This window comes from Panicum virgatum, chromosome 6N (genome assembly GCF_016808335.1).
Source record: "Panicum virgatum strain AP13 chromosome 6N, P.virgatum_v5, whole genome shotgun sequence".
Taxonomy (NCBI): Eukaryota; Viridiplantae; Streptophyta; class Magnoliopsida; order Poales; family Poaceae; genus Panicum; species Panicum virgatum.
Window position 1 is genome coordinate 50,024,242 of NC_053150.1, and position 71,837 is coordinate 50,096,078.

General features: G+C 47.9%; 2 protein-coding genes and 1 pseudogene across 2 annotated transcripts; 1 reads left to right on the forward strand and 2 right to left on the reverse strand.

Annotated features, from left to right (window-relative positions):
• Window positions 1-10,879: 10,879 nt before the first annotated feature.
• Window positions 10,880-14,369, reverse strand: LOC120678538 (probable protein S-acyltransferase 7). The gene is made up of 5 exons (XM_039959782.1): window positions 14,274-14,369; window positions 12,712-12,894; window positions 12,198-12,494; window positions 11,786-12,019; window positions 10,880-11,696 (listed from the first exon to the last, which is right to left on the reverse strand). Exons 1-5 carry the CDS (start codon window positions 14,367-14,369, stop codon window positions 11,217-11,219), a joined length of 1,290 nt encoding a protein of 429 aa, XP_039815716.1. The 3' UTR covers window positions 10,880-11,216.
• A 1,487-nt stretch (window positions 14,370-15,856) lies between these two features.
• LOC120677238 (multiple organellar RNA editing factor 8, chloroplastic/mitochondrial-like) lies at window positions 15,857-18,706 on the reverse strand. The gene is made up of 4 exons (XM_039958384.1): window positions 18,281-18,706; window positions 17,680-17,777; window positions 17,518-17,583; window positions 15,857-16,734 (listed from the first exon to the last, which is right to left on the reverse strand). The coding sequence occupies exons 1-4, from the start codon at window positions 18,655-18,657 to the stop codon at window positions 16,091-16,093; spliced, it is 1,185 nt and encodes a 394-aa protein (XP_039814318.1). The 5' UTR covers window positions 18,658-18,706; the 3' UTR covers window positions 15,857-16,090.
• Window positions 18,707-21,634: 2,928 nt separating this feature from the next.
• On the forward strand, window positions 21,635-42,246 carry LOC120678396 (annotated as a pseudogene).
• The last annotated feature ends 29,591 nt before the right edge of the window (window positions 42,247-71,837 follow it).

Genomic DNA, 71,837 nt, shown 5'->3' on the forward strand with positions numbered 1-71,837 from the left:
TGTTTCTGAACTTTCCAGCTAGGCTCCCCAGCTTGCCATCGCAGTTGCAGGTATCGAGTCGACCCAGACAGGACGGCGAGAGCCCGGCCACCGCGCGGCCATCACACCCAGATATGAGAGAATCGAAGGTCTCGAGCAGCTCCATTACTCTCAGGCTTCCTTCGTGCCATGCATATCCTGCCTGCATCGTGATCTTATCCTGCAACGACGGCGTGATGTGGCCACTCGATCATCTGCTCTGGCTTTGTTCGTGTTGCTTGGAGCTGCGTGAGCATCATTGAAGGCCGAGCAATAATGCTAGCTGCTGTCGCGTACTCGCGTGTACGAGGTTTCAGAGGTGGTGGTGCATGTGGTGTGTGTGGACAGTGCAGTTGCGTCGTCTAGTCAACAGTGGTTAGGCGAGCCTGCTGCCAATCGGGGAGTGCCCAATCATACCTCAACAGGATTATTCCACTCCAGTACTCCATCCACCAAAAAAGTGGAAAAAAATGGAATTCATACAGAGGGATAACAGTACTGTACACTGTACACAGACATATATATATACACACGACACGAGCACTAGCTTTTTAATTCTGATTTGCTTGATTCAATTTTTTTTTATGCAGAGATATTCAAAATTCCATTTCATGTAGCAGCACTGGCTGTGTCGGGACGCGCCTTAACCATTTGTGCGGTCCTACCTTGGTCCACATGCCATTGACCTAGATATGGTCCTATGTGTCATTAGCAATTGGTCATTAGAAGGGGTAACATGAATCTGAGGTGTCATTATTAGAGTGGCAAACCATCAATTTTTCGTATGGCACTATGGTGGCCCACTTTGTCTTAGAGCACCGACAAAGTGCCGTCGTTGTGGTTAGACGGTTTTTAACGGAACAATTGTTGAAAAGATGTTGAAGTGGCTAAACAATATTGGGAACAATTTATTGTTAGTTCCTCACCCTGATATCAACAGTTTTGTTTTTTCAATAAGGATATCTAGGGTTCGTTACCTTCTAGTTAAAGTAGAATGTTGTCATTATCGGTGCGAGGAATCGGTTGGTCGGTCGGTTAGTGTCTTCACTTGTATAGATCATACAGCTAACGCCTAATAACCGGTATGCACATACATAGCAAAACCTTGTGTCGGAAGTGTCTTTTGAAATGTGGTTGACATATGTGTCCTGCATGTGTGTATACCAGCCCTAGGCCCCTCTACCACTAACCTCAACCCTCAAAGTAAAAAAGAAAAGTCTTCAAGGGAACATTCTGTAACTGAATCCCATGCACAGAGCTTCATAATCTCGCTATCAAGCTTTTGGAGATCAACATAATATTCCATCGACTCCAGCTAGCTATTCACTTCCGTGACTTTGACGCGCACGCACGCACGCACGCATACACGCACGCCTCTGGAACCAAACCCCAAATGTAGAGAGACATGGTCGAGTGCCAAGGCAAAGGATGTTTGTCCATACTACCACCCTCTGTTGCCTGCCCGTCAACATCTTTGCTCCCCTCCCAGGCAAGGCAAAGGCAAGGAGCTAGAGGAAGCTTCTTCTCACTCACACCTTGTCGACACGTATACAAAGTTACATGTACCATTTTTGGGGGCGGGTTGCATTATCATGGGCGTTAATTGACACGTTGTGTGCGTACAATGAACTGCGTGGTCTGTGTTTCATTCAGGCCAAGAGCACCGTTACGGGTACACCTAGTGATAGTTAATTGGTGACCCTTTGGTGCACCTCTAAATTGATCGTCGTTGGTGAAGCAGTTAGTGAACAAAGAGATCATCATAGACAGTATTAGCTCTGCTAATGGGTTGGAACCCGCACCATACCCAACCCCACCCAAAATTAACATATTTAGATACCCAACCCCACCCAACCCAATTAGTTAATTTCTCAACTCTAACCAACCCGCCCCATTATAAGCGGGTAACCCATAAAAACCCATGGGTTCTACTATGCAGAGGGATTTAATGGTTCTACACTTAATGTGGGGACCACATATATGTCTAGCCACACTACTTTGCACAGAGTATCTGTCAGTCATATTGACTCATCTCTAAAAATTTCAGTCAATTTCGATAAAATTTTATAGTGTGAACGCAAGGTTTTAATTCCAGGGTCCGGCTCTTGATGTGGAGCCCATGTATAGTTCTAGCCACGCTATTTTGCACAGAGTAGCTGCCAGTCGTACTGAGTCATCTCCAACAAATTTCAGTCAATTTCGATAAAATTTTATAGTGTGAACGCGAGATTTTAATTCTAGGGTCCGGCTCTTGATGCTGAGCCCACGTGTAGTTTTAGCCACGCTGCTTTGTACAGAATAGCTGCCAGTCGTACTGAGTCATCTCCAACAAATTTCAGTCAATTTCGATAAAATTTTATAGTGTGAACGCGAGGTTTTAATTCTAGGGTCCGGCTCTTGATGTGGAGCCCACGTGTAGTTCTAGCCACGCTGTTTTGCACAGAGTAGCTGCCAGTCGTACTGAGTCATCTCCAACAAATTTCAGTCAATTTCGATAAAATTTTATAGTGTGAACGCGAGGTTTTAATTCCAGGGTCCGGCTCTTCATGTGGGGCCCATAGGTAGTTCTAGCCACACTGCTTTGCACAAAATAGCTGCCAGTCGTACTGAGTCATCTCCAACAAAATTCAGTCAATTTCGATAAAATTTTCTGATATAAACACGTAAACACGTGGTTTTAATTTCAGAGTCCAGCTCTCACGTGGGACCCACATTTATATATAGTTATACTATTTTGTAAAAAGTATCCATTTTAACCCACCCCAACCCGCCTCAACCCGCATTTATATAGAACCCGCCCCGACCCACCCCATTAATTAATACAACCCATTTTAAATCATCCAAACACACTCAATTTCAAAACCCACCCCATAAAATCCATTTCAACCCAACCCATTAGCAGCCCTAGACAGTATCCTGATGAGTGACATGGCCCACCTGCACATATAATTGGCTGACATGTTGGTCCCACCTCACGGGTTGAGCTGAGTCTAGCATTTCCCCGGCGCCGACCAGGTGGGGCCTCTGGGCACGAGAACTATGGAAAGGACGATTGAAAATGATACTTTGTACTTAGCTGTTTTTTTGTGCAAATAATTTATTTGACTTTGATCCCTCTACATTTAGGTCACTGATGTGTGGGACTCGACCCACGTATTAGTGACTGGGTTAAAGTTAGAGAAGATTCATCCGTTTTTCACCGTGCTGAAACCCAGACCAGTAGACAGTAGCATTTTGTTCTAGCTTCGCCCACTGCGGAGACCTACGTACGTGGGCGGTGGATACAGAATGCGGTTGTGGACACCTGTGGGCGCGCTGGGGTACAGTTAGGCCTGAGAACGGATCGTGTGAATCCAAGGGCCGGAAGGGCCTCCAAATTCGTGGGCCTGCATTTACAAAATTTTTACGGGCCGAAAACACACATGATCGAGTTTGGATTGGATCGGCCCGTGAAAGAGCTGGGCTGTAGACATGCCCGAGTCGATGATCAAGGATCGGCCCGAGGATCCTAAACGGATTGTGCCCTTCGCCGTATACTACGCGGGTGTAAGGATCACCGGGGTGTCCGACCCTAGAGGGGGAGGGGGTGAATAGGGTCGCTAATCGCTTTTCTATCCTAGGGCTCAATCTAATTGCATAAGATAAACCTAACACGTCATACACATGCTAGTTATGACTAAGGTTTATCTATGCTACCCTCTACTTACCCCAAAAGACTTGCAACCTATAGTCAAACCTAATCAAACTAACTAGGAAAGTAAAGGTAAGCAAGAAAGAGTAAATGCGGAAACGTAATGCGGTAAGTAAAGCGGTAAGGGAGAGGATATGCAAACTCCCGTGAAGACACCAAGACACACGATTTAACGTGGTTCGGTTAGGACACCAAAGTCCCTCCCTACGTCCACGGCCACTTGCTCACAAAGAACAAGTGTGATACCGAGACTCTTCGCTTGATCACCGTCTTGCCACGCCTCCAAGGCTCCCGACAAGCAAAGGCTAAGTGACACCAAGTCACAAAGACGAGGTCACCGCCACCGTCTATCTCGAAGCGTCACCACGGCACCGTCTTCACTATCTTGGAGCTTTAACACCAAGTAGGGGCCTCCTTCCCCGCACAAAGTGTCGTTGCCACTCCACACCAAGTCGGAGGGTCACACGACGAGTACACAAGGTGCTTGCCGCAGCAAGGCTTTCTCTCAAGCTAGTTCTCTCAAGAACTAAGCCTAAACAAGCACTAAGCACTCTCACAAGTGTGCTTAAGCCTATATGATGTACAATGAAGCTCTATGGTGGTTGGAGATGATCTTTAGCTCTTGTATACTTCTTTGAACTCCAGCACACTCAAATGGTGCGGCCTTAGGGGTATATATAGGCAGCACAAGCAAATATAGCCGTTGGAGAAAAACTGCCAGAAATGTGCTTAACACCGGTTAATCCGATGCTCCCCAAATCGCCATCGTCGGTTTAACCGGTGATACTAAACTGCCCACTGAAAACTAGCCGTTACGTGTACGGGCAATCAACCGACGCAATCGACCGGTGTATGTAATGTTAGCGTCGGTTTAACCGGTGAGTGCAACTGTCCTCTGATCCTTGAAAAACAAACTCTCTGGACAACTGCACCGACGCCATTAACCGGTGCATCATCGGTTCATCCGATGTATGCATTTTCCTTGGTCTGCTTCTGCCATTGCACCGACGTATTCAAACTTCCTATCGTCGGTTCATCCGGTGCCAAACCCTAGCCCGCAGGCCATCTCTGTCATTGCACCGATGAGTACATTTTGCCTTACGTCGGTTCATCCGGTGATACTAAAACTCCCAGACGTGCTCAAGTCAATGCACCGACGTGTGTAATTTGCTTGGCGTCGGTTCAACCGGTGACTTGATTTCTTTTAGGTTTCAGGGCGCTGCCCCTAGCCAATAAGAACAGTTGTTCACTTATATCCATGTTATGCATTAGATGCTTCCGCAACCAGCTACAGAAAGTGTTCATGTGCTCACGTGTAATCCATGCCTCAGACTTTTCCGGGAAATTGGAGAGCAGAATTTTCTTGTGTTCCTCGATATATGGGTCAACCAAGGATGATTGTTGAAGAACCGTATAATGCGCTTTCTTGAATGAGAAATCATCTGTGCAGACATAAGATTTCTTTCCTAATGTACCCTTTCCAGATAGTCTCCCCTCATATCGCGATTCAGGGACTCCAATCAGTTTAAGGTCATCAATAAAGTCAACACAAAAGTCAATGACCTCCTCAGTTCCGTACGCACTGGCGATGCTCCCTTCTGGACGAGCTCTATTACGAACACATTTCTTGAGTACCCCCATGAACCTTTCGAATGGGAACATGTTGTGTAGAAATACTGGTCCGAGAATATCAATCTCTTTGACAAGGTGCACTAGAAGATGTGTCATGATGTTGAAGAAAGATGGTGGAAATATCAGCTCAAAGCCAACAAGACATTGCACCACATCGTTTTGCAGCTTTATCAAATTCTCCGGGTCAATTATCTTCTGAGAAACTGCGTTGAGGAAGGCACATATCTTCACGATGGTTAACCGGACGTTATCAGGCAGAATCCCCCGCAGCACAACCGGAAGAAGTTCGGTCATAAGCACATGGCAGTCATGGGACTTGAGATTTGTAAATTTCTTCTCTGCCAAATTTAAGATTCCTTTTATATTGGATGAGTATCCAGATGGAACCTTTATACTGCTCAAGCAGTCAAACATGGTTTCTTTCTCTTCCTTGCTAAGAGTATAGCTGGCAGGACTTAAGTATTGTCGTCCATTATCTCGCTGTTGTGGATGTAAGGCATCTCGTTCTTCCATACGTTGCAATTCTTGACGTGCTTCTACTGTATCTTTTGTCTTTCCGTACACTCCCAAGAATGCTATCAGGTTGACGCAAAAATTCTTCGTGAGGTGCATCACATCAATTGCATGACGAACATCTAAGACTTCCCAATATGGTAGCTCCCAAAATATAGATTTCTTCTTCCACATGGGCGCCATTCCATTTTCGTTCGGAACAGGTTGGCTACCAGATCCCTTTCCAAAAACAACTTCTAGATCTTTTACCATGTTGAAGACGTCTTTACCACTACGGTGCATCGGTTTTGTTCGGTGGTCCGCTTGGCCTTTGAAATGCTTGCCCTTCTTTCGTACCGCATGCCTGATGGGAAGAAACCGACGATGACCCATGTATACAACCTTCTTACAGTGAGTCAACCATATATTATCGGTATCATCTAAACAGTGTGTGCATGCTTTGTATCCCTTGTTCGAATGTCCTGACAAGTTACTAAGAGCAGGCCAGTCATTGATCGTTACGAACAGCAATGCTCGTAGGTTGAAGTTTTCCTGTTTGTATTCATCCCACATCCGTACACCTTCATCGCCCCAGAGCAATAAGAGTTCTTCGACCAATGGTCTTAGGTACACATCAATGTCATTTCCGGGCTGCTTTGGACCCGGGATAAGCACTGGCATCATGATGAACTTTCGTTTCATGCAGAGCCATGGTGGAAGATTGTACAGACAAAGAATCACAGGCCAAGTGCTATGACCACTGCTCATCTCACCAAAAGGATTCATGCCATCCGTACTCAAACCGAACCTTATGTTTCTCGCATCCAAATCAAATTTAGGGTACGTTCTATCTATTTTTCTCCACTGCGACCCATCAGCGGGGTGTCTCAACATCGAGTCTTTCTTGCGTTCCTCTTTGTGCCATCGCATCAACTTAGCATTATCTTTATTTCTAAACAGACGCTTCAAACGTGGTATTATAGGCAAATACCACATGACCTTCGCAGGAACTCTCTTCCGGGGAGGCTCTCCCTCGACATCTCCAGGATCATCTTTTCTAATCTTGTAACGCAATGCACTGCATACGGGACATGCATCCAAATTCTCGTACTCGCCTCGGTAGAGGATGCAGTCGTTGGGGCATGCATGTATCTTTTGCACTTCCAGTCCCAAAGGGCAAACAAGTTGTTTGGCTTCATACGTTGTGGCAGGCAATTCATTGTCCTTAGGAAGCATTTTTTTAACAAGTTTGAGTAATTCACCAAATCCCTTGTCGGATACACCATTTGTCGCCTTCCATTGCAGCAACTCCAAGGTGGTGCCAAGTTTCTTAAATCCATTTTGACAATCTGGGTACAACAACTTATGGTGGTCCTCTAACAACTTCTGGAACTTCAACCTCTCTGTTTCACTCTCACAGTCTGCCTGCACATTGTGCAATGCTTGCCCCAGATCGTCGCTGGGATCATTTTCTGCTACATCTACTTCGGGCTCTTCCATGGGAATATCGTCATCGAATGCACCGATTCCAGCATTCCCGGGAAAGTGGTCGTCAAAATCTTCTTCTTCATTGTCTTCCATGGTAACCCCCTGTTCTCCGTGCTTCGTCCAACAAACATACTTTTTCATGAAACCATTTGCGAAAATGTGGCTGTGTAGGATTCTTGAAGATGAGTAATCCTTGTTATTGTTGCAATGAACACACGGGCAGCACATAAAACCATTCTGCTTGTTTGCCTCAGCCACAGACAAAAAATAATGCAGGCCATCAATGAATTCTTTCGAACGTCGGTCAGCATTGTACATCCATTGCCGGTCCATCTGCATTTTAAATAAATCGATTTGAATTCTTTACACGTATCGAATAAATAAAATATATCAAACCTAAATTAAACTAAATGTAACATAACATGAATAATTAAAAGATATGCAATATCTATCATACATCTTGATTAATTAAAAGGGGTACTTAATCCATTACAGAACTTAACAAAGGAGTACTATACATGAAATTTAAAAATTCGGTCAACAACACATAGGTTTTCAACCGTCCTTGCGTTGGAACGCAGAATGTTCTAACGGATTTCTTGCTGGCGCAGAATAAGATGGCGGAGCTGAAACCTCCGAGTTTGGTGGTGACGAACCGTAACGCCGCAATAAATCCTCAAGATCAAACGGAGGTTCCTCGCCCCTTGCCATGCATTCTCTATATTCTTTTTCCAAATAACGGAGCGCTGCCCTATGAAAAGCACTAGGTTTTTTGGACCGACGACCTACTCGAGTTGTGCCCTTCTCTCCAGAAGGACAACGATCACCCCCACCGGCGCCACTCCCTCCAGCTGTTGAAGCCATATTTTACTGAAAAATACCTTTATTTTCCACAAAATTATAAATTCTTACCATTACAAAGCAAAAATTATTTACTATTACAATTACAATGATCAGATTAATAACTCTTGCAAATAACAATGAAATTATATAAAAAAAGACGAAATGTATCATTAATCCTCAAGAAATCTCTAATTAATTGAAAGAAATCTCTATAACTTCTAATTACTTTGACACCCTTCAGTTCCAGGAGTACACTCTTTTCAATATCCAGAAACCCTCTAGAAGAAAAATAAACCTTTATTTCTGAAAATGTATATGTCAGTAACCTCAACCCTGCGGTGATGACACTGCCTTTCGGGGGGACACGGTGCGGTACAAGGATGTCACCAATCGGCTAGTCGCAGCACCAACATTTACGATTAATAGGCACAGCACTTGGCACAGGCAGCATGCTCGTTCATATGCTCTCAGTACAACAACGGCATGCTGACTGCGTCAAATGCTGTCTTCTTATCAATCGGAAGTGCTGGTGATGCGACCAACCGATTTGCGACGTCCTTATAGCGCATCGTGTATCCCTGAAAGGTAGTGCCATCACCGTTGGATGGAGATTAACGACGTATACTTGTTTCGAAATAAAGATTTTTTTAGCTTCTAGATGGTTTCAATGTGAGCCTGATTAAATACATCACTAGAGTGTCAAAATAATCCATTCATAATACAAAAAATTCTATAATATACTCATTTCATTAATTCATTCACGAATAAAAAAATCAACTATCCACAATATGGTCATATATACAAGTACATCACATGAAGTATCTACACTCATTCTAAAAATTTCTACTATCCATATACTCATCTAAATCTAAAAGAAAATTACGCCTACATATATATGCAATCTAGCTAGCAAAATAATGTCCAAGAAATGAGCTAGCTACACATTTTCTCTATTTCTAAAGTATGAAATGAGCTATACAAGCCAAGGAAGAAGAGAAAAACAAGCCCCAAACCTTTAGAGCAGATGGATGGACGGGGAATCAAAGATCTTCACAAATGTGGTGAAGAAATGAGCAAGAACTCCTCTATCCCGAGCCAAGAACAGAGAAAACAAGTGAGCTGAATGGCTCGGGCGGGGGGAGAGGGAAGGGGATAAGGGAAGGCCTTTTGTCCCGGTTGGAGGCACGAACCGGGACAAAAGGGGGGACTTTTGTCCCGGTTGGTGGTTCCAACCGGGACAAAAGGCTACGCGGGCCTTTTGTCCCGGTTGGAACCACCAACCGGGACAAAAGTCTCCCATTTTGTCCCGGTTGGTGTCTCCAACCGGGACAAAAGGCCCCCGTCCCCCCGCTGGCCCGGCTAGCCGTTGGACCCGGGACAAAAGCCACCTATTGTCCCGGGCCCAAAGGCTGCCGGGACAAATAGCCAGGAACAAAGGCCTGTTTTGTAGTAGTGGTGGTGAATCTTCCCATGGTGTGTGCGCGCGCGTCGTCTTGCAGGGGAACATCACGTACGCGCAAAAGCTAACGGAGTAACGGTCAAGAAGAAAACGTGCGGGGTTGGTCCGGTGCAGTGCAGCATGCATCTTGGTCGATCGACAGTCAGGGCGCGGTGGTCGGCCGGCTCGGCGTTGGTCCGGTGCAGTGCAGTCCAATCTATCTATCGATCGATCGGCTCGCCCGCCGTCCGGCCGCCGGCGACCAGCCATGGCTCGTGCTCGTCCGGCGCAGGCACACAGGCCTAGCCGCCTAGGCTTGATCATCAGCTGCGCCCGTCGGGCAGCTAGCTGGCCTCGCCCACCGGCCACCGCGCGCACCTACCCGCGACGGACGAGTGCACCACCACTACTGGGAGATCATCTCTGCAGACCACCCACCCACCAGCTTGGCGCACTACACTGCACCTGCACCTGCACGCAGACGATGACGCAATGCTAGCTCCGCCCGTACGTCCTGTGATCCTGTCCCTAACGGCCACGACCTGGCCACGACCTAGCTTAGCCCCGTGGTAGTTGCATTGCTAGCTAGTGCGATGACGAGCTGCATCCATGTCGAGTCGCCCGATCCGTTCACATGTACCCACCCGACAATAATTGGACGGTCCACATGTCGCGGCGGTGCAGCATCTCGATAGTCGATCGTCCGGCCGGCCTCACTGGAAGGCTGGAGGTTGAAGACGAAGCACGCCGAACCGCCTGGCCGGGCAGGCTAATGGCGGCCGACTGGTGGCAAACTTCTAGTAGTACAATTATTGCCTGGGAGCACAGGGATGGAGTGTCAGTTGCTGCTCCGGTGTCCGGTCCTCAGGGCCGCTCGGGGTCTGATCGGCCCAAATTCTGAAATTTCTCGACACACGATGCACGTGCCTCAAGCCGTCAACAGCGTGCTCATCTGGCATTCCAAATTCGATTGGTTTCATTGGCACCTCGCCTGCCTGCCCAGCATCAAAGGAACTGGGGGCACCGTGACGATCATCCGTCAGTTCGGATTCAGGTCGTTGGGTTAAAAGGAAGCCGTAGGTTTTTTTTCCTTCAGCTCGAGTCCGGCTCGGCCCGACCACCGGGTTGGATTTTCAGACTTGAGCACAACCTAGCATGTGGATTGTTGAACTTCTCGAACTTCAGGTGCAACAGAATTGCGACGAGATTTTCAGATCATTCATATCCAAAGAGCCGACTTGGCTACTCAAGGGCACGTGTATGCCCCTCAAGCAGAGACATGGCAAACCAAACACAGCATCTGTTGCAACCTGATAATTTTAGTTATATACAAATACATCATCCGAACCAGGCGGGAGCTTAAGCTCGTCGGCTACTTTCTTAAAACACCAACCAAACAAACAAACAAAACAACACAGCAGGGCTCTGATGCGCTACCAGGGACACACAACAGCAAGCTCGTTGACAGTTACACCGATCCAGGCCGTTGCCTGGCACACGTGGAAAACACATGGCAGTTCGCTTTGAGACATGATCACGACACCCACTCCATGCGCAATTGAAACACACACAAGTTTTTTTTTATGGCTAATGTGTGCCATTCCGGGCAACACATTAGCTTCCGCGAGCGGTAGCCATTTGCACAGCCATGGCTTCCATTTCACCTGTGGCTCTCTGAGCCCAACTTGACTGCCTGGAATGCATGCCAGCTCGGCCTTCCACAAACTCCGCTGAAAGTTCATCTCTGCTCAGATCTGGAGATGCATGGGCTATTCTGCCCTCTTTCTCGTCAAACATGCCCTCAAGGCCTGCCTCCAAGTCCCTGATATCAGCTGCTGTCCTTGGCTCATCCCAAGCCACTGGCTTCCTGCCCATTTCAAGATCTCCAATAGGCTTGCCCATGTTTGGGCTCATGAAACTTCTACACTGTGAGCGTGTTTGTTGCAACCCTTGCTCTACTGTGACCCTCGCCCGGAAATTGTTCTTTGAAGGAGGGATAGCAGTGCAGAATATCTCTAGGAAGTTGTTCAGAATACCTCTATTATATGGATTATCACGTCGATCATAGCGATACCTGAAATTCTCATATGTTGTCTACAAGGAAAATGGGTAAATTAAGGATTAGCTATTGAATTGCAGTTGCAGAGTTACGGAGACAACAATTGGAATGAACCAACACCTACCTGGTTGGTGCTCATTAGATATAAATGGAAGACAGACAGACCACCGACAAACCATACACAAAGAAAGCAGTAGATAATTAGAACAATTGAAGCTGGTGTCTTTGTCAAGGCCTTCCAAATTGACAATTGTTCAGCATTTCTAATCTTGATCACATACACCCAACAGAAGGCAAATACATACAGGCAGAGTAACATGGTCGAGAATACAAACATATAGAAGAACCGGTAATTGCGCTGCACAAATAAGCTGATGGTCAGTCTATAAAAATAGAAAATTAGTCAGTAAAATCTTTAAAAAATGAAAAGGATACTCGGAAAGAGCAGCTCTGAATATCAATTTTAGTGCAAGTGCACAGCATGCTTGTTATAGTAAGGACGCCTATAAAACTGCTAGTAATCTTGAATAACTTACCAGTCCTATGCACTGGCCGACCCATGGGCAGTGATGATCAAATCTTTCCACACAGTTATTGCAAATAGAACAGTGTGAGCATCGAGGTGGTCGGTACAGCATGCAGGTATCACAGTATTTGACTCTTACACTGATTCCATTTACAATTACTTCCTTTGTGCGAGGCAAACGAAATTGTTGCGGAGTCTGACCTCCCGAATCATTGACCCCATCAATGGATTCAGGTTCAGGAGGATGAGTGTTGCGAGGTATTATACCAGGATCTCTCCCAGAGGTACAAAGAAGCAGCGTCAAATCCTAGTAGAAGAAAAGAAGTTCAGTCATTTGTGCACTTTGTAAGAGATGCAGATTTCCTTGAAAAAAGAACAAGTAGAAACTCATCACCAAGTCAAGTCAGCTCACAGACTAGTAAGCACAAGAATAGTGTTCCTATAGGGGCTAAGTAATGGCTAGGGATCAACTTCTTATGATAAATAGTAAATACGTGTCTTAGCAATGGCAGCAGTATGCTTACATAAACGGTGAAGACAACCACTACTACCATCACTGAGATGCCCCAGCTATCGGGGAAATCATTCATGAGATGCCTTGCAACAAACACACAGAAAGTAACCACTGGTGCAATGATGAGGAACATAGTGAGAAACACAGATCTCACATCAGGCCCAAATATGAATCTTCCCTGCAAGAAGAATTCCTGCATACAGCAAAGACACAAATGTGAAATGCCATCAACGAAGTTCAGAAAACACAGTTGCAAGAAACCACATTGAACCTGAAATATTTGTTTGCACATGGATTTAGATTTTTTTTAGAAAAGATTGTGTTCACTATGACTATGTTAGCTGCAGAATGGACATCTAGATAGCCAGAGAGATGAATATCTCATAAAGGTTGAGAACTCAATAAAGAAAAAGTATAGTATCTTTACAGTTCAGATTGATAATGGATTAAGGGCTGCCGAAAACGAAATTAAGCTATGAAAGATACAGAAGTATGCCCTTGAATGATGACAGCTTACAATGGCTACATTTCAACTTGTGAAAACACATTAAAGTATCTTGATGCACAGGGTCACAGTCACAGGGAACACCCTGATGCTACTGCTCATTAAAATATTAGCATTAGCCAGAACAATTACCGATCCACCGAGTAGATGCACAGGCCAGTTTTGAAAATTGACAAATGATCGATGAGAAAACTACTAAACTGTAACAGAGGATTTGAAGCATATAAAGTAGAACAGGTGTGGTTCCTACCAGCCTAGAGGCACAGCCTATTACTTTTCTGGTTTTCTCCTTGCTGGCAATATGCCGAGCAAGGGATTAGGGTACAGCAACTTGAATTGATATTGTCATATGGTAGGCTTTATCCGTCAAATTTTGCACAGATGCCCATTTCATTTTCACCTAGAAACCTCATAAATCATTTCAAACAAAGTTACAACTTTTATTGAAAGATCCCGAACCTTGCGGTTCGGCACATATTAATAAGAACAAAGTTACAACTAGGCAACATGAAGAAGATCCACTATTAATTACAGGTGATGAAATCGTTAAATTGCAGCCTGTGTATCAATGAAAAAACAAGTCCAATTGAAATGTTTTGAACACCCTGCTCACAGAAGTGTTCTTCTCATATAGTAACTGAAAGAAATGAACACAGCATGATGCTGAGAAATTCTCACAAATGGTCGAGTACAAATATGTGAACGATCGGGTATAACTATGTGTCCTTTTTTTCCTAAAGGGAGCCCACATCTCAGAAAAAAGAAGAAGAGAGCTCCACAGAATAGTTCAGGACTTCAACTACTAACCATTTCCTAATCATCGAATACACCAAAACATAATGCGAAGCACGTAAATCCCCCCTATTCCAGCCAGCATCCCCCAATTTGCATCCCGGGGCACGAACCGAGCTCATTCAAATTCGCCTAATCAAGCAATTGCTCAAGCAATCCATCCACTAACCGCAGGCACGACGCAAAGACACGACAGATTCAATTTCAACAACTCCTCGGGGATCGCTGCAGATGGAGAGGGAGGGAGGGAGAGGGGGCGGGTAGAGCTTTCTTACGTTGCTTCCCCGCCAGACCTGGTAAACCCTAGGCTGCTCGCCGGCGGGCGCATCGTCGCGGCCGCCGGCGCCGCCGGGCAGCGGCGGCACGTACATCCCGCCGCCGCACGGGGGCAGGCAGGAGCCCTAGATCAAGCTCCCCACCGTCCGTCCTCCGCCTCTACGGCCGCGCGGCCGACGGGCGACCAGCCCTCCCCCCGAGCGAGGCCTCCCCGGCACGGCGCGGCGCGACGTCCCCCTGGCGAGGAGGCGGCGGGGCGCTGGCGTGGAGGCGTGCGGCGGGGCGCTGGCGTGGAGGCGTGCGGCGGCGTCGGGCCGGACGCGAGCCGCGGGAGGGAGGAGGGGAAAGGTGGGTGGGGAGGCGAGTCTCCGGGTTAGGTCGGGGTGGGCTCGGCTCTCCTCGAGTTGGCTGGCGTTGGGACGTGCGCGCGTGTCGTCTCGCGTCTGGCCTGCGTCCGCACGGGAGACGACGTCTCGGGGTGCGCGTAGCAGTTTGGCGGGGGGGGGGGGGGGGGGGGGGGGCAGCAGCGTGCAGCTGGGGAGTTGGGCCCAGATGTTTTTTCGGGTCGTGGACCGAGGTCCGCGGCACTTGGGCCTGGGCCGAGAAGAAATTGCAAATGGTGTGCACTGTGCAGCATCACCAACAGCCCTATGATTTCCAAAAAAAATATACAGGCCCTACAAGCCAGGGTTTTATTTCCCAACCGGTTTCCGGTAACCGCCGGGCTCCGGTTCCGGTTTACCGGACCGGTTTGACCGGTTACCGGTGGAAACCGGTTGAATTCAAATCCAAATTCAAATAAATTCAAATTTTCCCGTGCAACCGGTTCCGACCGGTTTACCGGCCGGTTTGACCGGTTTACCGGCCGGTTTTACCGGTTTACCGGTCGGTTTGACCGGTTTGAAATTCAAAAGCTCCCGTGCAACCGGTTTACCGGCCGGTTTTACCGGTTTACCGACCGGTTTGACCGGTTTACCGGCCGGTTTGACCGGTTTGATCGGTGGGCCTTCATGGGCCGGTCCATTTTTTTTTTCTTTTTTGATTTAACTTTAAATTCCCACAAACTATACTAAATGAATGAATTTTTGAGAAAATTTGACACCATTAGATTCATCACACCTTGAAGTATTTTTAGGAATTTTTTGGGAATTTTTCATTTTTTGAATTCAAATTTAAAATTTGAATTTTGGCCGGTTGGGTACCGGCCGGAACCGGAACCGGACCGGACCGGTTTGACCGGTAACCGGTCAAACCGGACCGGTTCCCACCGGTTTGGTTAACCTTGCTACAAGCTTCACTTCCCTGAACAGGAACATACAGGCGTTAATGGGTGGACTGAACCGCCAATTCACCATAAATAACATAGTTTTGCAGAATGACCCGTGACAAGTTGTCATTAAACAATCGACCAGTTCATGAAACTAAACGTCCCAGTAACAGTTGGCACACAAAGCAGGCAGATGAAGCTTACTATAACAATTGAGAATTACTACCTAGTTCAGCAAACAAGGGCAACGAATGCATAAAGAGCGGCTATTACATACTATCATGAAGTATCATCCATAGTTTCGGACTTCCAGGGTAGCAAGTTGCAGCTGTTGCATGGTACTATCATCCATAGTTTGAGATTGCCAGAAACATCATTCGACACCCAACCACAAGTTGGAATACTATGGAATAATTAGGTGAACACAGTACAGCAACGACAAACCATGAAAATCAGAAAGCAACAAGTGTTTGATTTATACTACTGCGCACCATCTCTTCCAAAAGAGTACTCTGGAACAGGGGCACTTGCATACACACGTGGTCATGCTCATTGGTAGTTCGAGTTGCCTCCTTGGCCTGGGTAGCCTGGGCCGCCACCACCTTGGTATGGAGGAGGTGCATTGGGGTTGCCTCCCTGGTAAGGTGGTGGTGGTGGTGGATTGCCACCTTGGTAACCTGGCGCGCCACCTTGGTAGCCAGGGACGCCACCTTGGTAACCTGGGCCTGGGTTACCTTGGTAACCTTGGTTACCACCTTGATACCCAGGAGGTCCACCTTGGTAGCCAGGAGGACCACCTTGCTGGTACCCAGGGGCACCACCAGGGGTATAGCCCGCCCGTGGGTAGCCAGGAGCACCACCTTGATGGTAGTTTGGCGGGCCACCACCTGCATGAGGTGGCGGTGGAGGCGGAGGCATGGTGCCCTGAGTATGGTGCGGAGGGCCATCACGGGGTGGCATTTGGTTCTGGCCAGGTGGAGGTGGCGGGGCATTGAAACCCTGCCCAGGAGGAACATCACTGTTCTGGAAATTCTGCATGTTGTCCCTTCTCCTCTCAAAGTTTCTTGACCTGTCGAAGTTGCGGGGCCTATCATTGCGCCGAGTTCTTTCCTTTGCACGAGCATTGTTCCTGACCCACTCCTCGTGGTATTTGGGATCATAAGGAACAGCTTCCCCATTTATGAATGGTTCTCCTGAAACAGAATGGAAGGTACCAAAACAATTTGGGACCCGTCAGTTCATTCATTCATCATAGAAACGAACATGTGTAAAAATGATAAATATGCTGAAACACGTACAATCAGTTGTCTTGATGTTTATACAAAGGTTATAACATATGCTGCTATTACAAGTGTTGAAACGATTTAGTACATCCAGATACACTATTACATAAGCTCCTGAAACGTGCTGAAATGAATGGAAGACACAAAAAATGAACTCCAACAATTTCATCTCAAGCTAAGGCTATACAATGAACTGCTATTACAAATAAGCCTCTTAAATTGTCTTGGTGTTTTTCAACAAGACAATAAGGAACACATACAAGATACCAACTAAACAATCACTTAACCTGATTGGACACAGCTCCAGGCGTTCATGACCTCATTTTATGCACCCTTGGGGGCAACGATATCCTTAGATCACTTAAGGATATGGTAAGCAAGCAGAGGGAACATAACAGGCAGCTCAATTAAGGGAAAATTTCATAAAATACTGGAGTTTGGATTCTATCAAATAATAACTTTGCATGTCATTTACATCTCATACAAATCATGAGGATTTGAGTATATCACTTTCAAAATTCTACTACTATATATTTATATCCAACAAGCAAGCAAGCAACAACACTATCAAGTATCAACAAACAACAAGAGAATGCAAAAATAGACCATAGTCCATAAATAAATTAGCAGGACCTGAAAAAGAAACCTTTTGATGATTGATGTATATTAAGATAGGAAACATGTAATCATTACCTCCATAGTCCTTATTTCTCACATCCAAGTATGAATCAGGAAGAACCCAGCGGACGTTGGGCAACTCTGCAAACGATGCAAAGTCATAAGATCCAAGGAAGAATATTCGATGGTATTTAATGATGAAATTTCCTACATATTACTTCAAGAGATCACAAATACCTTTTAGTTTGTAAGAAAGTTCCTCGGATACAAGGGCACCGAAAGCAAAGTAATAACGAGTTGACACCGAGTATATCTTTTGCCTAGCTTCTTCCTCACTGAAACATGGAATTAGTTCTAGATGAGGCACTCTGGAGAAGCCCTGCATTTTTAGGAACTGAAACTTGGAGAGACTTCTGTAGTCCTAATCACACAGACGAACAACTGGACCAAATTACATGCCAACATGCCATATCCACACTTACAAAGTTGACTTATAAAAGAAAAACCTATACCAACCAGAAGGTTCATGGCTGTAGGTCAACTACACAAGCTCACACCAGGCAGAGAACAGCTAATAGGTCAATCGTACATTTCGTACTTCGTCCAGACAGTAAAAACCAAACAACTTTTTCCCACAGAAATTTATATTTAGCATGGACTCAATAGCCTGCTGCAAGAATCAATAATACCCAGAGATTCATTCAGATTCGAGCAATAAAGGATCCAACCAGACCTAATACCACACAACCATTAATATGGAATACCGCCTCAATCTTATATGTACAAACAGAAATACAGTACAGCAACCAAACACTAAACAGAGAAATGCGATAGATACCTCCCGACGACCTGGGCGAGGGTCTTGATGTAGCCATCGATGATCTCGTCGCGCGTGATGTCGGGGTTGCCGGCATCGCCCGGGGGCGGCTCCATGACGACGAGCCAGTGCTCAAAATCGCATCCATCGAGGAGGATGGTCTCCTTGGGCGGGCGGTTGTTCCAGTTGGGGGACGAATCCCGCAGCGAGGACGTCGCCGGCTGGGTCGCGAAGCACCGCGCCCCGGCACCGGGCGACGGCGCCGCCGACGCCGGGACGAGGCTCGCGGCCGCGGCGAGCGGGCGGAGGAGTGCGGGGAGGCGGCGGGATGCGGCCGCGGCGGGGAGCGGCGAGAGCGCCGCGCGGGAGAGGAGGAGAGCGCGCGACGCCGTCGCCATGGCGGCAGCAAAACCGTAGGAGGAGACGAGTCGGCGGAGATGCGGGAGAGAATGTGATCAGGGAGGGTTTAAGCCGGAGCCCGGAGGTTGTGGTTTGGGGCCGAAATATCAGGAGACTCGGGCCTTGTGGGCTTTGCTTTTCTGTAGGGCCGGCCCTATATCTCCTTTCTTGGGGCCCATGTAGCTTTCTTCTTTTTTATTTATTGCATGACGATTTTTTCTGTCAATCTTCAGACAGTTCAGCTCGAGCCTGGAGCAGTGTGATCGGTTGATCAAAACAAAATATTTTGTAGTATAAATCCTTATGACGCTACAGCAAGAAGAGTGGATTTATATGTAAGCATATAAACAGTCGCTCAGAACTAGGGACGCAGGAGCACAATGTTGAGTTAAACTCAGGGCAGGGAGTGTTCAGTATCAAACGGAAAAATCACACTAGTACATTTCCCATCGAGGCAACAGATATTGGAAGCACATCAGACTTTCTCTGTTACTAACAATTAAAAAAAACCAGCATCGTTCAAAAGGGGTTCGTACGAAGCTCAGAGAAGAAGCTCAAGGCATCTGACTAAGAAATGGTGTTTGGGCGCCTACACCTCACTGCATCTCAAACCGTTTGGCAATCAGCGCGCTCATGTCGAGAAACCTCTGGGCACAGTTGATCAAGCAGGTTGATTCCCCGGAGCTGAACTTGCTTCCTGGGGTGCCGGTGATGCATTTGTCCCAGCACACGCTTGTCAGCTTGCCAACCATCTCACCCATCAGCGCCTTCTGCTGCTCTTGCTGCAATGTTACAGACATTAAGGTTAGAATTTTCCACTCAATTACAGAAGATAACAAACATGTTTTTCCTAGTTTAAATGAACCATCACGCATTCTTGCACAGGAGACGGACGTTAGGTTAAGAGAATTTATTAAAACGGATAGTATCATCAAAAGAATGGTCTTGATTCTTGAAATGCAAAGTTGGACTATGTACAACCATAAGAAAAACGGTCTAGATTTATCTAGGACTAGGACACATGATATGCATAAGATACATTAAGCGCGTATTTTTTGCAAAATAATGCTCTAACATATTTAGATGAAAAACATCTATATGCACTTGGAGAAGCAGTAATATTTATCAGTACCTAACAGTATGCACTTGCAACCTTGAGCAGCAAACCAAGCAAATCATGTATGCCAGTAATGAATAATGAATACAACAATAGGCATCATGAACAGAAATGTCATTCCCATAAGCAGACCGAGGAAATGATATACTGTACCATGCTGTGGTGTTGTTCTTATAACTATACCATGCAAGATATACCAATATTTTACAGGTTGATTGCTTATGACGAAAACAAAAAGAGGAGAAGAATCAAACGACTGAAAAGGTGATAAGCAACTGGGCTAGCAAGGCCAGAATGAAGCAGGCAGCAAGCAAGTCAAGTAGCTGAAAGCTTAATACAGCGTATGTTTCTTCATCTGCAACAGCATCTTGAAAGACCAGCAAGGAGGGAGCAAAATTAAATGCCAAAATAAGGCCTAAAAGTATCCTCAAACAGAAGTGGCTAAATTACATCATCCATCTTAAAGACACCTGAAAATCATTATTTTAGTTAACACATCTTGAGTGTAATATTAATCTAGCTCCTGAAAACCACTCTCTGCAAACAAACCTGGAGGACGGCTAAAAATCTCGCAGTAGGCCTCTAAACTTACATGAGTAATTTAGGTTGGTCGAAAGATTATTTGGGTGCCACTGTAAAAGGGAACCTAATTTTTCAGATTTTTAGGTACGACAACCATGAAAACTAAGGGGGCCAGTGAAACTCTCCCCTCAGTACTATCATAACGCGTTAGTCATTTTCAAAGTTTGCTCTAACTAAGTGTGTATTAATATAAATGCAAAGCTAATCACATCAAATTGAGAAGTGGTGAGAACCTCATACCTAACACAGTAACCAATCAAGCAATTTACCACTACTTGCAGACTTGTAGTATACAGACACTAATCATCTGATTCTGAAGTTAACAACTAACTCTAACAAAATCATGTATCCGATGATGCACCTATTCCGCCTCCAATCAAAAAGTAAAACCTCATGTCATCACCTAGCGGGCTAGCAAACGAGCTGAGCAAACCCAGAACTCAACATTCATAATCTAGCACAGCTGGAAAAAAAAAAGAACTAGGCATCCCCAACCAAACCAAAGGCAAAGGGAGCCAGGGAAATCGCATCGCTCTATCATCCCGTCTCTTAAGAGACTTCAGATCCCCAACCAATTGCGTCGGCAAAGCGTGAGCATACGACGAAATTTAGCACCCCCCCCCCCCCTACACACGAGACCTTATCGCAGAAAAATTACGCCAGGACCAGAACCTAATAAACCGACGACTACATCAGAATCAAAATAATTGCCCCAAGTCAATCAACAGCGGCATGCCCAGATATAGCAGATGGTCACCAGCAGCGCACGCCTGCCAACAAATGGTCACGAGCAGGAGAAAGCAAGTTCTCACCTGGAGGAATCGCTGCATCTCGGGGTTATCCATAGCGCCCCTCTCTGCCTCCTAAAACCCTAGCTCTGCTTTTGCTTGCAGAAGGGGGGAGTGGCCGGGTGGGGAAGGGGAATGCGGCGGCGGCCGCCGGCCGCCAAGTCTTATCGCACTCGTGATGAGCAGTTGATGGGCTGATCAAGAAGGTCTCCGATCCGCCATTGGGCCGAACTTATCGCCTTGCGCTTGACCCGATCGAGAAAAGCGGCCCATGTTTTTGTGGGCTTTCTGGCCCGTTAATAAACCGGGCCGCCACGGCGCAACCGACCTCCAGGGCAGGCCGATGCGAACGGAATATGCTTGCGAATAAACCCGCGCCGCGGCGGAACCTTCGGCGAGGCGTCACCGTCACGTCGCTCGGCCGGCCCGGCGGCGGCGGGTGCGGGTCTAAAAATATTTCAAAAGTATCCGGACGTGCCAGGTCAGCAAGCGAGAGCGATGCGCACGCGCCCGGGCTCGGAAGCCGAAATGGCGCTCCCGGCGGCGACCCGCGCGGGGGCGGTGGGGCTCTGCTGCCGGATCGCGGCGAGCGCGTCCGCTCCGCCGCCGGCGTCTCCGGCGGCCGGCGGGAGGAGGAGGAGGGGGGAGCGGGAGCTGCCGTTCGCGCTGGCGGAGCGGGGGATGGTGGTGGGGGGCCACCGCGGGATGGGGATGAACGCGGTGGGGGCGCCGCCGGGGGCCCGCGTCGGGGCCGCGAGGGAGCGGGAGAACACGCTGCTCTCCCTCGGCCGCGCCGCCGCGCACGCCGCCGTCGCCTTCGTCGAGTTCGACGTCCAGGTACGTACGTGTAACTGGCCTGGTCTTGTTTTTCGAGCTTGCTTAGCTTTGGGCTGGAGCTGGAGCGCACCACAGCATTGCGAATTTGCGATGCGAGACTGGTGCCTGGTAGGTGGAAGGTAGTGCGGTGCGGTCGATCAAAAATGCGGGCGGCTGGGCCCTCTTCGTCGCAATAACTGGAAATGCGTGCGCTAGTGGATGCAACAGCCAGCTAAATTCGTTGCGACCTTCATGACCAATCTCAGTTTGGAACTTGGATGTAGTGTTGCAGTGCGTTACTCGCATACAATGCTAGGTTTCTGGCCGGCCAAATTTGCAAGCAATCATGCGTGTGGACTGACTTATGAAGTTGATTGGTTTATGTCCCCAAATGCAGCATTATATGTGACTGTGCGAGCATTGCAACTTCTGGCGGAGTCCTGGTACTATAACATGCGGTACCCAATTGTACAAAGACGGTGGTCATAGACTGACTGTAAATGTTCAAAGTTCTGCATGAAGCTAGTGTCAGGATTTCAAGGTGTTCATCGCTAATCGCTAGAGCCATTTACCTTTAGATACTTCTCCTTTTACCACTAATCTGGTGTCGAAGATATGAGCGTTCTCAAGAACAAGATCTGTACAATAATTATAGGTGGTCGATGGAAGCATGTGTATTATGATTGTGTGCTATTCTTTGTTTTAAGATTTTCGGTTTAGTTCAGCTGATTGATTTCTCTTGAGTGCTATCTCTAATTTTTATGATCAGACTGATCTGTTGAAGGAACCATTAATCACGACACTTTGTTTACAGGTCACTAAAGATGGTTGTCCAATAATCTTCCATGATGATTTCATCCTAACACAAGGGGCCGTATGTTCCAATTTACCCATCCTGTTCATTTCGGTTTGTTTCTGTACTACAATATTAATCTGTTGTTAGAAAAACTCTTTATTTAAAACTGATTGTTGTGCATGGTGTGTAGGACGCTGTATATGAAAGGCGTGTTACTGATCTTCTCTTGGAAGAATTCCTCTCGTATGGGCCACAAAAAGAATCTCGCAAGGTGACATACCTTGTTTCTATTGATTTTTCCATGCAAAGTCCATGAATACATGCTAAGGTTGCTAATAGACTCACTGTTCTTTGCGCTGGTCTTTCAGGTCTCCAAGCCTTTACTTAGACGGACAGGAGATGGTAGAGTCCTTAACTGGAGTACAGAAGAAGATGATTCTCTTTGCACATTGCAAGAGGTCTTTGAATGTGTCAGTCCTCGTGTGGGATTCAACATTGAGCTAAAGTTTGATGACAACATTATCTATCATAGTAAAGACCTTTACTGTGCTCTTCAAGCTATATTGCAAGTATGGCATTTTTCTTTTCTTCATTTGGAACTTAGTACGATATCAAGTGATTTGCACTCCATTCTATTGACATTCATTTCAGCACTAAGAGGTGATGAATTGTTTCAATAAGGGTGGTGAATCATTTTGGCAGGTTGTTTTTCATAATGCTAGGGATAGACCAGTCTTCTTCTCATCTTTCCATCCTGACGCGACTCGGATGGCACGGGAACTCCAAAGTTTATATCCTGTATGTATGCTTTGAAACTTCTTTTGTGGTTTATGTCTGAATTGTTTGTCAGGTTTCCTCGATCTGTCAGACTAGGCCTAGCTTACTTGTGTCTTGCCCTGGTTGTGAAATTTCTACATTGCAGAACAGTCTGATTGTGATTCACTTCCATCAGAGCATTCTGAGTACACAAGGTACATTATGTAGGAATAGCTTGTGCTCATCGTTTTACTTGATTAGACAATGGGCCCATGAGATAGTAAGTGCAAACGAGCAGGTGTGGTTTAGCATTTTTTTTTTGGAAAGGGGAAACTTTATTGATTTCAAGAGGATACATCAAGGTGATACATCGACTCGAAATGTTCTCGGCCTCTGCCGCAAATGCACACAGCCTATAAAGAGTTTAAATATAACCAGGTACACTAGTGACCGTCAATCCTACGATTAGACCGCCACCCATGAGCCTGGGCAAAAAAATCCTTGGCCACCTGCGCCAAGAAATGAGATGCCGCTACAAGGATAGGATAGTGTAATGGCCAGGGGTTACCCCAGCCGATAGGTGACAACAGAGGGGAGAACTTGTTGGTTCCCTGCTCTGCGCTTGTTGGTTTGGAGGTGGGAGAGGAAAGTACTTGTATATTGATTGATCAAGAGATTACATGGTTGGGGATATATATATCCCGTACAGCAACTCTTTACCAACTAACCAAATCTCTATCCTATCCTGACTCTGACTCAACGCTAACAACCTTGACAAACCGACTCTATCTCAATTTCTAACAACCTGAACCAAACCAGCTAATCAACCGGACTCGACTCGATCTAAAACCAACGAAGATACTTGACAACTAACCGGCCACATTCTTTGGACGCCTAACATAGTGTTTGCCCCACATAACATCTCTCCCCCCCTCGAGCAACAGCTTGTCCTCAAGCTGAAATGAAGGATACCGCTCCTGGAACGACGACAGATCCTCCCATGAAGCTGAAGACGGAGGAAGACCTTCCCATTGAACCAAAATCTGACGAACGCCCCGATACAGTCGTGTCTTTAGCGCCTGAGAAGGGACAGGAACAATTGCACCATTATGGGTTGGTGGTAACGGGGGAGGAAGCTCTGGTGGCTGACCCACAAACTTCTTCAAGAGGCCAACATGGAATGCGTTGTGCAGGCGGGAACCAGGGGGCAAAGCCAAGCGGAAGGCCACTGCATTGATCTTCTCAGTAATCTGATAAGGGCCAAAATAGCGCTGGCGTAGCTTGCCACGAGCAGATTCAGGCAGGGAACCATGGGGGCGATTGTGAAGGCGAAGCCAAACCCAGTCGCCAACCTCGAACCAAATGGGACGGTGACTGCGATCATAGGTGAACTTGGCAACGGCCTGAGCTTGTTCCAATCGCAAACGGACGTCTTCTAGGAACGCGTCACGTTCCTCCATGGTCTGGGCGACGGCTGCCACTCTGATATCCCCCAAGTCATAGGTGCGCAGTACCGGCGGGTCAAGACCGTAAACCACACGAAAAGGTGTCTCCTTGAGAGCTGTATGGTACGCCGTATTGTAGACATATTCTGCCCAAGGTAGCCAATGGAGCCACTGACGCGGCCGGTCTCCAGTCAGGCAGCGCAGATACATACCAATAGCTTTGTTCACGGCCTCCGTCTGGCCATCCGTTTGAGGGTGGAAGGCTGAGCTCATGAGCAGCTTAGTGCCTGACGCAGCGAATAGAGCCTTCCAAAACGCAGATGTGAATACTGGATCTCGGTCAGAAACAATGGATGCTGGGATGCCATGGAGGCGAACTACTTCTGCAAAGAATACCCGGGCCACCGATTCTGCAGTGTATGGATGTCCGAGTGGAATGAAATGTGCGTATTTGGAGAATCGATCCACCACGGTGAGAATAACAGACTTGCCTCCAACCTTGGGTAGTGCCTCAACGAAATCCATGCTAACATCGTGCCAGACTGCCGAAGGAACTGGCAGGGGCTGAAGGAGGCCGGCCGGGTTCAAATGTTCAACTTTGTTCCTCTGACATACCGAGCAGGCACGAACATAATCCTGGACGATGGTGCTGGCATGTTCCACATGGAAATCCCGGCGAAGGCGATGAAGAGTACGCTGGATACCCTCGTGATTGTCATCATGAGCTGCTGCAAGGATTTCCGAGAGCAAGGGAAAAGACGCTGGCACAAACAACTTGTTCTTGTAAGTAACCAAACCGTCCACGATGCTCCACTGGTCGCCCATCTCGCCGTTCTCTACCCGCGCATGCATCTGGCGCATAGCCTCATCATTTGCTGCAGCTGCGCGAAACTCTGCCAGGAGATCGAAAGAAGGTGCTGACACCGCGTGAATAGTGGCTGTCTCGGCGTCGCGGCGTGAGAGCGCGTCGGCCACGACATTCATCCGGCCGGGCTTGTACTCCACTGTGAAATCAAACCCCAGGAGCTTGCTTACCCAGTGGTGCTGAGGGATTGTGGCGAGGCGCTGATCGAGGATGAACTTCAGAGGTTGGTGATCAGTGCGAACGACGAACGCACGACCCCAAAGGTATGGCCGCCAGTGGCGCACTGCCTGCGCTAAACCAATGAGTTCACGCTCATAAGCTGCAAGTCCTCGGTGTCGGGGTGGAAGAGCACGACTGAAAAACGCAATCGCCCCGCTGTCTTGGTGCAGTACTGCGCCAATGCCAGACCCAGACTGAAGCGTCCCCTCATAAGAGAGAACTTAAATGTGATACAAAACACCAGTCCCAGGAGGCTGATGCCACATTTATTACATCAGATGGTTCAAAACCGTACAAACCTTGGAGGACACTCGATACAGATAATGATAATAATTAACCAAGCTACGACAATACACCAGAGTGCTACCAATATGGGATCTAACTCAGGCTCAGAGTGCTGCGACAGCGGAGGCATCTCAACAGGGCCGGTTCCACAGGCAAGGTTGGGTGTAGAACGATAACCCTACTCGACGTCGTCTGGTACGAAGTCTGGGTCTTCCTCTGTAAAAAGTAAGAGTGGGGTGAGTACAAACGTACTCAGCAAGTCCAACCACACCCACGGAGGGGGTTATAACAGAATAATATGCATAGGTAAATCAAGGAATAGGTTACGGTTTAATTTGCAGAAAAACGATATTTTATGCAGGGGTTCATTTAACAGAAAACCTTTTTTTGAAAACAGTTTTTGTAGTAACACAGAGTTCAGGTTTTAAAACTGCTACCGGACTCCCCGTCCGTCGTAGCACACGGCACAACTGCCGGACATAATTCCAAAACAACTCACACCAGCCCATCCCAAGGAAACACTAGTTATGTGACCACACCGTAACTCGCCCAATACCGTGGGCACGGACTATTCGAATAGATTCTTAACTCTGCAGAGGTGTGCAACTTTACCCACAAGTAGGATACCACAACTCGAACACCGTCGTGTCGGTGTAGATCCCAACATAGCCATTACCCACCATAGCTAAGCCTGACTAGCCATCACGGGATGCACCAAGGGGTCATTGGCCGTTCACTTAGGTATAACCGGGCATAAGTCACTCGGGGCTTATCCCTTTTCCTTAGTTACCCGTTGCTCTCAGCTCTCCTGATGGCTACCACACCAACTAGTGGGATTTATGCTACGCCGTTGCCCATTCAACGGTCGAGTGGTTTGCACGATAACGGAGTTAGGTGAGATGACACACCAACTCGGTCCTTAGACACGATAAGATGGATATCTCCCTTCTTTGCCCTGCCACACAGGCATAAGCACACCAATCGGCAATTCACACAGAAATGCCGTCCATCCCGTCCATACTCATCTTTCGAAAATCCACATTTTATCCCTTCCCACACACACACATTTCCTTTATAAAATAAGTCGTATTACGAGTAAAGTCCTAAGCGTTCTAATATTGATTAATGTCCAAGCAAAATCAGACATTAATCTAGGTAGTCAAGGAATGGTCATCACAAATCAAGGGGTGGCTATCCAATCATGTTTTCATGCAAGCAAAACTTATGCAGCTTTATAAAGCAGGCCATTGGGTTGTATTTATAAAAACTAGGACCGAAACATGCATCAAAGGATGGGATTGAACTTGCCGTCTTCGTAGCCTTCGGGGAGGTCCTGTCCTTCGGGCTCGGGGTCGCGGAACTGGTCCTCGTTCTCCTGCTCACAGTACGGCTCGTTGACGGGCTCTCCTTCGTTCACTCCGTGGTCTACAACGCACACAAACCATCACACAATCAAAACACAGAAAAAATAAAGATCTATCGTTGAGCTCGAATCGGAGACACATAAAATATGGAGCACAGAGTAATATTTTCGAGTGGTTTCTGAATGGCATGGCCGGAACCAAGTTAAGAGAGGCGTGGTAAAGTTTTAGGTTGATCCGAGGTCGTTTGGTGCATGAAATAATAGGTTAAAGAGGCGGTTAGGGGCTAAACCGGGATTCAGGGATGTGTTTGTAATTATTTGTGGGAGGGAAAGGACTTGATTATGATTTATGGAAATATCTGAACTGTATATATAAAAAAAATAGGTACAATGGTTAGTATATGATTTTATAGGAATATAGGAAAAAGAATCAATGGAATTGGAGTTTGGATGGTGGAAATACTGTGCTTGCATTATTGGCTGTGAAATAATTCCGAAAAAAATAATATAAAATAGGAGAGGTGGTTCAAATGCTGCGTGACTTGGTGCTTTTAGTAGCTTTGGGCCAGCAACCTTGCGTGTGGGCCATGGGCTACATCAGCTTAGGAGAGGGAGGCAGGAATAAAGCAGCAAGGCACCACGACAACAGGTCGTGTTTCCTCTGCTCCGCCATGGGAGGCGGCCGAAGCTCACTGGAGCTTCGTCGAGGGTGATTCCGGCCACCATTTTCAAAACTGAGGGCATGGCTAGAGAGAGGTTGGAGAGGGGGTTCGATCTTGGGGCTTTCGAACGGGGGTTGCTGCTGAACAAGGTGGGTGCCACGGGCGGCCATGGATGGCAGCCTGCGAGCTCGTGGGGAGCTCTGCTCCGGCAGGGAGGGGGCAGGCCGTGGGCTGGGGCTGGTAGAGGAGGGTCATGAGGTGCTCACCGCAGGAGGAATTGAACCGAGATGGCCCGGGCGAAGAGATCGACGGGGAGGTCTGTTCTTGGGGAAAAAACAGAGGAGCGGTGAATTGGAGCGAGGAGGAAGACGGGCGGCGGCTGCGCAGCTTGTGAGCTCGGTGGCGGCGTGGAGCTGCACGAGGGCCTATTTATAGGCGCTGAAAGGCGGCGGAGGGAAGGGGCGCGTCGGTGGTCGGCGAGGCAGGCTCTGAGGCGGCGTTAGTGGTGTGGGGCGGCGCTGCCGGAGTGGTCGCGTCGCCGGGCGGTGCAGCGTTGACGCGGTGAGCGTGCCGAGGCGAGCACGGTGACGTGACGCCTCGGGCAGGTGGCGCTGTGCGGCCGTCAACGGCGGTGTGCGCGGGCCAGGGTGGAGCACGGCGCGCGGGAGCAGTGCACCGCGGTGAGCTTGAGCGCGCGGAGCGGCTAGTGTCCGTGCGCAGTGGGGCAGGTGATGCAGGCGTGGCGCGCGCGGTGTGTGCGTGCACGGGGCAGAAGGCGGCTGCGGCGCGCGTCGCGTGCGGCCGAGCGGTGGCGGGGCTGCTCTGCAGCGCGCGGGTGGCGGCGTGGCTCGGCTACGCGGAGGGGGGTGGTGCGCGAGCGGGGAGCGAGGGCGTGCAGGCGTGGCCGAGCTGGGCGGTGGGCGCGGCACGGCCGTACGCGCGCGGGCGGCCGCGGCGCGGCGCGCGCTTGCGTGCGCGCGCGTGCGCACGCGTGGGGAAGCAGGCGCGCGGGGGCGGCGAGCAGGGTGCCGAGCCGAGCGGCGCGCGAGCAGGCCGAGCGGGGCGCGAGCGCGCGTGGCCAGGCGAGCAGGGGTTCGGGGCCGGGCGGCTTAGCGCGTGCGGGGAGGAGGAAGGGGTGGGGCCGGCCGGCGTTCGTGACAGGGGAGGAGAGAGGTAAGGGAGTGCCGAGCGCACGGGAGGAGAGGAGAGATTTGCGGTGATCCCGCCGGTGGCGACAGCGACGCCGGTCGGGCACGCGCGGCTGTCGCGGCCGCGGGCCGCTGCCAGGCGTGAAGCACGGTGGAGGGGAAAAACAGGGTTCTGGATACGGGTGTCGGGTCTTTGGGGAAATCGGAAGATCTGGCGGAACAGGGAAGTTCCCGAAAAGCTGGGGTTAGGGTTTTAAGGATGGATCGAGCTCAACGACGAGAAACAAATTTTAGCGCATGATTTATTTTGATCAATTTTTTTTTTTGGGATGTTACAGACCTACCCCACTTAAAATGAATCTCGTCCTCGAGATTCGACTGGTTCCTAAACAGGTGGGGAAATTCCTTCTTCAGAGCATCTTCGCGCTCCCATGTAGCTTCTTTTACTCCGTGTCTGCTCCACTGAACTCTGCAAATTCGTACTTCGGAGTTTCTGGTTCTCCTGGTGATGGTGTCTAGAATCTTGACCGGTACTTCCTGATATCGCAGGTCTGGCTGTAGATCTATCATTTCTGCTGGCACATGCTCTGCCTCGGGTACTCTCAGACATCTTCTTAGCTGCGAGACGTGAAATACCGGATGTATATCTGACATTTCTTCTGGTAATTCCAATCGGTATGCTACTGCTCCAACTTTCTTCGAAACTCGGTATGGTCCAATGTACCTAGGGGCCAATTTTCCTTGTACCTGGAATCTCCGAGTTCCTCGAATGGGTGATACCTTGAGATACACGAAATCTCCTGGGTTGAAACTTATTTCCCGTCTTTTCTTGTCCGCATAGCTCTTTTGTCGGGACTGGGCTGCTTTTAGCTTTTCTCGAATCTCGACGACTCTTTCTTCGGCTTCTTTTATGAGTGCGGGGCCGACCAGGGCACGTTCTCCAACTTCTGACCACATCAGAGGGGTTCTGCATTTTCTTCCATAGAGAGCTTCAAACGGTGACATGCCCAAGCTTGCTTGGTACCCGTTGTTGTATGAGAACTCGGCGTAGGGTAGACTCTGCTCCCAATCCTTGCCATAAGTGAGGACACACGCTCTCAGCATATCTTCCATAATCTGATTCACCCTTTCCGTCTGACCATCCGTCTGCGGGTGATAAGCGGAACTAAAGTCTAGCTTGGTGCCCATGGCTTTATGCAAACTCTTCCAAAATCTTGAGGTGAACTGGGTCCCTCTATCTGAAACGATTCGGCTGGGCACACCATGCAATTTCACTATGTTCTCTATGTAGAGCTTAGCTAGCTTCTCCCCGTCATAGTTGGTCCGTACGGGTATGAAGTGAGCTGATTTAGTAAGGCGATCCACTATTACCCATATGGAGTCATGTCCTTTCTGGGTTCTGGGCAAGCCCACCACAAAGTCCATTCCTACTTCATCCCATTTCCACACCGGGATGGGTAGGGGTTGCAGTAATCCTGCCGGCTTCTGGTGTTCAGCTTTGATTCTCTGGCAAGTATCACAACGGGCGACAAATCGTGCAATATCTGCCTTCATCCCATTCCACCAATACTTCTGTTTTATGTCCATGTACATTTTGGTGGATCCTGGGTGAATTGAGTAGGCCGAGTTATGGGCTTCATCCATGATCATCTGCCTGAAATCTCCTTTCAGGGGCACACAAATTCTGTCTTTATACCACAACGTTCCCTTATTATCAACTCGAAAGTCTGGGGCCTTATTTTCTCCGGTTTACCTCCGGATTTCCATCAGTCCCTTGTCCGATCTCTGGGCTTTCCTGATTCTTTCTTCTAGAGTGGATTGAACGTTCAGCACTTGGCTGGAGCCTCGAGGGACAATGTGCACATTTAATCGTGCCATTTCCTCTCGTAAATGGTCATTCTTGGGCCCGTAGGATTTCCGACTTAGGGCATCGGCTACTACATTGGCTTTACCTGGGTGATAATGAATTTCCAAATTATAATCTTTGACTAATTCCAGCCATCTTCTCTGCCTCAGGTTTAGGTCTGGTTGGGTGAAGATATACTTCAGACTTTTATGATCGGTAAAGATTTCGCACTTATTTCCAATCAAATAGTGCCTCCAGATCTTAAGTGCGTGCACTACGGCTGCAAGCTCCAAATCATGAGTCGGGTAATTTTGCTCATGAGTCCTGAGCTGACGGGAAGCATATGCAACGACTTTCCCATCTTGCATCAGCACACAACCCAATCCTTGTCGGGACACATCACAATAGATGACAAAATCCCGATGAATATCCGGCAGGGTTAGCACTGGGGCTGTCGTCAATCTTCGCTTCAACTCCTGGAAGCTCCTTTCGCACGACTCCGTCCAGGTGAACTTCTTTTCTTTCTTGAGCAGCTCTGTCATGGGCCGGGCTATCTTAGAAAATCCCTCAATAAATCTCCGATAGTACCCAGCTAATCCGAGGAAACTCCTGATCTCACTCACATTGGTCGGCGGCTGCCAGTTGGATACTGCTTCGACCTTCTCGGGGTCTACTGCCACTCCTTCTGCGGTCAAAATATGACCAAGGAAGGCTACTTTCTCCAGCCAAAATTCACACTTGCTGAACTTGGCGTATAGCCTATGCACTCTCAGTTTTTCCAAAACTACCCTCAGGTGCTGCTCGTGCTCCTGAATGCTCTTCGAGTAAATAAGTATGTCGTCAATGAAGACTACGACAAACTTATCTAGCTCGTCCATAAAAACCTTATTCATGAGGTTCATGAAATAAGCAGGTGCATTTGTTAGTCCAAAAGACATCACTGTGAACTCAAATTGTCCGTATCGGGTGACAAAGGCTGTCTTCGGGATGTCGCTTTCCCTAATCTTGAGCTGAAAATATCCGGACCTTAGGTCGATCTTGGAAAAGTACTTGGCTCCTTTTAACTGGTCAAAAAGGTCGTCGATCCTGGGGAGAGGATACTTGTTTTTGATAGTGACCTCGTTCAGTGCTCGATAATCAACGCACAACCTCATACTTCCATCTTTCTTCTTGACAAATAGGACCGGGGCTCCCCAAGGAGACGAACTTGGCCTGATGAAGCCAATTCGTTGTAGTTCCTCTAATTGTTTCTTTAACTCTGCCAACTCAGAGGCTGCCATCCTATAAGGTCTCTTGGCTATAGGGGCAGTCCCAGGGACAAGGTCAATGACAAATTCTATGTCCCTATCTGGTGGCATACCGGGAAGTTCTTCGGGAAAGACATCGGGGTACTCATTCACTACTGGGACTTCTTCCAAGGACTTGGCTTCCATGCTAAACACCATCGGGTTTGCTCCACTTTCCCGGGTATGACAGGTCACTCGGACTCCCTCTGGGTTTGTCAGATGTACTACTTTGTCCGTACAACCTATGAGGCCATTATGTTTGCTTAGCCAGTCCATTCCAAGGATCACATCTATCCTTTCTGACTTAAGTACTACTAGGTCTGCTAAAAACTCTACCCCACTTAAATTGATCCTTACCCGTAGACAACCCAGTTGACACCTGATGTCTCCTCCGGGCGTCCGGGTTAATAGGGGTGTTTTTAGTAGTACTGTAGGTATTTTATGTTTCTCCACAAAACTCGAAGATATGAATGAGTGTGATGCTCCAGAATCAAACAGTACTGTTGCAAGAGTTGAGCTGACTAGGTACTCACCGAGTACTACGCCCTGGGCTCCTTGAGCTTCCTGTGCGTCGATGTGGTTGACACGGGCTCGTCCAAAAGACTGCTGGGATTGCCTCTGCTGGTTGTTGTTGTTGTTGCTGTTGCCACGGAGGGGCACTCGGTTGGCACCGGTCAGAACTGGCTTGGGTCCGTTCACTGTGTTGGAGAAAGCCGAAGTAGCAGGCTTGTTCTTGGCATAGGGGCAGTCGGCGATGAAATGCCCTGTCTCTCGGCAGTTGAAACAGGCCCTCACATTGCTGTTGTTATTGGTGACCTGGCTTGCATTACTCTGAGGGGCCCTCATGGTGTTATGGCTCCTGGGCTGGGTGTTAGAGGCCCGTGGTCCTGTCACTTGAGACTGAGTTTTGTACTGCATTGGGGCTTGGGACCTTGGTGCGTTGTAGCTGAGACTTCTGGTCTTCTGAAAACGATCCTGCTGGCGAGACTTACTCTCCAGAAACTTGCGTTTGTTCTCTTTCCTTTCATCAATCTTAGCCTTCTCGGTGAGGATTGCCTTGTTCATCAAGGTGTTGAAATCAGGATAGATCTGAGGGGTGAGCAGGGTCCTGAGTTCTGGGTTTAGTCCCTTCTTGAACATGTCCTGCTTCTTCTCGTCGTCGTTCACTTCATCTGGCGCATATCGAGACAGCTCCATAAACTGGTGAGTATATTCTTCCACCGACATATTCCCCTGCTGAAGTGCGCGGAATTCATCCGCCTTGCGCTTCATGGTGGCCGAGGGGATGTGGTAACGGCGGAACTCCCTCACGAATTCATTCCAAGTGATGGTGGAGGCATCTCTGGCAGCAGCGCAGTAATTCTCCCACCAGGCCAAGGCAGTCCCGGTGAGTTGATGTGCAGCCAGAAGAACTTTATCACGATCCTGGCACCCAAATGGCTCGAGCTTCCTCTGGATCACGCGGAGCCAGTCATCTGCATCCAAGGGGTTGCTGGATCCGGCAAAAGTGGGTGGCTTGGCCCTCAGAAAAGCTGTCAGCTTGTCATTAAAGGTCTGCTCTCGTGGCTGCCTGTTCACTAGAGCATTGGCCAGTGTCTCCAGTATGAGAGTCTGGTTATGGATTACTTGTGCCAGGTCCACGAAAGGTGGTGGTGGTGGTGGTGGCAGCTGTGCACCATGATTTTCTCCTCTGCCCTGACTCACTTCTTGTTCTTCCTGGGGATGGTTTTGCCCGTCAGGGTGTACTCCTGCATCAGCAGCTGCAGGGTCCCTGACGCGGGAGGCCCTTGTGAAGCTCCGGGAAACCATCTGCAGAACGAGCGGATTGGGACTAAGATTAGGTGATGTTTAAGTTGGTTAAGTCGTATTTTTGAAAAGGCAGTATCTATTTACTGCCGGCAAGCACACAATCAACAAGCAATCATCACAAACAACAAGCACAAGCGACTTTATTACAGCAAGGGTGATACAACAATGGGCAAGGCCAAACGCGTACTACACGACCGGGTACACAACTACAAAAGGAAAGGGGCACAGATCTTCTTCGGACCACACGGCTTCATCCCTTGACGGTCGCTAGCACTTTAGGCTGACTCATCGGCTTGAGTGGGTTCCTCCCTCGGAAAGGAACTCACGACCTCCGGGGAAATGAGTGGTCCCGGTTCGCCATCCTCTAGACCTCCGTTTTCCCGGGGTTGCGTTGTGGCTTCTCTTGCGGCGGCGGCCGTAGACCTTCCAGGATTCTCGGGTGGGGCTAGTGGGTTTCCAACGAGTGGTCCCCATCCTAAGACGGGCGTTCCGAGCAGAATATGGTCTTCCCCTATTGCCGGGACTGGGGTTCCACTACTAGCCCATTCTTGCATACGCCGGTCTCGGGCTTGCCTGAGGCTCTCCTGAGCAACTGCTTCACTGCTGACCGCTGCTGCGGCTCTTGCCTCAGCTTGGACTGCTCGGATCTGTTGCAGTCTTAGTGCGAGCTCTGCTTGCTCGGCTCGATGGGTCTGTTCCCTCAGCAAGTTGGCTTGCTCGTCAAAGAGCTGATCCAAGGAGGCTAGGTAGGTAGCTACTTGGTACAGGAGGACTTCTTCATGGCGGCGTCGTTCCAGGCTCCTCATTCGAGCTTCCCAAACTGGAGTCCTGATGGCTGGTGGGAAGAACCTCATTGGTGTGGGGGTGAGGTGTCCTTCGAAAATCCGGCACAGATAACGAAGTGCTTTCCTGACGACTAGGGGATAGGTGTCCTGGTGCCTAAACCCTGTAGCAGTCACTCGCCATGACAGGATGTCGGGGTAACGGTCGCTTCTGGCGACGACTAGGATCACCCTGCAGCGGAGAGTGCCATGATGCTCGTACTCTCTGCTGTAGTACCTTGGGCGTTCCGAGACGCCAAGGCTCTCCAGGGCGTTGATCAAGAGGCTGGGGAAGCCGGGTGCAGCTTGGCAGTCGCCCTGGGTCCATCCTTCCTCAGCCATCTGAAAACAAGGATATGGTGAAAAACTTGCACAAATATTTAAGGTACACAAAGGGTAGATGATTTTTATTTATGGCGTCATGGGGGGTACAAGTCCATGGGTACACGATTATTATTAGTGCAAAGGTTCTAGCTTGGAGACAACTCCTATCATGGAGACTCTTCCTCGATCCTAAGAGGGCGTTTCTTCAGTGGGAGATACTGATCTATCATGCCATCTTCGGTCTGAGTTCCTTTATCCCAGTGGGTCTCTTCAGGTTCTTCTTCTTCAGTTTGAGTTCCAACATCCCAATGGGTTTCCATGGGTTCTTCTTCTTCGTCCTCCTCTATCCATCCTCCTATTCCCCAGCGAGCCTCGTACCTCCGCATACGAGCTTGGAGAGCGGCAAGCGAATCCTCGGCGCGTGTGGCTCTTGCCCGCTGTTCTTCCAGTTCTTCCTCTTTTTCATCCATTTGGACTTGGAGGGCGGCTAGGGAATACTCGGCATGGAAAGTCCTCGACCGTTGTTCCTCCATCTCCTGGGTTGCTTTTTCTGCTCTGTGGACCTGCTGTTTCAGTTGTGCTGCTTGCTCGCGATAGAGCTCATCCAGGCCGGTGAGATAGATGGATAGGTGAGAGACCGTATCTTCTAGGTCCTCTTCCTCTCTTCCAAGTCCTCTCATCCTAGCAATCCATGTGCGTCCTCTTCCTTCAGTCGGCGGGAAAAATCCCATAGGAGTCCGCTGGAGGTGATGCCTGTAGATCACACGCAGACGTCGTAGGGCTTTGCGGGCGGCTTTCCGATAGGTATCCGGGAAACGGAATCCAGCGGTGGAGATGAACCAAGGGTCCACATCAGGATAGCGGGTGCTCCTTGCTATGAAGATCATCAGGTCGCACCGAAGAGTGCCCTTGGAGTCATACTCCCGGTAAAGAAACTCTGGCGGATCCACAACTCCAATGCGTTCCAGGCTGAGTATCAACAACTTAGGAAGGCCGGGCTCTGCGAAACAGATTCCGCCGATCCATCCATTGTCAGCCATCTGGAACAGGGCAAGAACCAAAGGTAAGTATTTGTGTGAGGAAAGGATTAAGGATAGAAAAGTCCTAGGGTGAAAGGTCCTGAAAACGGGTTTCGCTCCTAGGGTCACGTCCTACGGCCAACCTACGGCTCTGATACCACCTGAAGCGTCCCCTCATAAGAGAGAACTTAAATGTGATACAAAACACCAGTCCCAGGAGGCTGATGCCACATTTATTACATCAGATGGTTCAAAACCGTACAAACCTTGGAGGACACTCGATACAGATAATGATAATAATTAACCAAGCTACGACAATACACCAGAGTGCTACCAATATGGGATCTAACTCAGGCTCAGAGTGCTGCGACAGCGGAGGCATCTCAACAGGGCCGGTTCCACAGGCAAGGTTGGGTGTAGAACGATAACCCTACTCGACGTCGTCTGGTACGAAGTCTGGGTCTTCCTCTGTAAAAAGTAAGAGTGGGGTGAGTACAAACGTACTCAGCAAGTCCAACCACACCCACGGAGGGGGTTATAACAGAATAATATGCATAGGTAAATCAAGGAATAGGTTACGGTTTAATTTGCAGAAAAACGATATTTTATGCAGGGGTTCATTTAACAGAAAACCTTTTTTTGAAAACAGTTTTTGTAGTAACACAGAGTTCAGGTTTTAAAACTGCTACCGGACTCCCCGTCCGTCGTAGCACACGGCACAACTGCCGGACATAATTCCAAAACAACTCACACCAGCCCATCCCAAGGAAACACTAGTTATGTGACCACACCGTAACTCGCCCAATACCGTGGGCACGGACTATTCGAATAGATTCTTAACTCTGCAGAGGTGTGCAACTTTACCCACAAGTAGGATACCACAACTCGAACACCGTCGTGTCGGTGTAGATCCCAACATAGCCATTACCCACCATAGCTAAGCCTGACTAGCCATCACGGGATGCACCAAGGGGTCATTGGCCGTTCACTTAGGTATAACCGGGCATAAGTCACTCGGGGCTTATCCCTTTTCCTTAGTTACCCGTTGCTCTCAGCTCTCCTGATGGCTAGCCACACCAACTAGTGGGATTTATGCTACGCCGTTGCCCATTCAACGGTCGAGTGGTTTGCACGATAACGGAGTTAGGTGAGATGACACACCAACTCGGTCCTTAGACACGACAAGATGGATATCTCCCTTCTTTGCCCTGCCACACAGGCATAAGCACACCAATCGGCAATTCACACAGAAATGCCGTCCATCCCGTCCATACTCATCTTTCGAAAATCCACATTTTATCCCTTCCCACACACACACATTTCCTTTATAAAATAAGTCGTATTACGAGTAAAGTCCTAAGCGTTCTAATATTGATTAATGTCCAAGCAAAATCAGACATTAATCTAGGTAGTCAAGGAATGGTCATCACAAATCAAGGGGTGGCTATCCAATCATGTTTTCATGCAAGCAAAACTTATGCAGCTTTATAAAGCAGGCCATTGGGTTGTATTTATAAAAACTAGGACCGAAACATGCATCAAAGGATGGGATTGAACTTGCCGTCTTCGTAGCCTTCGGGGAGGTCCTGTCCTTCGGGCTCGGGGTCGCGGAACTGGTCCTCGTTCTCCTGCTCACAGTACGGCTCGTTGACGGGCTCTCCTTCGTTCACTCCGTGGTCTACAACGCACACAAACCATCACACAATCAAAACACAGAAAAAATAAAGATCTATCGTTGAGCTCGAATCGGAGACACATAAAATATGGAGCACAGAGTAATATTTTCGAGTGGTTTCTGAATGGCATGGCCGGAACCAAGTTAAGAGAGGCGTGGTAAAGTTTTAGGTTGATCCGAGGTCGTTTGGTGCATGAAATAATAGGTTAAAGAGGCGGTTAGGGGCTAAACCGGGATTCAGGGATGTGTTTGTAATTATTTGTGGGAGGGAAAGGACTTGATTATGATTTATGGAAATATCTGAACTGTATATATAAAAAAAATAGGTACAATGGTTAGTATATGATTTTATAGGAATATAGGAAAAAGAATCAATGGAATTGGAGTTTGGATGGTGGAAATACTGTGCTTGCATTATTGGCTGTGAAATAATTCCGAAAAAAATAATATAAAATAGGAGAGGTGGTTCAAATGCTGCGTGACTTGGTGCTTTTAGTAGCTTTGGGCCAGCAACCTTGCGTGTGGGACATGGGCTACATCAGCTTAGGAGAGGGAGGCAGGAATAAAGCAGCAAGGCACCACGACAACAGGTCGTGTTTCCTCTGCTCCGCCATGGGAGGCGGCCGAAGCTCACTGGAGCTTCGTCGAGGGTGATTCCGGCCACCATTTTCAAAACTGAGGGCATGGCTAGAGAGAGGTTGGAGAGGGGGTTCGATCTTGGGGCTTCCGAACGGGGGTTGCTGCTGAACAAGGTGGGTGCCACGGGCGGCCATGGATGGCAGCCTGCGAGCTCGTGGGGAGCTCTGCTCCGGCAGGGAGGGGGCAGGCCGTGGGCTGGGGCTGGTAGAGGAGGGTCATGAGGTGCTCACCGCAGGAGGAATTGAACCGAGATGGCCCGGGCGAAGAGATCGACGGGGAGGTCTGTTCTTGGGGAAAAAACAGAGGAGCGGTGAATTGGAGCGAGGAGGAAGACGGGCGGCGGCTGCGCAGCTTGTGAGCTCGGTGGCGGCGTGGAGCTGCACGAGGGCCTATTTATAGGCGCTGAAAGGCGGCGGAGGGAAGGGGCGCGTCGGTGGTCGGCGAGGCAGGCTCTGAGGCGGCGTTAGTGGTGTGGGGCGGCGCTGCCGGAGTGGTCGCGTCGCCGGGCGGTGCAGCGTTGACGCGGTGAGCGTGCCGAGGCGAGCACGGTGACGTGACGCCTCGGGCAGGTGGCGCTGTGCGGCCGTCAACGGCGGTGTGCGCGGGCCAGGGTGGAGCACGGCGCGCGGGAGCAGTGCACCGCGGTGAGCTTGAGCGCGCGGAGCGGCTAGTGTCCGTGCGCAGTGGGGCAGGTGATGCAGGCGTGGCGCGCGCGGTGTGTGCGTGCACGGGGCAGAAGGCGGCTGCGGCGCGCGTCGCGTGCGGCCGAGCGGTGGCGGGGCTGCTCTGCAGCGCGCGGGTGGCGGCGTGGCTCGGCTACGCGGAGGGGGGTGGTGCGCGAGCGGGGAGCGAGGGCGTGCAGGCGTGGCCGAGCTGGGCGGTGGGCGCGGCACGGCCGTACGCGCGCGGGCGGCCGCGGCGCGGCGCGCGCTTGCGTGCGCGCGCGTGCGCACGCGTGGGGAAGCAGGCGCGCGGGGGCGGCGAGCAGGGTGCCGAGCCGAGCGGCGCGCGAGCAGGCCGAGCGGGGCGCGAGCGCGCGTGGCCAGGCGAGCAGGGGTTCAGGGCCGGGCGGCTTAGCGCGTGCGGGGAGGAGGAAGGGGTGGGGCCGGCCGGCGTTCGTGACAGGGGAGGAGAGAGGTAAGGGAGTGCCGAGCGCACGGGGAAGGAGAGATTTGCGGTGATCCCGCCGGTGGCGACAGCGACGCCGGTCGGGCACGCGCGGCTGTCGCGGCCGCGGGCCGCTGCCAGGCGTGAAGCACGGTGGAGGGGAAAAACAGGGTTCTGGATACGGGTGTCGGGTCTTTGGGGAAATCGGAAGATCTGGCGGAACAGGGAAGTTCCCGAAAAGCTGGGGTTAGGGTTTTAAGGATGGATCGAGCTCAACGACGAGAAACAAATTTTAGCGCATGATTTATTTTGATCAATTTTTTTTTTTTGGGATGTTACACAGACGCGTCACACTCGACCGTGAACGGTTTGTCGAAGTCTGGAAGCGCAAGTGCCGGGGCCGAGGTGAGAGCGCGCTGCAGCTCTTTGAACGCCACTTCTGCTGCAGAGGACCATTGGAAAGCCTCCTTCTTCAACAATGCCGTCAGTGGTGCCGCTATGGATCCAAAATCTCTGATAAAGCGGCGGTAGTACCCTGCCAAGCCCAGGAAGCCACGAAGTGCACGAACTGACGACGGCAGCGGCCAATCAAGAATGGCCTGGACCTTGCTGGTATCCATGGCAACGCCCTTTTCAGAGATCACATGTCCCAGATAAGCCACTGTTGGTTCACCAAACGAGCACTTAGAACGTTTCAGAAAGAGCTTGTGCTCGCGAAGCACTGACAGTACTGCTCGAATGTGGCCAAGGTGCTCTGCTCATGATGCACTGTAAATGAGTATATCGTCGAAGAAGACGAGCACAAACTGTCGGAGGAATGGCCGGAGTACATCATTCATCAGAGCTTGAAAGGTTGCCGGCGCATTGGTGAGGCCGAAAGGCATGACAAGGAACTCATACAAGTCATCATGAGTCCTGAACGCTGTCTTTGCAATATCTGCTGGGTTCATGCGGACTTGGTGGTAACCTGAGCGGAGGTCCAATTTGGTGAAGAAGCGAGCACCAAACAACTCATCCAAAAGTTCCTCGACCACTGGAATTGGGAACTTATCCTTGATTGTCCGCTCATTCAGTGCCCTGAAATCGACGCACAAGCGCCAACTGCCATCTGCTTTCCTGACCAGGAGGACTGGCGTATCCTTGTAAAATTGGATAATACTATATGTAAAATTTGAAACCTAAACCAATTCTCAGCTGATATTTGATTGTATATTTACACAGGTCTAGTGTACTATAGGATTACTGTCAAATCGACTTGATAAATTTTGCTAGGCATCATACGAGATACATCTCAACATTCAGGATAATCATCTACATCTTTTTCCACATTTTGCAATAGGTACTTTTCTTAACAGAAGGAGGGACATCCAAACACCATGATTCACAAAGGAACTCACTTAACGATGCCATTCAGCTATGCTTAGAGTATGATTTGCATGGGATCGTGTGATCGTGTCGGAAGTGAGAGGTGTTCTCAAGAACCCCGCTGCAGTTGTCAGAGCACAAGAATCCAACCTTGCACTTCTCACTTATGGGCAGCTCAAGTAAGCAATATCCACATCATGCTTTATGTGTCAGGCCACCATTGTTTGTTCATCAGTCATCTTACAGCCTTCGTGTGCATCTTTGTTACATACACATGCAGTAATGTGTGGGAGGCAGTCTATGTCCAGTACCTGATGGGCGTCAATGGTGTCATCGTTGATCGGGTGGAGGAGATCTCAAATGCTGTTGCTGGTTTCAGTAAACCAGACTTTAGCGGGGGTGGTGCTGGTGCGGACGGAGCAAAGCATCAGGCCTTCTCGCAGCAGCAGCTTGGGTTCTTGCTCCGGCTTATACCTGAACTGATTGAGCAGCGACATTGAAAGTACATCATTGATCATACTGCCAAAGTAACATCTCAGTTTTGACCCTCGAAGCGTATGAAGGCATTCTTCTTCAGTCGATGGTTGTTCAGATATGACTAGTCTAACATAAGTTTGACAGTTTAGGTGGTATACTTTGTGTGTAATTGACTGTAAGTGCATAGATGACTGTAAGTCCAAACCCAGTTCCCTGTTAGTACGGAGCTGACCATGGATCATGGTCTTGTCGCAAATATGTTCACAGAAACAGAAAGTGTTGTCGTTTTTTTTTTGTGAAAGTGAAAGTGTAGTCAACTACAGATACAACAATGTATAATAGTTTGAAACTTACACGACTACAATTTGCCCCATCCAATTCGTGCTTGTTTTTCATGTTGGTAGTTGGGGTTAGCCTCGTGGCGAGAAGCTGGCAACTGCTTCTCCGTTGCATTTGTACCTGCATCATTCTGCATGTGGTGGTTGTGTGTGTGTGGACGGTACTACGGCTGCTTGCCCAACATTTACATGGTGTAGGTTGCAGCCAGAGCCAAGGGGTTTTCCTGATTTAACCCAATCAGACTTGAAAAATGCAAACAAAGCAAGGACATGCACACTAGGCCATAGTGTTGTCAAAAGCAAAAGGTATTTGCAGCCCTGAATCGCAATAGCTTTCTCTTAAGTACTAAGGAACTGGAGCCTGGAGCCTCTGCACGATGACAGGCATTAGCTCTGGGAAAAGCGCAGAGTATTTTAGCACATGTGAACACTGCTCATGAGCTCCCTCTGCTGCCGACCTGAACCGAATCATTGGTGCGCCACCCATTCAGTGCTCCACCTCCATGTGTGGCCCATCCATCCCAAGGGCAAGGGCACCAAAGTTATTTGCAGATGACTCAGTCCACACGGTTGCCTGGTCAGCACAAGGGAAAGCAGGTGACACAGCACTTGGCACTCCGAGAGGCGAGAGGCTCCCCCAGCTCTCATCTCATTCTGATGACCGTCCAAGGACCAAAAGATCTCTAGGACGTACGGGCCTAACAGCACCTGAAAAAGATCAAGCAGCCCGTCACTGTCTGAATGTCTCCTCCCTGATCGGTGCCGAACAATGCTGCGCGACCGCCATGTCGGTGCCGCGGATCGGCAGATGGCTAGCTAGGGAAGAGGATCCGGTCGCCAGGTGATCCATGGCACTATGGCAGGGCCCCCCTAGCTCTGGCTGCCCTTGGGACAAAGGCACCAGCCTGCCTGGCCTAGTTTGTCCCCCCATTAGCCATTGGCTGGCTGGATCCTTCATCTTCATCTTGGGATCTTCCCCTTGTGGATTGATGGATCAGAGGTGGCCAAGAGTCGCAGGCTTGCTTCATGACCAAGATCGCCATACGCACTAGTCGTCAGAGGCATGCAAAACCCCACTCCAAAGGCATTGACAGTGAGCTGCACTGTGCTGCATTTGTGTGGGGACTGGCTGAGAAAGCAACATGGAAAGGGGATCGGTCATGGCTCAGTGCAAATGTGATGCATCACGCTTTGGAGGGGGGGAAAAAGGGCATTTTCAGGCTTTTGCTTTCACTGATGGCTGGCTGGTGCCCAATTCTGATGTTCACATTGGCAACGGTGTTTGTGGGTGAAATCCTTTGCAGACTTGTGACGCCGAAGTGAGCTGCCGAGCCGCTACGTCACACTGCTAGTGAGGGTTCGGTAACCGGAGGTGGCTTCCCATGGAGGAAACGCTCAACATTTTTCCCAGCCATTCTCCACAAGAACTTATCTTCACCTAACCGCTGATAGGTAGCTTGCTTGCCTGCTCGCCCATTCTCCGCGAGATTTGAAGTCTTGCTTTTTGTTCAAGGAACAAGTGACATCACATCTCACACCAAGCCGATCTGATAGGCTTGGTGAAACGGCGACCCCCTCCTGATCCCATTAGCCCCACCAAGATCTCAAGTTCATCCGAAACATGCCGGATGAGAACCGGCCTGGCCATCCATGATCGAGGTCGCGTGTTGTTGAGCCGATTGCGGTGACGGCAGATCGTCGGAAAGAAATGCCGTGGATCGCGGGGTTTTCAGGCGCCTCCCTGCTGGTGCTGTCAACCATGGTCAGTTTGTTGGTTCTGTCAACAATACTGCCTAGTGCTTGCCTCGAGTGCTGAAGGTGACATGTTGCTTGGGCAGTCCAACTTCTGCCTAACCATGTCCTCATTTATTTATGATAAGGCAGACAGTAATATTCAAACTGTTCTCTCGTACAATTAAATAGTTTATCCAAATTTCAGATTGCATATCATACAGGTATCCAAAAGATGTCCATGTCTGTGTTTCTTTGAAATTTCAAAGACTGATGAAGAAATGGTGCACATGGTAAGGGACCACAAATAATATATGGTTTAATTACCATGAGAAGATTTTTCCCTATACATTCTAAGCACAAAACATTTTCAGATAAGGTGGGTAAGAAGGCTACGTTATCTTGACCACATTTTAAAGGCGGTGTGACCTGACTGCAAAGTATCTTTTTAGGTATGGAAGCTGAAACAACATTTTAAAACATTTGACCCATGTTTTTCAACTATGCGCTGAAATCAAATGCGATGTATTTGGCAGGGACAGGTTCAGGAGCTCATCTCCTGCGTGAAGGAAAAGGATCCCTTACCCGATATAATCTTTCTCCCTAATTTGTTAAGCTCCATGTTGACCCTCTAGGACAACTTGACAAGTATCTCTTCTCATATTTAACAAATAAAATGAAAGTGAAGAATTTTTTTAAGAAGAAACACTTCTAGAAAAAAAAATTATACCCTAAGTACTAGCTCCTAAGATGAGTAGTTGTTAGGCACTAAATGCAACCTTTGCTTCTTCAAGCGCACTGATCCTTTTCCAAAAAAAAAAGCGCACTGATAGAGCCTAGAACTAGCAAGAAGCTTACTTTATGATGCATCAGATAGGCAATAGCTTCTGGTGTTGCACAATTGACTCTGCCACAATGTTTAAGACTCCAAGAGGCTAATAGTTCAACGATTGTGATCGATTAGTTAGAGAAGATCTTCAGTTTTCTACTGAAACCGTGTTAGCGCAAGAAAACCTCTGGTTACTTTAGTCTACTTTGTAAGGCCAACGACAATCACAATCAGCAGGGAAAGAATCACAATCTGTTCATGCTTTACAACTGTCCTAGACTCCATCCTGAGCAGTGACATAAACTATTATAGTATACTCTACAAAACAAGATTGATAAATGATAAGTCAGTCTCCTAGGATCTTAGGACATAACATATGTTCAGCCTGCATATAAATATAAAAAGCTTGCCTCTTTGTGGCTGCATGCTTCTCTAATTGTTTAGCTAGAGAGGATAAAAAATGTAGTGACAGGTAAGGAGATTGAACAGGTCTTGGACTCTAGAGCAGGGCAAGGAATGTGGCAACTGGCATCAGAGAAACTGAGAAAGGGCTTCGAAAAGCCTTGCTGAAAAGATAACTGAACTTTCTCCAGTTCTACTTGTCGCCACCGTATATTCTGCTCCCAGCCGGAAGCAATCCCTTTGACCAATCCCACCAAACTAGGCGTTGGCCTGCACTGTCGTCTCTTGATCAGATAGCCTAACTTTTACATGAAAAAAATGAAGGAAAAAACTTTTTTCTTTGTCGTTTCTTTGCCTCCATGTATGAACATAGGATGAGCAAAAAGTAGCCGCAATTTCAGTCATGCATGGGGAATGGCCGGAGTTTGTATTCTGTACTCCTGGAATCGTGTACTCCCTCCGTCCCAAAAAGACCGTAATTCTTTGACTCTTAGAAACTGCGTTTGACTACTCGTTTTATTCAATTTTCTTTTACAAATATTATCACTTTTGTTATGACTTATTACATCACTAATAATATTTTAATAATATTTTATTTGTCTTATAATGTACATAAAAATTTGAATAAGACGAGCGGTCAAACGCAGTTTCTAAGAGTCAAAGAATTACAGTCTTTTTTGGACGGAGGGAGTACGTGCGTACTTGCCGTTGTACTTTTCTTGCTTGACTTGCATTGCATCTTCGTTCTAGAATCTTAGTGTTGGATCTAGAACCCCGGGAGGGATCTGGATCTCAGCCATCTGTTTCAAATCCAACGGTCCAAATAGTCTTAAGAGATCCGTATAATGGTTTTCCGGAATACGCAGGTGAACAGGGTAGCATATCTTTGTATAAAACTCTTGCATAAATCGAGTACTGCAAAAGCCTTTCAGTCGTTTTCAAAGCATGCAATGATGTATTGGTATAGAAAGACAAAAGACAAAGACATACAGGGGTGACAGGTATCTCAACTGTAGTTTATACGCGTTGCTTGCTCTGGAATTCATCCCCAGGTCGTTTCATGTTTTCAGAATCAAAATTCATGTCTCGTCCACATGACATTTGATTTGAATTAAATTAAAATACAAACGTCAGTGTCTTGTGGAGCTGTCAGCTTCCACGCTGGACGGCATGAGTTTCAGATAAATGAGGCCGGATATGAGGTCATGATGAGAGAGTAGCTGAAGAAAGAAAGCTTTGCAACACGGCAACTTCCAAAAAAAAAAAGGCAGAGTGTTCTTTGTGGGGTGTGAAACTGAAAACGATCCATAGATCCAGTGTACTGTATATGAGTTTTTTTAAAAAAAAAAACTCATTTGCCGCTTCTCCATGGATTCCTTGTGCTGGGTGATGCTATATTTGATCTCTGTTTCGTCATTTGCGTGGTGGAATGTGTTTGGAACCGGCCTGTGGGGATGAGATCGAATTCAGCACTGGGAAGCGTAAGGGTTGGAGTAACTGAAATCGATGTGAACAGAATGTTTGAATTACTTTTCTCCATGCATCCATTTCAGAGGGAAACCAATTTTTTTTTTCGACGCAGAGAATTACTTTCATGGCAGCGTGGCAAGTTCTGAACCATTCATCAGAAAGAATCGATTCATCTGCAAGTTAGCTAATCATAGCAGAGTAAAATGCACCGCATGCTTGCCTGTTTGGATTATAGCAGGATTCAGGACACCATTTTGTTATGGTGTCCAAATTCCTCTGTTCTAAGCAAGTTCAAGTATGAGATGCACCATTTCCATTTGTACCATGATTTGTCTATCAAATAAGTAGCACTGTTTCTCAGAAAAAAAAAGTAGCACTGCAATTGCATATAGGTATGTGTGGAACGATAAAGTTTGTCTGATGACCTAACATATATAAGCATACATCCGGCAAATTTGATGGGTGCACTACTGCAGGTTCAGTTACAAAAAGTTAATACTTCAGCTTTTACCTGCAAATTCGAAGTAATGGGGGAGTCTTTTTCATGGTACCATTGGAACGGACCAGAAAGGGGCCAAAGGTCCAATGGAGCGTGTTTTGTGGAAAAGTAACGCAAAGGTGAAAAGGGAGACATGAAAAAGACTTGGACTTTTTTTCCTTTACGTTTTTTTCCCAGTCCCTCAAATTTGCAGAAAAAGTTCCAACCACGCTGTTTAATTACGCAGCATGTCCTATTTTTTAGTCAATTTGTCGTCCTTGATCTGTCTATTGCCTGTCTGACCATTTTATGTGATCACTTTTAGCAACAAGTGGATTACGCTGATAGAATCGTAGTTTGTTCATCTCAATCGATATCATTTGGTTTGCAGGGTTTGTTGTACGGTCAATTTTGGGGGCCTCCTGCTAAATATCCATGCATGATCACTTAAAAAGTATATGTACAATTCCTTATGGACTCATCATGTAACTTGGACGCTATAATGCATGGTTACACATGGTCAGGGAAAAAAATAGATCCGATATATAAAATAAATAATTACTCCCTCCACCAGAAATAAGATATCCAAGGATTTAAAATTTGTACCGAATACAAGACATTCTAGGAGTTTGGACAAGTAATAAAGGAAATCATTTAATTATCCTTGGCTCTTAGTAGCTCGTACTTACCTTTTTTTACTAGGTGATTCCGCGCGCGTTGCTGCGGGATTTTATAAGGAAAATGGCCCACTTAGGCCATTGTTTTATAATTTTGGTGATTGAGTAACAATGCAATCAATGAGACTAATGAATTTGTCAAGTGAACAATTATAGATCTCAGGGATGGAAAAAGGCCAAGCAAAGCGAAACACGAAGAAAAAACTCAAAGAAAGAATGAAATGGACGAGTTCTGCAGAAACCAGTAGCACCGGAGTATCCGGTTGGCATTGGATGAACCGACGCAGCGGCGTCGGTGCAATTTGCTGCACTGGTGGGAGAAAAACCAAGTGGCACCGGATGATCCGACAATGCCAAGTTGGGGCATCAGAGTAATCACCGGAGGATGTACCAGAGAGCATGTCAAGTGCGTTGAAGCGAAGTCTTCAGCACCGGATGATCCAACGAGCACCGAAGCATTGCGTCGGAGCAATGACGTCAGCAGCCAGACGAAGATGCCTTCAGCATCGGATGATCCGACGCTCACCAGATGAACCGACGCCACCACATCGGTTTATCCGATGCCTCCTACGTCACGCGTCAGAAGACCCAACGGCTACCTCAGGGCGCAGAGTGACCAGATGATCCGGTGCCCTACCGTCGGTTTATCCGACGCCACGCAGAAAGTTAGGTAACGGCTGCCAACGGCTCTCTCCACTTGGTGGCCTATATATATGGACTCCCCCGGCCATTTGAAGTTTGCTGGAGTTGCTACAAGCCTCAAACATACCCAAGAACATATCCAAGCCATCCAAGTGCTTATTGATCATATCTTTAGTCCTTAGCACACATTTGAGAGTGTTAGTGCTAGGTTAGCTCTTTAGAGAGTGAACAAGCAAGGCTTTGTGCCTTTGTACTGTGGTTCTCTTGTGAACCAAAAAAGATATCTTGGAGCGCCGGCCCCTTGGAGCTTTGTGGCTCGCCGGCAATGTCAACAACCCTCCGACTTGGTGTGAAGCGGCGTGGACGATCTTGTGCGGGGGACGTGGAGACCTCCATCCTTTGTGGAAATCGGGATCTAGGTGACCGTGGTAATGTCCGCGGAAGAGACTTGATTACCGAGAAGCAATACTCTTAGTAAGTGCTTCAACAACGTGGATGTAGGTGTGCCTTTGTGGCTAACCGAACCACGGGATAAACACCCGCGTCAAGAGTTTACTTCCTCCTATCCCGTTTTTTACGTTTCCGCATTCCATATTAGCAATTCTTGTGCCTTTACTTTCATAGAGTAGTTTTTTGATAGGAAAGGCTATAGGTTGCTAAACTCTCTTGTGATAGGGGTTTTACACTAGAAAAGACTTAATTGCACATTTAGATAGCATGTTTTAGTTTAATATCATGCAATTTAGTTGGAGTCATAGGTTAAGATTTTAAGTTGCCTAATTCACCCCTCCCCCTCTTAGGCTAGAGCACCCGATTCGGTCTTTCAATTGGTATCAGAGCCGGGACTCACTTCTCTCTCAAAGAAAGCCAATTCCATTGGCAATTTGTGTTTACCGGCTCATTTGATCGGTTAGGCTTCACCGCCTAGTGAGTTAGCTCTTTGGAAAAGGGATGGATTCATTAGGACCTCCTCCACGTTTCGATGGCACGAGCTTCCAATGATGAAAGATATTAATGCAATCGCACCTCCAAGCAAAGGGTCTAAATGTTTGGAGAGTAACGAGTGAAGGAATGAAAAGCAAGGGTCAATAAGAGAGACAATATGACACCACCGCTAAATGCATAATCTTTTCATCTCTAAATGAAAATGTGTTCAACCGTGTTTATTCTTGTGAAAATGCTCATAAGCTATGAGAGACTATCATTGAGAACCATGAGGGCACGGAGGATGTAGCAATTGAAAGATATCATGTTCTCATTGATAGGCTTAATAGCTTTAAGCAACTTGATGATAAAAATGCCGAATCTATGTACTCACGTTTGAACACTCTTGTGAATGAGATCAATTCCTTAGGTATGAAGAAAATTGATGATTTGGAGCTCATTCGCAAGATCCTTCACTCATTACGAAGGCCCGACTATGATTTGGTGATCACAATTTTTTATGAGAAAGAAATCAACACATTGACACCAAATCAAGTCCTCAACAAGGTGATCGTCCATGAGCTACGTCATGACATCAAGCCAAGAGTGCCACCTTCTTCACCAACACATAGCGCACTTGCATGCAAGCAAGTCAAAAAGTTGAAGAAGATGGCCATCAAAAGTAGCTCAAGTGAAGAGGAAGAAGAGGAGGCATGCCAAAACTCCTCAAATGATGAAAAAGAGCCAATGGACCCCAACCTTTACAAGCAAGTCAAAAGGATGAACAAATGCTTGCCAGAAATCAACTCAGTGGGGTATATGGTTGAAGTGTCCCCTCATAAGAGAAGACTTAAATATGATACAATATCAGTCCCAGGAGGCTGATAACACATTTATTACATCAGATGGTACATCACCGTACAACACTGCGCGGTAATGGGCAATGAAGCGCCACTATCGCGAGGATAATAACTAAAACCTGAACAACGATATTAACTACGAAGAGGTCATCAGAGTCTTACGCCATATGGAGCTTTCTGCGGGTGACCCTATCCACAGGTAAGTTTGGGTGCAGAACATAACCCCTACTCAACGTCCTCGGGAACAAAATCTGAATCTTTCTCTATAAAAATTAAGTAAGGGGTGAGTACAAACATACTCAGCAAGTCCAACCACACCCACGGAGGGGGGGTATAAACAGAATACATGCACATGGTAAATCAAGGATAAGGCTAGGATTTAATTTGCGGAAAGCTAATTTTTATGCATGGGTTCATTTGAAAAGATTTTTCTTAAAGCAATTCTTTTATAATCGAGTGGGGTTGATCCACACAGGATCCAAGTTTTAAATTGCTACCGGACTCCTCATCCGTCGTAGCACACGGCACAGCTGCCGGACACTTTCCAAAACAACTCACGCCAACCCATCCAATCCCAGAAGAAACACTAGTTGTGTGACCAAACCATAACTCACCCAATACCGTGGGCATGGCTATTCGAATAGATTTTATACTCTGCAGAGGTGTGCAACTTTACCCACAAGCGGGGTACCACAGCACGATCATCTTAGTGTCGGTGCAGATCCCAACAAAACCATTACCCACCTTAGCTAGACCTGACTAGCCACCACGGGATCCACCAAGGAGCCATTGACCTATCTCCGAGGTATAACCGGGGCATAAGTCACACAGAGTTTATCCCTTCTCCTAGGTCACCCGTTGATCTCAGCTCTCCTGATGGCTATCAGTCTAACTAGTGGGGTTTATGCTAAGCTGTTGCCACATACAACGGTCGAGTGGTTTGCACGATGGTTGAGTTAGACAAGATGACACATCAACTCGGTCCTTAATTGTGACAAGGTGGATATCTCCCAACCTTGCTCAACCACATAAGTACGAGCACACTTTTTGGCAATTCACACAGAAGTGCCATCCATCTCATCTTTCTTTTGGTTTCCAGAAATTCCATATTCTCCCTTCCCACACACTCACACATTTTCCTTTTGTAAAACAAGTTGTACCATATTCAAGGTCCTAAGCGTTCTAGCAGCGATTAACATCCAAATAGAATAAATCATATTCAGACATTAATCTTGGTGGTCAAGGAATGGTTATAACAATTCAAGGGGTGGCTATCCAACCAGGTTTTAGTAGCAAAACAACATGCGGTTTTGAAAATAGGCTAATAGGTTGTGTTTATAAAACTAGGATAAAATATGCATCAAAGGATGGGATTGAACTTGCCGTTCTCAAAGCCTTCCGGGAAGTCCTGATCGAGGTACTGTCCTTCGGGTTCGGGGTCGTGGTACTGGTCCTCGCACACTTGCTCACGGTATTGCTCATCGACGGGTTCTCCCTCATTCACACCGTGATCTATGACGCACACAACAAACACACAATAAAGAAAAAGAAATAAAGATTTTATCGTTGAGCTCGAATCGAAAACAATTAAGATATGGAGATAGGAGTAATATTTTTGGGCGGTTTTCTAATGGAACTGTTGAAATTATGTTAAAAATGGCGTGGTAAAGTTTCAGGTCAATTAGAGAATGTTTGGCACATGAAATAATAGGTTAAAGGAGTGGTTAGGGCTAAACCGGGGTTTAGGGGCCTGTTTGTAATTATTCTCGGAAGATAAAGGGCTTGGTTGTAATTTATAGAAAGATCAGGGAGGCCATAGAAAATAGGTGAGGGTCTATTTATAAATAGGTTACATGGTGGAAGGGTTTGTTTTGGAATATAATAGAGGAGAGGGTTTATTTTTCAAAAAGGGCTAGAGAGAGAGTGGGCTCTTAATTAAAAGGGAAAATTCGATTCATGCCACCACAACTCCGTGAATTTGGGTGTCATGTTGAAAATCATGCCACTCAATGGCATGATTTTCAACATGAGATCCAATTTCAAGAAATTGGAGTGGCATGGATCCAACTAACCCTAATTAAAAAGGAAAAGGGCAGGGGGTCTGGGCAATATTGCCCTTCTTCTACCTCCCCTCGCTGAGAAACAGGGGAGGGGTCGAGGGGGCACCGGCGGTGGCCTCGGGGTGCGACGGCGGCCATGGTGTGGGGGAAAAGAGAGAGGGAGGCCCGTGGGGTCGATTCCCGGCCACAGCTCGGGCGGAGGTAGAGCGAGGCGGTCTGGCCACGACGGCCGGCGGGCGGCGGGCAGCGGTGGCCCTGGGCCGGCGTCCTAGAGGCGCGGCGGCGGTCAAGGAGAGGGGGAAAATTGAGAGGGGACCAAGAGGGTGCTATCCCCTACCTCAGCTCGGGCTGGGGCGCAACGTGGAGGGCTGCCCACAGGGACCGGTGGCGGTGGGCAGAGGAGCTCGTGGCAGCGGCGCTGGGATGCAGGAGTGGAGTGCTAGCGGCAGTGGTCGGCGTTGTGGGGGTGGGGAGCGGCGCAGGGGCCTATTTATAGGCCAAGCAAGGCGGTGGGGAGAGCAAGACGCGGTGGAGGCCGGCGAGCTTGGCGGGGCGGCTTTAATGGTGCTCGGCGTCGTGGAGCGACGGCGTGGGAGGCGAGGCCGGCACAGGAAGACAAGACGGCTCGGGCAGCGACGAGCGGCGCGCCGGGCACTGCAGGTGCTTGGAGCGCGTGTGCGGCGTGTGCGAGCACAGGAGCGGCCGGCGGAAATGGCGGGGCGTCGTACGCGATTCTGCGGGCGGGCGGCTCGCCGGGGGCAGCACGAGAGACGAGACGAGCAGGAAGGGATGGTGGCACGTAGCGGTGGCGAAGGGATGGCGCGGCAGAGGTAGGGCTGAGGGAGGAAGACGAGTTTGTGGTGAAAGGAGTCGATTCAGGGTGAGATTAAATACAAAAAAAATGGAAGATGAATCGACGCTTTCACATTCTGCGAGGAGCCGGCTACAGAGACGTTGCGTCTTCCGTGGTGGTTGTAGTGCGTTTTAATGAGCATCAACAGGGAGATGAAGCAACGAGATGGTTTTGGAATTATCATTGCCAAAACCAGGGGGCATGTGTTATCACCATAAATTAACAGGGTTGATTAATGGGCCGCAAGTGAGTTGGGCTTAATGCAGAAATTAAAGGAGACTTACGAATCGGCTCCTGCGTGGGCGTTCGGGCCATCTGGGCCATGTACCTTTAGGTTTAAGTTCAGTTTGAGTTAGAGATAGAGTCCAATATGGACACGTTAGTTTAGATTGTTTTCCAAGTCTCCGGACTATAAATATGTACCCTATGACATTCGTAAAAGAGAGAACGTCATCACGTTTTGCAACAACACCTCGGCGCACCGCCGCCCCTAATTCTATGGTTTCATCCAAGTAAGTGCCATGCTGCCCTGATTGCCCCTCGCGATCAGGGTGCTATTGCTCTTGCTTCTATCTTGGTATTACTCATGCTGAAGTGTTTTTCATGGAGAGTAATGCTAGTTATCCTGATGTTTCGCAGCATGTTTTAGTAGATTCATTATGCGCTTACTTGTTTATTATCTGTGAACATCATGATATCTCTGTACGATCATGTTCTAATCTTATACTAATTCTCATTACGTAGAGTTAGTCGTGCGGAGATAATACCTTGCTTTATTTCATTTAGTAGATCCGATCTGTTACAGTTTTTTCTTGTTCCATGAGAATTGGCTCAATATCTACTAGGTTAGGCCTTGCAAACGGATTGGATGTTCCGGTGGTATGTCAGATGCTTTGTTTTGGCCTTAATGGGGATTTGTTCCGGGAATCGGCTCTTGCTAGTTCTTAGGCCTCCGTTCTGGTTAGGGTTTAGCCATATATCATGCTCGTTAGGCCCAATTACGTGTAGGATGATCCGATCTAGTAGTGAAGCTTTAACCATTGTGGATTGGATCAACTAGATTTAATTAAAGCAAGTTTTACTGTTATCCATTTTAACTGTCAATATCCAGATATATACAGATCTGATCTGACATCGAGACTCGATCGGCTCTTTAAAAGTTGATGCAAGAGTCGTCCCGGGGAGCCGACCACGGCTCGGACTAATATTTACACGTGTTTATGCATGCAGGTAAATCGTCGAAAGCACGTTCGCACCTTCCTGATCAGGTATAGGTCAGGTGGCACGCCCTGTATCTCCGGAAGCATCGGCGTGTGCCAGGATCTGGGCCGTTGACCGAGGGACCGGTGCCAGCCGGCGCCCCGGCAGCCTCCCGAATCTTCGTGTTGCCTGTCGCTACTCGCCGGTGGGTTTTGACCGACAACACATTCTGGCACGCCCAGTGGGACCTTCATCAGCGACAACTTCCACTGCAGGGATGACTGGACCTCAGAACCAAGCGCCGGTTCCACCGACCACCAACCCTGTCACGATGAAGAGCTGACCCCCGAACACCAGCAGAAGTATGATGAGGTCAAAGCTCAGTTCGAAGACGATCTCATCGGCTCTTTCGAGAGGACCTGCAACCACGGCATCAGGTGGAAGGGGTTCTCACTCGAATGCACTCTTGACAACGTCGACCTGTCCGTACCGTCAGAGGAGCGCACCAGAGCCCTGCGCCAGGAGATGAACTACATGGTGGCTCACTCGCTTCATCGGCACTCAGAAAGCCTGGTGAACGAGCTCGAGCATGTGCCACATCGCGTCGTCCAGGAGGTGATCAAGAATCAGTACTCCCCATCGGGACCAATCCTGGGGAGTCACAGGGAAGAGGCCCCACTTCAATCTAGGCCGCCATTGCCATACTCGCTCACAACTCCAGGGCCGCAGAGTTCGCCGATCTACGTCATCTACAAGATCAGCGGTGATCCCGGGGAGGGCCAGTTCCTGAGCGAGTCGCCTAAGGAGATCCCACATGGCTACACGTGCGTGTACATACCTGACAACATCAACCCAACATGGGCGGGACAGCCCGTGAGTATAGGAGCTTCAGGGACAGATGCGGAGAAACAAGCATGGCTAGCGAAGTACGCTACCAGGCCGAGTTCTGAGCCCTCGGCCTAGGAGTTCTTAGTGTGGAGCAGATCAGCGCAATACTAAGGGACCAGTTTGGCATTTTGCCCAAGAGAAAGGCGATCGGCTATTCCAAGCCGTACCCTAGCGACTACGACTTGATCCCGTTGCCACCCAAGTATCGGCTGCCGGAGTTCACCAAGTTCAGCGGGGCAGAAGGGGCCAGCTCCATCGAGCATGTGAGCCGATACCTAACGCAGCTCGGGATGATTTCAGTATCGGATCCTCTGAGGGTTCGATTCTTCTGCCAGTCTCTCACGGGCTCAGCCTTTGGATGGTACACATCATTGGCCCCAGATTCGATCCGCACTTGGAGGCAGCTGGAAGATCAGTTCCACACCCAGTATCACTCAGAGGATGCTGAAGCCGGGATTGCCGACCTCGTCCAAGTCAAGCAGAAGCGAGGGGAAAGTGTGTCGGAGTACGTGCAGCGCTTCAGAGAAGTTAAGAATCGATGCTACTCATCGCGCATCACAGAAAAGGAGGCAGTCGATCTGGCAGTTCTGGGGCTCGCTAAGCCGATCAAGGATCAAGCTTTTCAGTTGGAATTCACCTCTCTGGCGCACATGGTACAGAAGCTCATGACGTATGAACACTATCACCCTGAGTTGTACCAGGAGAAATTCAAGTGCCATGTGAATATGGCCCAAGCAGATGATTTTGCTGATTCTAGCAGGGAACAAGAAGTGGTTGTGGCAGAGTAGACCCGGGAGGGCAAACCCCGTCCCGTGCAAGTGGGTCAAACAGAAGGGGCTTGTGAAGGGCTTTGACTTTGACGTGGCCAAGGCAGAGCAGATATTCGATCTACTGCTCAAGGAAAGGCAGTTGAAGCTCCCAGAGAATCACAAGCTGCCAGCGACGCAAGAGCTGCAGGGGAGGCTGTACTGCAAGTGGCACCACTCGTTCACCCATGCCACGAATGACTGCAAGGAGCTGCGTCGGCAGATCCAATCGGCTATTGAGCAAGGCCGATTAATTATGGCCCAACACATGATGAAGGTTGACAGTCAACCGTTCCCACAGGCTAACGTGGTGGAGCTATCGGATCTTAGACCTGAGGGCCAGAATTTTGCGTTCCAGATTAACATGGCGGGACCCATGCGCCGCCGTGACGAGCAAAGGTTTAGAGAGGCCGATTCTGGCAAACGACCCCAGGATGAAGACGAGATGGAGCAGCAACATATTACTGAAGAACAAGTGCGTCACATCCGCAATCAACTCCCAGCTTCCAATCGGCTGCTTGAAAAATACGAGTATCAGTACAAGGTGTGTCGCTGGTATGAATCGGAAGAGGAGGAGTACAAGGTGTGTCGCTGGGGAGGCGCCAGGCTGTGCGCGACCACTGGCATTGCCCGTCCTTCAGGTACTGTTGGAATTCCGGCATGAGCCGATTGCCTACTATCGATGTTTGCCTATAGTGTAGGCCTCGGGGACGCCAGTCAGGCGAGACGTCGGTGTTTCGGCGCTGGGGGCCCAAAGTGCGTCCCGACGACCATGTTGAGCGGCCGTCTAGGGATGATCTTGAGCTCAAAGGAGAGGATAAGTATCATCATCCATGATGGTGTCCTGACGGACTCAGTTGCTCGCAGAAGCGCAGAGTGCAGCGCTTACACAATCTCGAAGAGGCGGAGGCAAGGTACCTTGACGTGCTGAGGAAGGCGCGTCCGGATCTCACGGAGCAAGTCAGGCACCCGTGAAGAGTGGAAAGGCGCCCTCCAAGGAGGGAGTGGCGCCCCAAGCAGCCAAAAGCCGATGAGAATCCATCGGCTGATGTGAATATGGTGTTCGAGCTCCCATCAGAGTTTCGGGCGCCCCAACCGGAGGAGTTGGCCGTCGCATAGCTCGATCTTGGCCCCCAGCCGATCATCTTCGAGAAGCCCAAGGAAAAAAGTTACAAACACCTGAAGGGGTTATATCTCAAGGGCCTCATCGACGGTAAACCTGTGAACAGGATGTTGGTCGACACTGGCGCCGCAGTTAATTTGATGTCGTATTCAGTGCTGTGCCGATTGGGTCGTTCTTCTGCTGACCTTATCAAGACCAACGTAATGCTTAATGATTTCAACGGGCAGCCATCGGAGGCAAGGGGCGTCCTCAATGTGGAGTTGACAGTTGGCCGCAAGACCGTCCCAACTTCGTTCTTCATCGTCAACAGTAAGAGTACGTACACAGTGCTTCTTGGGAGGGATTGGATTCATGCCAATTGTTGTGTTCCTTCCACAATGCACCAGTGTTTGGTTCAATGGGATGGCGACAAAGTGGAGGTGGTCCGTGCAGATGACTCCAGCGAAGTTTCGCTCGCAGACATAAATGCCTGGGACGCGGAAGGACAAGAGCCGATCTCAGGGATTGTGCTAGAAGACTGTGATCGGATCGAAGAGACAAAAAACGGATTGAGGCTGGTCTTATCCACTGGCCACACAGAATAAACACGTCCTCGCACACTGTGGAATTCAGCAGGTTTAGAGAGGCTGGTCCCAGTGACCGGACCCAAAAGGTAGATAATTCTTATTTGGAGTTGAAACTGTTACATTATGAAATAGCCTGCTCTGGCAGTTGGTTAGTTGATGAGCATTCAGTTTCGAATGGTAATACAAAAACGGCCAGCCCGTGCGGTCGGCTGAAAATTTTCTTTTGTTATCTCTCCGTATTTGCTGTTGACGTGGCAGGTGACGACAAGTTGCCTGCGTCCACAGTTGATTTTACAGGCGACGGCAAGTTGGGGTATGGGTTTACATCAGCTGACGAGTTGGAGGAAGTTGATATCGGTCCCGGGGATAAGCCGCGACCAACATTTATCAGCAAAAAGTTAGACCCGAGCCTGCGTGAGCCGATGATAGCACTATTGAGAGAATACCGGGACTGTTTCGCGTGGGATTATACTGAAATGCCCGGTCTGGATAGAGGCATCATCGAACATCGACTCCCGCTCAAGAAAGGATTCCGGCCGTTTCAACAATGAGCACGACAGATGAAGGACGAAATCCTAGAGGAGGTTAAGAAAGAGGTGCAAAAGATGTTGGATGCAGGGTTCATCAGGCCATGTCGGTATGCAGAATGGATCTCCATCGTGGTCCCTGTACAAAAGAAGGATGGCTGATGGCGAGTCTGCGTGGATTTCAGAGACCTCAATAGAGCAATGCCAAAGGATGAGTATCTGATGCCCGTCGCGGAAACGTTGATCAACGCAGCTGCCGGTCACAAAATGCTGAGCTTTATGGATGGTAATGCTGGCTACAACCAGATCTTCATGGCCCCAGAGGATATAAGCAAGACCGCGTTCAGAGTACCAGGCGCGGTCGGCTTGTTCGAGTACTTGGTTATGACCTTTGGATTGAAAAATACCGGTGTGACATATCAACGCGCCATGAATTATATTTTTCATGATCTCATCGGCAAACTGGTAGAAATATACATTGATGATGTCATGGTCAAGTCCACATCAGCTGGGGGACATCTGGAAGATTTGCGTAAGGTATTGGAGCGGACTCGGAGGTTTGGGCTCAGAATGAACCCGAAGAAATGCACCTTTGGTGTATCGGCCGGTTAGTTCTTAGGATTCCTGGTACATGAGCGAGGGATCGAAATCGGCCTAAAAAGTCAAGAAGCTGTAAGGACGATGAGGCCGCCTACTACGAAGAAGGAGTTGCAGAGGCTCATCGGCAAGATCAACTTTGACAGATGATTCATCTCCGATCTGTCTGGACGTATCGAGCCATTCATGGGTCTCGTGAAAATCAAGTCCGATGATGAATTTCACTAGGGGGCAGAACAGCAGTAAGCTTTCGACGAAATTAAGGAATACTTGTCGAAGCCTCCAGTTTTGGTTCCTCCACAGCAAGACAGGCCCTTCTACGTATATTTATCCGTAGGCGACACCTTCATCGCCTCAGTGCTGGTTTAGAAGCATGACGGATAGGAAAGGGTTGTGTTCTACCTTAGCAGGCGCTTGTTGGACGCCGAGACCAGGTACCCTGTGATTGAAAAGGTTTGTCTCTGTTTACTCTTTACATGTACAAAGCTTCGTCATATTTTGCTTTCGGTGGAAACAATTGTTATTTGCAAATCGGATGTCATAAAGCATATGTTGTCGGCTCCTGTTCTGAAAGGCCGACTCGGAAAGTGGATGTTCGCGCTGTAAGAGTTCGATATCCGATATCAACCGGCAAAGACGGTCAAGGGACAGGCACTGGTGGATCTCATTGCAGACAGGATCAGCATTGATGTGGCTGCACTTTTCATACGTCCATGGGCCATGTTTTTCGACGGATCGGTGTGTGATGATGGGTGCGGTGTAGGAATTCTTTTGGTATCGCCTCGAGGGGCGACTTATTCCTTTTCCATCAGGGTGACTACTCCATGCACCAATAATTTAGTAGAGTATGAGGTCGTTCCCAAAGGGATGGAATTACTCCTGGAAGCTGGTGCAGAAGCAGTGGAAATATTTGGGGATTCGAAGTTGGTGATTTCTCAGCTCATGGAAGAATATAGATGTGAGAGCGAGGCTCTTTTTCCGATATGGATGCAGTGTCGTGAGTTGATGTCACGATTCGGGTACATTAATTTCCACCGGATACGTAGGACTTTGAACAATGAAGCCAATGACTTGGCACAGATGGCTTCCGGATACAAGGAAACAGTCGATGGGGTAGATGTAGAGGTTCAGTTTCTAGAATCTGGAGATTGGAGAGCCGATATCTTCAATTATTTGAAGGATTCGGCTCGGGGGGGCACCCAGAAGGATAAGACTCAAAGCTATGAAGTATGTTCTGATAGGGGACGATATGTTCTACAGGACTTTAGAAGGACTGCTGCTTAAATGTCTGGGGCCTTCGGAGTTGAATCGGCTCTTGCATCAGGTTCATGAGGGAGCCTGTGGTACTCATCAATCGGCTCATAAGATGAAGTGGCTGATTAGGCGATCGGGATATTACTGGCCTACCATGCTTGAGGACTTTTTTAAATATTACAAGGGATGTCAGGCATATCAGAGATTCGGCAAGATTCAGATGGTGCCGGCATCAGTAATGAATCCTATCATTAAGCCATGGTCGTTCAGGGGTTGGGCCATGGATATGATTGGCCAGATCAACCCGCCATCCAGCAAAGGTCACCAATGGGTGTTGGCTGTCACGGATTATTTCACGAAATGGGTGAAGGCGGTACCCATGAGGTCAGTGGCATCGAAAGATGTGATCAGTTTCGTTAAAGAGCACATCATTCATAGGTTCGGGATTCCCCAGACCATTACGACCGATGGAGGATCGGTCTTCATATCGGAGGAATTTAGGAAGTTCGCTGATGACACGGGATTGAAGTTGATCAGATCATCCCCATATTATGCCCAGGCTAATGGACAGGCTGAAGCATCCAACCAGAGCCTTATAAAGCTGATCAAAAGGAAGATCGATGAATATCCTAGGCGCTGGCACGAGGTGTTGTCGGAGGCTTTGTGGGCATATCGTATTTCATGTCACGGATCCATCAAGACGTCACCATACCATATGGTCTATGGTCAAGACGCTGTGTTGCCATGGGAGACACGGCCGGATCGAGGCGTGTTGAGTTCCAGAATGATCTATTGGCTGAGGAGTATGCAGTCTTGATGAGCAACAATGTGGAGGATCTCACGGAGCTAAGACTTTGGTCACTTGAGAAGATCAAGGAAAACAAGGCTAAAGTCGCTCGTGCATACAACAAAAAGGTCAAGCCAAAAGATTTCCAGGTCGGAGACCTGGTTTGGGAGGCAGTGCTACCATTGGGAACTAAAGATAGGAAGTATGGTAAGTGGTCTCCAACTTGGCATGGGCCGTACAAGGTTGATGAAGTCTTGCCTGGAAATGCGTACATGCTTGAAGAATTGGACGGTGTCAAGTTTCATGTAGCCATCAACGGCCAACACCTCAAGGAATATTTCCCGAGCATGTGGGAAGGCGAATAACAAGAGCCGATGAAATCCATCTGGCTGTATTATAAAAGGCCAACACGTTGAGTGGGCCAGTAAAAAAAAAGTGAGAGAGGCCAACACGTTGTGTTGGCCAGTAATATATATATATATATATATATATATATATATATATATATATATGAGAATCAAGGCAGCCGATGTGTAACCATCGACTTAAGATGTTACGAGTTTCAGATTTAACAGGCAACATTAAATGTTCTCTGAATTGTTCTACTAGTTCAGGAACCCTTCTATGGCATGGATGGCTTTTGCGCGTATGGCGTCGGCTCTTGTTATGATCGCTTCGTCGTCCTTGTCATCGCCTGTTACTATCTGTTGACTCAAGGTGCTTATCTCTGCGAACTCTGCCCATATTTGCTCGGTTATTTCTTGGGCTTCTTGCTTGGAGTTTGCAATCGAGGCTTTCTCCTCGTGGATTAGTCTCTGGGTGGTGCGGACCTTTTCTTCGAGTTCCACCAGTTCTTTCTCCAGGAGATTGAGTCGCCTTGTACTCGCGGAGATATTTGCTTTGGCGTCCAGAGTTGCTTTCTTCTGATTGAGCAGCTTGCACTTTTGAACGATGTCGGCTTTCAGAGGAATTTGAGAATGACGTAGTTCTATTCTCTGTTGTGTTGGTTTCACCTCTGCCCAGAAGAAGGGAAGATGGCCGGCTAGCCAGAGCTTGACCTGAAGTGACTCTGGGAGTTGGGATTCTATCTGCTCAAGGATTTTCTTTATTTCACCGGAATCGTTAACCAGAGTATTAATTGGAGCAGATAGCAGATTTTTGATGTGTTGAAGCTGATCCGCAAGGTCAATCGGCTGCTGTGATGGTGGTACTTTCGCTCCAGGGGCGATCAGACCCAATGATGCTGAGTCAAAGGAGAGCAAATCTGAAATATTGAAACCCTGTGGAGATATTAGAGTTAGTTTTGGAACAAGGTGCATCAATGGAGTTATCGGCTGATTTAGAATCAGCTCATGTAGTGTTACCTGTTCTGAGGAAGAAGCAATCGTCGGTCCAGGTGTGATCGGCTCAGTTGGGTTTGAGGCGACAATAGGGCATCGACTATGTCAGCCTGTTCGTCACGCACCTCCATCGGAGCATCGGGGATCCCGGGTTGAGCTTCCATCAGCGCATCAGCTGTTGCAGTTCTTTCGTTGCGAATTTTTGCTGGGACGATGGTTGATTCTTGCTGCTCTTGGACTTCAGTTGTTCCAGTGTCGGCTTCATGAACGATGGTTCCCTGTTATGCTGGGCTTCCAGTACTGAAGGTGTCTCCAGCTGCGTACTGAAAATAGGATTACAGTCAACCAGAATATATAAGGATAAGGAAGAGGTTTCGGAGGAATGAATTAACTGGTTGGTGTTGGATTCTGATTGATTCGGGGAAGGTCTTGCGATGATCTTCCTTTTCTTAGTTGGGACTCGGGGGGGGGGGGCAGCACTTCCAGAGGTTTGTCTCCGCTTAGAAGCCGACTAGGGTGAGTCTGGCTGAACAGTCATTATTACTTTCTTCATTGGTAGTGATTCCTTACAAAAATGACATCTGGGGCGGTTGGAAGGAAGTAGAATGGCTCCCCGTTACTGGTCATGGGTTCTGGATCATCTTGTTGCTGTAGGCAAGGTGAGCAGGGTTAGCCAAGTAAAGTGGTGGAGGACTTAGAAAAAGTGCACGGATTCAGTACCTCTTACTTGGGGATTTCATAATCAGGATCAATTTGCTACTGTAGAGGGACTAAAGCTCTTCTGAATACATGTGTTTTCCACATTCCCCACCATGTGTTAAAACCGATTGACGAGGGAGTAAAGGACAGATCGGGTGGTATTGAAATGTGGAGGTTGTCAAACATGCTGTAGCATCTTGAACTGGTAAGACCATCGGGTAAATCAGCTCTACTCTCCACCAAGTGGTGAATATGGAAGTGGGGAGGGACTTGTCCTAAGCCAAATTGCCGAGCTGTTACGACTGGTTGATAGGTTTCATGACCTGGTTTGATGATTCTGTTGGAAGTACTTATGCCAACAGGGAGGAAGCTAGGTCGGATCATCAGGGAATATAGATGCCGCGTGCTGTCGTCATCGGCAAAGCTGTCCAGCCTGAAGGTAGCTGGGTTCTCAAAGGCTTCAGATTTAGTGAATGGAAAGTAGAGGGGATTGTCTAAACCTTTGTAGAAGACTCTAAACTAGTTTGCTGCATTTGTCGAGTTCAGTTTGCTGCCAGGGAGGCTGAATAGGGCTTGGCCATAGCTAGTGCATCTAATTTGCTTGCCATTCTCGTCAGGGAAGGAATTCTTGGCTAGGCTTTGAAAGTTTGGAATCTGATGCTGGAAGTAGAGTTGTGCCCATAACTGAATGAACCACCAAGGGACTCCAGTTCTGAGTTTCATTTAGCTGAGCAAACTAGCGGTCATCAGATGGAGACATCAGTATGTTTCTCCAAGAAAAAGTTTGCCTAGACTTGTGCGGTTGCCATGGGTCAGATGGCAAGCCAAAGGAAGGTAATTCTTAGTTGGAGCTAAGGAAGGACCACAGAAAATAAAATGTTCTAACCAAAGATTTAAAAAGGTTGTGTGTTCCTTTTTAGTTACTGGACCTTTTGTCTTCATATGCTAGTTCATGTAAGTACTCCAGTTTGTGCAGTCTGCCTTGGATGAGAGTTTGAAGGGGACTTCTACCATTATGTGGGCTGCAAGATCAGGGGATCTAATGTCTAGGCCAGTAATAATGGTAACATCTAGCAGAGTAGGGGTCATGGGTCCATGGCCAAAGAGGAAGCAGTTCAGAGCATCAGACCAGAAATAGCCGATGGTTTTCAGAAGGTTTTCATCTTTATCAAGGGGGGGATAATGATAAACTGAGTGCATCAGCTATGTTCAATTCCTGCCACAAGGGCATATAGATTTTTGCTACTCTGCTATACCATGCAATCCAGCTCTCAGGTGGATTAGGCCAGGCTCTTAAGCAGTCGGCCCAGGAATTTAAATTAATGTCTTGACTTACGAAGGGGATTCTATTCGCTTCACAGGAGATTAAATCTGTGGGATTTTCATAAGCTCGTGGGCCAAGACAAAAGAATTTGGTATTGGAAGGATGCGGCAAAAGGATGTCTGACACCTGGAGTTCAGGAATTCAGAGATTTATACATGGTGTCATGTTTCAGAGTTTATTTCATTCGGAGGATTAATAAGCTGAGGAAAGTTGAAAGGACAGGCTGAATATTACCTTCAGGCCGAGGATTGTCGTATCTACGGTTGGAGATCTCGCTGTTTGAGCTTCAGAGTTCGCCATGGTTCAGATCTGCTGACTTAGGGTTTGGTTGTTTTGCGGGCTCTGGGTCAAGTTTTGGATACTGTGAGTTTTCACTCGAACTTATGGAGCGGGATTCTCGAATTGCGCTCGGATTTGGAATATCTATTTCGAGTCGGATTCAGAGTGGGGGTGTGGTTTTGTTTTTATGCGGGTTACTTACAGTTTTGAATTTCGTCGACTCTTGGATATTGGTAAAGCCCGATGCGGTGCCATCGGCTTTTCGAGGGTTGTCCGAGCAAGCAATTAAGTGATAAGGAATTTTGTTCATTAAAGATAAAGTTTTTACAAGAGGAAGAGCCGATTTGACAAAGGGACGAACCCTTCGGCTCAATCTACGCTACAGTACTATTCCTACAGTACTACCTACATCTACCACCTGTAGGTACCTAGGTGCCTACGGCGCTTGGGGCTTCGCGCCGGCACGTTTCCGCCGTCGCTGTCGTCACCGTCGTCGTCGCTGCCACCGCTCTTGTCGGCGCTGCTGCCGTTGCTGGCCTCGTCGTCGCTGCTCCAGCCACCGCCGCCGTTGCTTTCCTCCTTGCTGTCCTACTCGGAGGAGCCGAGGAATTGGAAGGCGCTTCCGGCCATCCGGTCGTCTTCGTCAGAGGAGGAGTCGATTTCTTCTTCCAAGCAGGAATCGACTCCGTCCCAGGAGAAGTGGTCATCGCTACTCTCCTCCAACTCTTCCTGGAACAGGAGCCGGAGGTCCTCGCCGTCGGTCTTGGGTTTGTCGTCTTCAGAGACAACCCCGAAGTCGAACTCCTCTGCATCCCAATGCAGAGGAGCGAGCGCCTCGTGCGCCGCCGTCGGGTTGTATTCTGGCGTCGGCTCTCGGCTCTCGGAGATGGGGTTATGGGAGGAGACGGAGGAACTCGAGGAAGAGGGGGAAAGAGGGGAGCCGATGGAATTGGAGCCAGAGGAGGAGAAGATCGCCATGGCTACAGGAGGTTTGGGTGCTCTACGCTGTTTGACTGAGGGAGGAAGACGAGTTTGTGGTGAAAGGAGTCAATTCAGGGTGAGATTAAATACAAAAAAATGGAAGATGAATCGGTGCTTTCACATTCTGCGAGGAGCCGGCTGCAGAGACGTTGTGTCTTCTGTGGTGGTTGTAGTGCGTTTTAATGATCATCAACAGGGAGATGAAGCAACGAGATGGTTTTGGAATTATCATTGCCAAAACCAGGGGGCATGTGTTATCGCCATAAATTAACAGGGTTGATTAATGGGCCGCAAGTGAGTTGCGCTTAATGCAGAAATTAAAGGAGGCTTACGAATCGGCTCCTGCGTGGGCGTTCGGGCCATCTGGGCCATGTACCTTTAGGTTTAAGTTCAGTTTGTGTTAGAGATAGAGTCCAATATGGACACGTTAGTTTGGATTATTTTCCAAGTCTCCGGACTATAAATATGTACCCTATGACATTCGTAAAAGAGAGAACGTCATCACGTTTTGCAACAACACCTCGGCGCACCGCCGCCCCTAATTCTAGGGTTTCATCAAAGTAAGTGCCATGATGCCCTGATTGCCCCTCGCGATCAGGGCGCCATTGCTCTTGCTTCTATCTTGGTATTACTCGTGCTGAAGCATTTTTTATGGCGAGTAATGCTAGTTATCCTGATGTTTCGCAGCATGTTTTAGTAGATTCATTATGCGCTTACTTGTTTATTATCTGCGAACATCATGGTATCTCTGTACGATCATGTTCTAATCTTATGCTAATTCTCGTTACGTAGAGTTAGTTGTGCGGAGATAATACCATGCTTTGTTTCATTTAGTAGATCCGATCTGTTACGGTTTGTTCTTGTTCCATGAGAATTGGCTCAATATCTACTAGGTTAGGCCTTGCAAACGGATTGGATGTTCCGGTGGTATGTCAGATGCTTTGTTTTGGCCTTAATGGGGATTTGTTCCGGGAATCGGCTCTTGCTAGTTCTTAGGCCTCCGTTCTGGTTAGGGTTTAGCCATCTATCATGCTTGTTAGGCCCAATTACGTGTAGGATGATCCGATCTAGTAGTGAAGCTTTAACTGTCGTGGATTGGATCAACTAGATTTAATTAAGGGAAAATTCGATTCATGCCACCACAACTTCGTGAAATTGGGTGTCACGTTCAAAATCATGCCACTCAATGGCATGATTTTCAACATGAGATCCAATTTCAAGAAATTGGAGTGGCATGGATCCAACTGACCCTTTAATTAAAGCAAGTTTTACTGTTATCTGTTTTAACTGTCAATATCCGGATATATACAGATCTGATCTGACACTAGGACTCGATCGGCTCTTTAAAAGCCGATGCAAGAGTCGTCCCGGGGAGCCGACCACGGCTCGGACTAATATTTACACGTGTTTATGCATGCAGGAAAATCGTCGAAAGCACGTTCGCACCTTCCTGATCAGGTATAGGTCAGGTGGCACGCCCTGCATCTTTGGAAGCATCGGCGTGTGCCAGGATCTGGGCCGTTGACCGAGGGACCGGTGCCAGCCAGCGCCCCGGCAGCCTCCCGGCTCTTCGTGTTGCCTGTCGCTACTCGCCGGTGGGTTTTGACCGACAACAGGGACAGAGATTCGATGGTGTTGGAACAGAAATTGAGTTTTGGTGTCAGGACGGCGAATCACCGGAAAAGATTTTAGCTCAGCGACGAAAAGATTTTGAAAAACATCTTTAGCACGTGATTTATCTTGGTAAATTTTTCAGGATGTTACAATGATCTTCCTCAAAGATGGGGCTCATCACCAACAAATGAAGGTTGAGAGGAGATTCAAGAAGAAGAAAGAAAAGAAGGAGAAGAAGCCCAAACATGAATCATTTGCCATTTTTGATGAATGGGTAAGCGGTAGTGAAGAATCAAGCGCAAACTCAAGTGATGAATCAAGCAAGAAATTCACCACCCGCACTAATAAGGGATCATCATCAAACACTTGTCTTATGTCCCAAGGTATGGAAAGCGATGTAAGTGATGATGACTCTGTATCTCCTTCATATGATGAGCTTCTTGAATTAATATATGAGCACCAAAAATTTATTAAGAAGCAATCAAATAAAATTGAAAATCTTAATGCTCTTAATGATCTTAATTCTATTTTCGCTACAAATTATGAAAATTTGTTATGCAAATTCAAATTGCTTAGCGAAGAACATAAAGAGCTCAAGTTGAAAATTGAGAGCATTAATGATAATAATAGTGCTTCAACTTTTTGTTTTGATTCAATTGATAAGTCTAACCCTTGCAATGAGAAATGCTATGAGAATGTTGTTGTAGAATCATGTGATGATCTCATTGCCAAGGAGAATGATGAACTCAAGCAAGAAGTGGAAAGGCTCATGAAGGACTTGGCTAGATTAAAGGGCAAGAGCATAGAGAGCAATGTCCAACCTTCTCAAGATAACCGTGAAGACATGGTGAAGAAGCTTGAGAAGAGGTCCACCATGACTTGCTCAAAGTGCCATCAAGAAGGCCACAAGTCCAACAAATGTCCTCAACCAAATAAGAAGCTTTCGGATGAGAAGAACAAGAAGAAACTCACAATCAAGAGTTCTCTCATCTACACCAAGCCCAACCGGAGGAACAAGAGCAATAGCACCATCTATATGATCAAAAAGAAAATCAATGGCAAGGTGGTTGCTGACAAAGTTGGGAAGCAAGAAAGGAGTTGGAATCACTCTATTTGGGTGCCCAAGGATGTCATCACCAATATGAAGGGGCCTCAAATGGTGTGGGTTCCAAAGGAGACTTGAAGTCCAAGAATAGCTTCGGGGGATTTGGAGGCTAGGATAACAAGAATATGAGATGATTCAAGCTAAAGAAGCCAAGCTTACTCCTTGGACATTTGTTGCCCAAGTCCCCCATAAGGTAATGGTAGCTAGATTTCAATTCAAACATCATATAGCTCCATTGCTACTTGCTAGGTTGTTTGTATTGCATCACCTAGTGTTATATATGGTGGGTTGCTTGTGTCATGCTCTAACCCATGAGTAACCTACATGGTTTGATAAGTGTGTATAAAGCTACACAAGGTTACCCTTCATGGTACATGGACTTCATGAGGAATGTGTTTCATTTGTGTACCATGAACACAGGATATAGGGTAAATTTCTCATTGTTGTCATAAACAATGTGCATATATTTGATTGGTGATTCAAACACTAAATGCACACATTTAGAGGGAGCTCATCCTATGGTTTGTGATTTTGAGACTAACATGTTTTCAAACTTATCTTATGTAGTATTGAACTAAAATTCCATATCTAAGTTCATAGGCTATGCGCTCATGCATTTGCTCATCTTGGTGTACCAAGTGTCTTTTGACCTCAAAGACTTTCAATTGGTATCTAATTTCAATTGATATCTTTTGTCACAAGTCTCTTTTAATTAGTACATGCAAGGTAATTAATTACCCCCCCCCCCCCCCCCGCGCGCGGAGGTATGCATGGTCTACAATTCCTTCAATTGGTGTCTTTGTCAATTCTGTGTCTTTATAGAGCTACCTCCGTGCATGATATGATCTAAGCCTTCTAATTCTATCATCTAGTTGTGCACTTAATTTTCACATTATCATTTCATGCACACACTTGTGGAAAGCTTAGCTCATGTCATGCTAGTTTCATGTTTTGCGATCCACCTTAGTAATCGCTCAATTGGTATCTTCATTGATATCATACAATTGGATCATGATTCAAGGGACTAACTCCCTAGACTACTAACTTTTCTCTTTTGAGCTATATTGTTTTGCCAAGCCTTTTTAGGTGATTTGATTCCAAAGGGGGAGAAGTTTGGATCAAAGCAAAGGAAAAATGAGTATCACCCAAAGGGGGAACAATTTTGATTCAAAAAGGGGGAGAAAAAGAAGAAGTAGCAAACATGGGGAGAAACAAAGGGGGAATGATGGATTTAGGGGGAGGCCAAGTCAACATTGGATGATGGTAAGCATCCAAGCAAGTGTAAGTGGTTAAATTTATCAATTTTTGCAAAATTTATACTTGCTTTGATTGTGTTGTCATCAATCACCGAAAAGGGGGAGATTGTAAGGAAAATGGCCCCATTAGGCCATTATTTTGTGATTTTCGTGATTGAGTAACAATGCAATCAATGGGACTAATGAGTTTGTCAAGTGAACAATTATAGATCACAGGGATGAAGCAAAAAGGCCAAGCAAAGCGAAACACGATGAAAGAACTCAAAGAAAGAATGAAATGAACGAGTTCTGCAGAAATCAGTAGCACCGGATGATCCGATGCAGTAGCACCGGAGTATTCGGTTGGCATCGAATGAACCGACGCAGCGGCGTCGGTGCAATTTGCTGCATTGGTGGGAGAAAAACCAAGTGGCACCGGATGATCCGACGATGCCAAGTTGGGGCGTCGGAGTAATCACCGGAGTATGTACCAGAGAGCATGTCAAGCGCGTTGAAGCGAAGTCTTCAGCACCGGATGACCCGACGAGCACCGGAGCATTGCGTCGGAGCAATGAGGTCAGCAGCCAGCCAAAGATGCCTTCAGCACCGGATGATCCGACGCTCACCGGATGAACCGCCGCCACCCCATCGGTTTATCTGGTGCCTCCTACATCACGCGTAAGAAGACTCAACGGCTACCTCAGGGCGCAGAGTGACCGGGTGATCCGGTGCCCTACCGTTGGTATATCCGACGCCACGCAGAAATTTGGGTAACGGCACCCAACGGCTCTCTCCACTTGGCGGCCTATATATATGGACTTCTCCGGTCATTTGAAGTTTGCTGGAGTTGCTACAAGCCTCAAACACACCCAAGAACATCTTCAAGCCATCCAAGTGCTTATTGATTATATCTTTAGTCCTTAGCACACATTTGAGAGTGTTAGTGCTAGGTTAGCTCTTTAGAGAGTAAACAAGCAAGGCTTTATGCATTTGTGCTGTGGTTCTCTTGTGAACCAAAGAAGATATCTTAGAGCGCCGGCCCCTTGGAGCTTTGTGGCTCGCCGGCAACGCCAACGACCCTCCGACTTGGTGTGGAGCGGTGTGGACGATCTTGTGCGGGGGACGTGGAGACCCCCATCCTTTGTGGAGAAGCTCCTTAGTGGAAATCGGGGTCAAGGTGACCGTGGTTAAGTCTGCGGAAGAGACTTGATTACCGAGAAGCAATACTCTTAGTGAGTGCTTCAACAATGTGGATGTAGATGTGCCTTTGTGACTAACCGAACCACGGGATAAACACCCGTGTCAAGAGTTTGCTTCCTCCTATCCCGCTCTTTACGTTTCCGCATTTCATACTAGCAATTCTTGTGCCTTTATTTTATAGAGTAGTAAATCTCTAAATCACCCATGCATTTTAAGGTATCAGGAATTTGACAGCATGGTGCTCCTTGTCACTTGTCAAGGTGTTGAGTTGTGAATCACAAAGCTACTGCCTCCGTTATAAATTATAATTCATAACTTTATTCAAAGTCAAATTGTTGTAGCTTTGATCAAGTTTCTAGGGAAATATTATAACATTTATAGTACCAAATAAGTGCATTATTATCAAGACATACTTCATGGTTGAACAGATGATACCAATAGGTGATATCCCGCGCGTTGCTGCGGGATTTATTAAACAAAATTTTAAGGTGAAATTTGAAAGTAGAAACATTAAGGTGATTGCATGGCAATATTCACAGAAAATCGGTGAAAAACATAGTGGGTTTTAATTGCATGTGATAGTGCATTGCCGGGGTGGACAACTTGCATGTTGAGAGAAATCTCTAGTGGGGACCAATTATATAGGTTTTATAGATTACTTCCCCTGCTTCTTAATCTTAGGAGCAACTTTAATTACAGCTGGTAAACTAAGAGCTCTTGAAGGGTACATGCGTCTTTCATTCTCTCCCTTAATCTGTCCTGAAATTGCTAGAATGGTATATATTACAGGATAGAGGGAGTAGTTTACTTTTAACCTACCTGACTTTTTATGAATGCATATATTTAAGAATAGAGAGTGTAGACTGAAAGATTTCGAGGCTTCGAGGCTGTGTGATGGTAATTATGCAAGAATGAACACCAAAGGTATGTTTTGAGATTTACTAGGTCTTTCTGATCAATTTTCTTGAAAACGTACCCAACATCTGCAGGAGAAGTAGGCGAACGTTTATCCCGATTTCAACCCACATACGTACCACACTATACCGCACTGCTAATAGTGCTTCTATGTGCTTTCCTCTAGACTGATCCCTTAAGAAATGAAAGATCACAATTGTGCTGGAGACTTGGATTCCTAGTCTGACTGTCTCAGGGAGTGGCAAAGGGGATAAGCACCCAATGA

Coding starts and splice junctions, on each gene's coding strand:
- LOC120678538 (XM_039959782.1), bottom strand. CDS start 14,369: ATGTACGTGCCGCCGCTGCCCGGCGGCGCCGGCGGCCGCGACGATGCG. Junction 12,495..12,711: donor TGGTTGTCTTCACCGTTTAT/GTAAGCATACTG, acceptor TTCTTCTACTAG/GATTTGACGCTGCTTCTTTG. Junction 12,020..12,197: donor TCGGCCAGTGCATAGGACTG/GTAAGTTATTCA, acceptor TTATTTGTGCAG/CGCAATTACCGGTTCTTCTA.
- LOC120677238 (XM_039958384.1), bottom strand. CDS start 18,657: ATGGCGACGGCGTCGCGCGCTCTCCTCCTCTCCCGCGCGGCGCTCTCG. Junction 17,778..18,280: donor CTCGCCCAGGTCGTCGGGAG/GTATCTATCGCA, acceptor TCCATGTTTCAG/TGAGGAAGAAGCTAGGCAAA. Junction 17,584..17,679: donor ACTTTCTTACAAACTAAAAG/GTATTTGTGATC, acceptor CATCGTTTGCAG/AGTTGCCCAACGTCCGCTGG.